A 71,654-nucleotide genomic window follows, 5' to 3' on the forward strand; every position below is an offset into this window, starting at 1 on the left:
ATAGTCTGGTGACCGAACTACATAGTTCGGTGTGCTCGTAAAAAAATATTTCGTAACCGAACTCACTTTGTCCTTTGAAAGAATGAGTTCGATTTGGTCGATAAATTTTTAGGCTAACCGAACTTTTGAAATATGCAGTTCGGTAACCTCTCTAATTTTATCAGGTCACCGATCTTGTGAAATATGTAGTTCGGTTACCTCGTAACTTTTATCAGGTAACCGAACTATAGTCTTTTATTTTCAGATGTTATGTTTACTTCATTATTTAGTTATATATGATTTGATAACGCAATATGCTAATACTTTGGTTTTTGTTCATTAGGAACAAAGGAAAAAGATTGAGACTACAACTAGATGAGGATTTCAAAACTCCCACCCTTCGTGGAGCAAAACATTTAGATTTCCGAAAACGTGGTTCCACAAATGCTAAACATGGAGGGGGCTCGTTACCGGAAGTCAACCAAGAGAATGTTCGTGATGTAATCCAAGATGTCAATGAAGAGGTAATGGATAATATAATTGATAACGTTATTAAATAAGAGAATGATGATGAAGAAGACCAAGGAAATGAAGACCAAGTAAATGAAGAGGTTGAAAAACAAAGAGAACATGTTGAAAATGTAGAAGACGAAGAACTAGGACCCGGCAAAGAAGGAGAAGGAAAAGAGGAGGAAGAGGAGGGAGAGGAGGGAGACGATGAAGAGGAGGAAGAAGAGGGACAAGAAGAAGAGGAGGAAGAAGAGGTAGAGGAGGAAGAGGAAGAACAAGAGGAAGAAGAGGAGGAAGAGAATGATGATGAAGAAGAGGAGGAAATTGTTCCTGTTAAAGAGAAAAAGAAGCCGAAGCCGCCTAGTGCTAGATACTCACATATTCTCCCTAATAATTTGTGTTTGCCACTAGTGGACCCAACTTATGGTACTCCAAATGATGGAGGGGCAACATTTTTTGTCTACAAACACTCATGGGATGCGAAGATCTATGCGACAAAGGTATTCTTTAAGTTCATAGTGTTATGTTCTTTCCGTATTAATATTGTTTTGTCAAGTATTAGTAGTTTTATGTTCTTTTCGTAGGATCATACGGATGCAGTTCGTCTTATTAAACGTCAAAAGTCGTCCACATGGGATCTTTCTTTGGAGTGTGACGAGTTTATACCGAAGGTTAAAGAATGTGTGTTATGGAAACTATTGAGTTAGTACATGTGGAATTTGACGTTGTTGCCGTATCCGCATTTCTCGAGAGGCATTATCCCGAGACATATATTATGCATCTTCCATTTGGAGAGATGGGAATTACTCCCGATGATTGTCATAATATAACCGGCTTACCAGTGGAAGGTAAATGTCTTAGAGAAGGCTATGACCCCTCGATGTCTTATGAAGCCCTTGAAAATTTGGCTCTAAAATGTCTAGGATGGGATGCAAGAAAGTCTCAATGTGAGTTTAGACATGCTGTGAGGAGCCTGAACGTGGAGATGAGTATAATCCAAGAGAGGCAAATGGATCATTGAAGAAGAAGGTCAAGAAATTCAAGTTGGTAAAGTTGAAGGAATCATTTGGAGGGACAAAAAAGAAGGTGGAGAAAGGAAAGTTGGTGATAGACAGGGAGACCCTTAGGCATCATGTCACCGCTTATTGGTTATATATGCTAGGAACTGTCATTTTTCCTGACACTTCTGAAAATAGGGTGGATGCACATTATCTACAGCTTTTGGAGAATATCGATGCGTTGAGAAAATACTCTTGGGCCACTGGTGTGCTTGCTTTTGTTTTAGAAGAGATGAGCAAAGGGTCGAGGATTAAGTGTAATCAAATTGGAGGTTACTTAACTCTTGTTCATGTGAGTTTTTCTGCATTGTTAATTAGCAAATTATTCGCTATATTTTTCTGCGTCCAATTCAATTTTCATGTACATGGATATTTTCGTATTTTCGGATAGGTTTGGATTTACGACCACTTCCCTAAATTGGGATTGGCTAGGGAAAAAGACCCTTATCCCTATGACCAACCTACAACAGGAAAATGGTTGTTTTTGGATGCACAAAAGAAGTCTAAAGAAAAGCAGTTGACTTCGTTGAGGGAGACATTGGATGCACTTACGGTGAACGATATGGTATTTCACCCATACGCCGTACCCGATGATGTCTCTGTAGATGAAGACGACTTGAATGCTTTCTCTACAGTATCGCCTTACTATGGACCAATTTGGTATCCTAACGGCTACGCAATATATAATCCAAGGAGAGTACTAAGAAACTTTGTTGCGTCCAAATGGATCCCGATGTGGAGAATGAAAATTTCACTTTGCTGGTTGAAGGAACAAAGAACTCCGAGAAGTATTTTGAGCCAAAACATGAACCAACTCCTGCGGTAGCACATTGGAATGCACTTACTAACTACCACATACCAAAAGGTGATTTGGTACCTTGTGGGGAAGATGTAAATGCATGTGAGGAAGATTGTATGGAGTATTATGAAGAATTTAGTCATCCTTTTGTGATAAATAAAGAACAACAAGCTAAGACTGATGCGGCGAAGGTTCAAGTCGCGCTGTGGACGAAACCGGTGGAGGAGACGAAACCCCAAGTGATGAGGAAGTTCGTCCCAAAACTCGTGGTAAACAAGGAGGTGGTAAGAAGGGTCGACAACAAGGACAAGGTTCAAGTCGCGCTAATGAGGAAACCCCAAGTGATGAGGAAGTTCAACCTAAATCTCGTGGTAAACAAGGAAGTGGTAAGAGGGGTCGACAACAAGGAGAAGGTTCAAGTCGCGCTGTGGAGGAAACCGGTCGAGGAGACGATACCACAAGTGATGAGGAAGTTCGTCCCAAAACTCGTGGTAAACAAGGAGGTGGCAAAAGGGGTCGTAAAAGTGGTCGTTAGTGATTTCGTATGATTTTAGTTTCAAAAAACATCTTACTTATGGATTTCGTATGGTTTAATTTGGTGTGTTTGTGTTTTTTAAACAATTACTTAAAGATTTCGTAGTTTAGTATGTATAACACTTTTATATTTGTTTTAGAACCTTGTTTGTGTTTTCAATTTTTATTGGGTTTGTGTTTTCAATGTTATAAGACTGAAATGTTGTAATACAATATGGAGTTCGGTAACCTGTGATAAAATACCGGCAGTTCGGTGACCTGGTAAAATTATACCAGGTTACCGAAGTCCCAGTTTGGTTACCTCGCAACATTTTCATTGGTTACCGAACTTGTCTGTAGGCTGAAACAGTTAGCTTTGATCCAATAGATATTAGTTCGGTTAGCAGATCATTATTCCTTAGGTCACCGAACTCTTCTCTGAAGACTCAAATTTTTGGTGTTGGACATGTTGGAAAAGGGATTCTCTTGAAGCATAAATCACATAGATCAGCTCTTAGGTTGGTTTTGGGTGTTTTTGGAATCGTATATATGCTCAGTTTGGCTGTGAGCTTTCATTATAAGGTTCGGTTACCTCTTGTATTTATCATATAACCGAACTAAAAGTTCGGTTAGAAGATCCAATTTTCTTAGGTCACCGAACACTCTCCGGAGACTCAAATTTTTGGTATTGCCCATGTTGGAAAAGGCATTCCAGTGAAGCAGAAATCACATAGACCAACTCTTAGGTTTGTTTTGGAGTGTTTTTGGAATCGTATATATGCTCAGTTTGGATGTGAGCCTCCATAAACAAGCTCGGTGACGACATGTATTTGCCTCGTAACCGAACTCTCGGTTCGGTTGGATCGCAAGTTTTTATCTCCTCACCGAACTTGTAATTTTGAAATTTAAATGTCCTTTATCTGACACAAATATAGTACACAATTTTAAAATTATGTACTATATATAAGGTAACGGCTAATTTTATAGCCGTTATACACCCAAGTGGTATATATATGTGTTTCATGGTTAATGTTTTGTTACAAAATCTCCTAAAAATGGCAGCTACTACTCCTAAATTTACTCTAGAAGAAGATCTTTCTCTTTTCATGAACTACATATTATACTATCCAAAGAGGGGTAAAGAACGAAAAATGAATGGTATTATGAGTCAAAGTTATTAGGGGAATTCATGAGCAATTCATCTCCGACACAACAAACCCTTATAACCGTGATTATTTAGCTTTTTTCATTCAATTTAGAAAGATTAGAGATAGAGTTGGGGAATTTATAGCTTTATTTCGTATTGTAAGGCGGTATCGACTTAGGGGTGAAGGATTCGGCGAAATCATTTTAACATAAAAAAACGAATGGCGAAGATGGAAGAGAAAGGATTTCAAATATGAATATTATTTCTGCATCCTTAAAGACTTTTTCATAACGCGTTTCAGATATTAGATGGTACGTAATTTTATTTTGGAAAGTCCTGTAAAAGTTCGGCAATGTCCTGTAATTTCACTTCCTAACCGAACTTATGTCACGTACAGTTCGACATTGTCCTGTAATTTCATTTCCTAACCGAACTTCAATGTCAAATTCAGCAGTTAAAATGTTAAGCTTCTGAACTACAGTTCGGTAAACTGTTAATATTCATCTTCGTAACCGAACTTCCTGTTCGGTTACCTGGTAAAATTTGTGAGATTTCCGAACATGGGTTCGGCAATGTCGATATTCAAATCTTCCAATCGAACTAGCTTTGTTGAATACATAAAATACAAACATTTACTCAAAAATTAATACCACTTTTCAAAAACATAGTATTCCGTTGATAAGCATACTTAGTTCCATTAAATGTGTTATTTAATCATCCTCAAGTAAAATTTGACCTTCATGTACAATTCTTCTGACTTCTTCAAAGCATTCCACATCTCCATGTTAGGCTCATACATGATACACCAACCCAACATTCTATCCGAATTAAATGCATGCCAATAAGAGGTTCCACATATTGGAGGCAATGTGTGCCTCCCAAGTCCTCTTGGACTATTTTGCATCTAAATACAATACCTTTAAGGAGCCACAGTTGGAATATGCATGTTTGCCCGTCCCTAGCAAAGTCCATTTCGAGTTAGATCTTGTGCATGATGAACCCCCAAAACTGCGAGATTTTGTATCCAATAGTATATCTAGTGTAAAATCCAGGTTTAGGGGTAGCTCATTTGGTTTTTCACTCTCACTCGCATTTCAGTCCAACTATAGTTGTTTGAAACTGTCTATGTTTCAACACTTTGTCTTTTGGGTTGATCCTCAACTCTTTAGACTGTATGTATATAGTGAATTGTTTGTATATAATCTGGTAGGTAATATTTAGTGGAATCATATGTTTCTTGTATATATTGTGCTAACCCAATGTGAATTCAGTTGAGTTACTGTTGGGTTTTGCCTTGAATAATGGAGTTCAAAACTTGCTTTCGCCAATATCCGGTAATCTCTTTCCTTTTTCTACACTTAGCATCGTTCTCACGGTATGTGTTATAATCATGTTTATCTTTTGAAACATTGAGGACAATGTTTAGTTTAGGTTTAGGGTGAAAAGTAGATACTTTGATAACATGCTATAATTGAGAACAAAACTCCTCCTTCTTTTTGAAAAAAAAAAAATCAAATAAAAAAAATTTGAAAAATTGAAAGAAAAAAAAAACATAAAAATGGAGCTCATTTACCTTGAAATGTTGACTCTTGTGCATGTATGTAAACATAAGGATTCTTAGTCTAGATATTTAGGCACCCTGATTCTAGCACAATTCACACAGTGATAAGAAACTTGCACGCGCACGATCTACCAATACATGTATAGCCTCATCCTTGAGGTGTTCTATCGGAAGTCACGATTGCCAATCACTTTAGAATACTGAACGAAACTTGACTAGCTTGTTCTTTGGTTGGTTGGGATAAAAGGTGGAGGTTACATTAAGAAAGACAACCATCGAATTTAACTGGGTGCATCAAAAAGGGCTACCTATTGCAAAGTGTCATGTAATTTTTTGTTTCTTTTTGCTTATGTATCAAAAGAGCTACCATATTGTAAATTAAAAAAAAAAAAAAAAATCAAGTATTTATCAATTCCATCCTCTCTTGTTCCAAAAATAAAAGAGAGTAGTCAATGTAAATAAGAGTCATGTAAAGAGTCATCTTTTGTTTTTTTGTGTTATAAGCAAGGAAGGGTGTATGCCATTGATGTACAACGCGAGTAATTGTGAAATACCTCCAACTCATTCACAATTCTCGTAAAGTCCGGACAGCTAGCTAGATTTCGACCTCGGTTCTTAGCCTGAGAAACTATCTCTTGGTGATTAGTAGTCATAACGTCCGATCTTTCTTTACACATGTATAGATACACTTTACACTCTTATCACATGTCTTTATTTGTTATCAGTGCTAGGATTGTGCCTTTGGTAGCTAGATTGACATCTCCATTTTGCTGTGAGCTTCTACTGTCTTGCACATGTCACATTTGATGGAATCTGAGCTTATATTTTGTCCTAGAACTTTGTAGGTACGTTCTAAGCAAACCTTCACGAGACTTCACTTGTCCACTAGGGACACTTAGTGGTTCAAAAGGTTTATTGCATTCGCTAAATGCAATCGATAGACCAGCGACAGTGGTATAGGTAGGATTTCCTTAGTTTTGTTTTACTTGAGGACAAGTAAAATTCAGGTTTGGGGGTATTTGATGAGTGCCAAATACTGTATATATTTGCACCTTTTTATTGGCATTTAACTCATCATTTGTGCACTAACGCTCCATTTTATCCCATATTCTGTGTTTTCGCTGTTTTCAAGAATAAATACTTTTCTCAATTAATTTTGCATTTTTAGGTACTAAATAAAGTCTGGTTAACTCACGGAGCGAAAAGAGCAAAGAAACGGCAAAGACTCCCGCAGAAAGGCAGCGAAAAATGATGTTTGCAAGAGCCGGATCAACTAGAAGTGGGCTTGAAGAGGAAGAATTGTTCTTAAAGAAGATATGGGTTTGGCATACCCAAGTTCCAAATCCATTTCCAATACCCAAAACCGCTTCCATTTTCAGCCGTCAGATTGGATCCATCACTTCATCCCACGGTCGCTTCATCTTCGTGCATCAAACTCTGAAGTTCCTGTCAAACACCATAGTACCTAACTCCATCTGAAGACGTCAGTTTTGTTGTATCTCATAATCCAACGGTCGCTACATACCTCTCCATCGTAGCCATTCGATTCAATCTATATGGGATCATCCAACGCTCTTTACTCACTGTTCATCAAAGTTCGCTATCCCCGCTTCACACCCTAGCATCGGAACCTATACCCTTCACCCAAACACTCCCTTCCCTTCTTCCCATCGATCTTCTCTTCCCCGAATTTCTTTCTTCTTCCCCCGACAACAGTCTGCAACTCCATCCCTTCACCCGCTGCGCCACCATATCCATACCCCCTCCATCACCAAAACCCCATAAACCCATTCCCTAGTTGCCTCTCTTTCTCGTTCTTAGCACCCACATACACTAGGTGCTACAATCAAGAGAGAGATGAAACTATGGTTTCATCACAGTTGAAGAGGAGTTGATCGAGCACACAATAACAAAAGAGGAAGAGAAGTACAAGTATGGGTCGAGCAGATTTCAGGAAAGTATTGATTTTTTAGTGGTTATTTTCGAAACCCTAATTTTTCTGATTTGGGGATTTTCATTTAGGGTTTGTAAAATTTGGGGATTTCTTGTACTATAAATAGACATTAGGTTTGTGTGTGTGAGGGTATGCCTGGGTTAGCCAGAGCTCAACCCTAGATGCCTGGATTATCCGGTGCACCAAGCTGTAGTATTTAGGTTTATTTTTCAGTTCTTATAATGTTCTAATTTTCTAACTAGGTCTTAGATGAAGCTCTTAATCTAATATCAGATAATTTTGGTTATGAATTTGTTCTTGTTGTGCTTAACTGCTTAAGGATAGATTTAATCTTTGTGCTACAACATATTACTTTCACCTTGTTTGTCATGCAACCTAGGTAGTTGGAACAATTCTATGTTGTTGTGCTGCAACTCATGCTTAAATGAATTGATTTATCTTTTGAATAGTTGTGCTTTAATCATACAATTATTACTTAGGATAAATACTTTAGTTGTGATTAGTCATCCATCTTCAGATCACCTTGAATAAGCGGAAGACACGAATCCTCACCGCTATTCATTAAAAGGACAAGAGTAATATCCATAACTTAATTATCTAGTGCAGGTTAAGCAGTGGATTCGACTGCCCTAGTGCTTTCTAATTGCATTCTAATATTGTTTGTGTAGTATAATCATTCATACTTGTTGTATCGACACATCAAAACAACTCCCATTTTGGTTACTCTTTCTTGTTTAGAATCAGTTTAAGTGAGACCATAGTTTCAGCTTTACACCCACCTTGTCCCTGTGGATCGACCTGTGCTTGCCCTGTGTTACATTGTGAAACTGTGCACTTGCAGTTTGACATAGTCGTAGGTACTCTTTCAAGTCCTACCATATGGTTGGATGGGGCACATTGGAGACTTAAGCTTCACGTCGCCGTAAGAGGGATGGCTTGGTTTTGATGGACACATCAGACCCTTTTTCTTCAAATCTCGCTCACTTGTTTCGCCTTTCTCCTCAATACTCCTACCTCGTTTCTTGGTTTTCTCCAAGTACAATGCCGTGATATATTCATGGCCACAAGGATCTCTAGTATTTGCGTTTTTATCACTTTTATTCTTACGTAACACCTTTGCATATTCTCGTAGTTGCTTTTTAGTTTCTTTTTTACTTAGTTTACCTTTCGTTTTGCCCTTTGCGGTTCATAGACATTCTCTTGCGTTTGTGGATATATAATTTTCCTCATGTCATCCCAAAAGATTTGTTTTTGGAGGTTGTTCATGCCACGATACATCTCTAGTACGGTTCTACCCATCTCATTATCACCAAACTCTTCTTTGGCTTCTTCTCCTTTGGAGGAGGGATGAAACTTAGATGCTTCCAAAATGGATCAATGTCTCTTAAAGGGATTACGCCATGCTCGTAGCTGATTATCATATGGCGACAAGGGAGTCCCATAGACTTCTTCATGTTAGATACACACACCTCATCCGCCTTGGTTTCCCACTTATCAATCAACTCGACTTCTATAATCAACAACTTCATACATTGCCGAGATACATTGTAATGGATCCCCTTGAACAATGGGTGGTCGGCATATTTTCCGTTCATTTTGAATATACGGCTTTTTTGGAACTTCTCTTTAATTCTATCAATGTCACGCTTGAAATAATTTTTCATAGCATTCCACACGGTTACGAAGTTATCAACACATCCAAAGAGATTCTTCTTCAATCGGTGGTGAGCCGACTCTACTAAACTTGTCGCTTGATTTCTCAAGTGTTTATATTGGTTGGTATAGGCATAAAAAAACCTCTCTTTGTGTGGTTCCAATCATTGGCGAAGAACATACGATACAACACCGGGGTAATCGGGGGTATCCCAATGGGCGATAAACTCCGCAAGATTTAGATAACACTCTTCCTCGTTAAGGTACCAACACAATGATTCCCATTCACCGTTGAATGCAACCCATTTAATGTAATTTATATCGTATTGATTCAACTTTCTATTTGGCATCCGCTCGATTTTTTTCCGGTAGCATCTTAATTTCTTCATATCCTATTTTCTTGGGTGGACAAATTATTGGCTTGCACCTATTCATCAAATTACACCATATATGGAATGTACAAAGCATATTATGTGCTAGTGGGAACACTTCCTCTATTGCATTCATCAATGCGACATCATTATCCGTCACTATAACCCCGGGAATATCATCACCTCGGAAGATTGCCTTAACTTGTTTTAGTGCCCAAATGAAACTAGGTTCTTGATAATCTCTTAAGAAACAAAACGCCACGGTAAACGGTGACTTCGTCGAAGTACGCCCAACAATATTCAACAATGGCATATCGTACTTGTTCGTCTTATAAGTGAAATCCATTATTAGAACTTGATGAAAGCATTGAGCCAATTGAACACTCGTCGGATGCGCAATAAAGAGTTGTGTTATCTCTCCTTCCGAATCCACATCCTTTTGAACCGCGTAGTTTTTCTCTTGGGCAAAAAAAAAAAAAACAATTGTTGCATTACTTGTCTATCTCTCTATTCCTTCCTTCTAATTGTCTCAATTGCATTGTAAATTGTGGACAAAGATGAGTGGTTATCCTTGTTATCCTCCTTTAGTATTTGGAGCATTTGAACCGGTGAAATACCCATTGTCCTCATTTTAGCTACCTTGTCCATCTCTTTAGGAGTTAGCTTTGCCGCCATGAAATGTCCTTCAAGATGCTCCGGACGAGGATGATTATGACAACCTTGCATGACCCTGTAGAGAACCCATCCACCCTTATCTTCGTTTAAATTAAATGCAAGCTTGAATGGGCAATTAATCTTCTTTGAGAAAGTTTTGTTCTTCCTATTTGTCTTTCCTTTATAAACATAACCATTCCTCTTGTGGCTTTTCTCGGGATCACCGCTTCTCTCACAAACCATTTCAATGCGAGTTTTGCTTTCTCTCCCATTCAATACTAATACGCACATGTCTTTTTGTGCATGTTGTCTAGACCAACTCTTTGCATCTTCAGGAGTTGTGAATACCAAGTCATTCATGTAGTGGTGGGATGTGTCATCGTACAAAATACCAACCGGGGAAGGTTGGTTTTCCATTAGTTCAATTAGATCACATGGAACCTACAAGTAATAGCACAACGTCAATACCATAAACAATTAACACTTGAAGTTCGGTAATCTATTTTTTTTATCGACCCTACCGAATTAAAATTTCGGTTATGTAGTTTCCAGAAATAAATTGGGCCTTACCGAACCCTGTATTTAGATTTTCTATGTGAAAGTTTGGCCATGAAATTGAAAAACTCGACTAAACCGAACTCATGGGTTCAGTTAGAAACGAATATACATATATTCTGCGACATTACCGAACAAAAAGTTCGGTAACAAAGGTATTGATATCGACTAAACCGAACTACGCACTGTAAACTCTATAAAAATAGTTCGGTTACATGTTGTGGGGATTGCATAACCGAACTCTAAAAAAACCACCATTAACATGTAGTTCGGTTACCTGTGTGTGCTAAATTTAGTAAACGAACTACACATTAAGAACAGTTCGGTTACCTCGCAAGCTAAATTTGGTAACCGAACTAGGTTGACCTAACCGAATTTTTTCCAGAAATTTTGAGTTTGGCCAAATTTTTGCACAATTCAACCTACATTAACTAAATATGAGGCATACCTGAGTACCCATAGCTTTATCTTCAGGTTGTGGATGATAAAATCCATCATATGTTTGATTAGGTTGAGTTTAGGGCAAAAAGCTTTCATCATCTAACAAATAACTCATTTCCGGATCATTAGAAGTATTGACAAATACACTATGATGTGAAGGGGGTTCTGATTCTGAGGATGAGGTATCATCACATGAATCACTCAAATCATGATTACTAAACTCAAAAAAAGATTTTTTGGGTTCACCCATCTTCTTCTTCATATTTCCTTCTTCTTCTTCTTCTTATCTCTCAATAATAATGTTATAACAAAACAATCTCACTAATATAACTCACTAATCACTAATCAGTTGTTAATCATTATACTAGCACTAATCAATCATCACACTAACTAAGTTTATTATCAAGGGTAAAATAGGTATTTAAAAAAAAAATCAGATAAGGGATGATTGAAAAATACTACCAATATCCACCCCAAAAACTTGAGAGTAGTCCCCACCTTTTTTGAGTAGTTCCCAAAAAAATCGTTCTATATTGCAGGCCTTAGTAGTAGAAGCCCTAGTAATCTGGTTTTTGTATCAATTTTGTTTAAGATGGAGCTTTAATTGATCCCAACATTTGAATGGGTTTTTTGTACCACAAGTTTGGTCACCTTGGGTTTTTACGACTAGTTCTGTTTCCCAATATCTCTCTGAGTTGTTCTTCCCGCACTCGCAGTGCCCTCGCCTAATTAGTGAATCGTGAGCGGGAAATTAGTGGTTTTCCTTTATATTGACGTCGGAGAAGAAGAAGAAGAAACAGGTATGTAGATTTTCCTTTACCTTTTTATTGTCTTTCAAATTTTGTCATTAGAGTTTCAATTTTACCGTAGAAGAACCAATATGCCCTAAATTCTTTTCTACTTAGGTTTAGCCGTATGTTTTAATTTTGATTTATCTTGCGTATTGATCATACATATTTTGAGAAATACCTATACATGGAAAAACACTGGTATAGTCAGATGTTATGAAACTGAGGGGTCTATGATTTTAGGATTCGGATATAAAATTCAGTTTAGAGTGTTTTGTGCTCTTAGTTTTAGATTTCTTTTCTTACCTACTGTAGAGTGCTTTTTAGCTATCTTGGTGAAAACTTCTCTCCAGTTTGGTCTTGCAAAGTGAGTCCTCACCTGCCTCAAGTAAAACTCAAATTTGTCACAAAGATTGCAATCACTAACCATATAATTTAGTCGATGCGCCACTATGTGGGTGCTACATATCTTGTAAAAGAGAGTATGTATAAAAGAGATGATCTTACCCGGGTTCCGGATAAGATGTCAACACCATTTTTAGCACGGTTAAGGGCCTGAACCATGGTGAGTAAAGTAGACCTTGCATCACCTTCCTCGTAGACACTTGTTAAGTAATTATGCATCTCTATAACTCCCTGTTTTCAGTTCAAATCATGTAATAATAAATAAGAGATTTTAGAACTTAAAAATGCACCATGAAATAAAATTTCAGTTTACTTACTTTTTGATCCATTTCAGCAACTTCATTCATAACACCTTTAAACCATTCAAAAGAACCAGGTTCTCTAGTCACCCAATAGAAGTGAGCACTAGTAGTTCTTTGCGGTTTCTTCTTCATACTTGATGTTGTCGTTGTTGCTGACATTGTTGTTTGAGAGTTTATGCTATTCAGACTATTATCTTCTGATCGACTCATATCCGTTACCGACGAATCCTGAAATTCATTTACAATTCCTAGTTGACTCATAAAGTTCATAAAGAACCAATCTATATGAAAATTTGACATTGAAATGTGGTTCTTATTTTTTCTAAATTATCTTACTGTTTGATCCTCCGCTAATCTTACGTTGTTGAGAAGATCTCTTAGGATACTTATGAATGAAAGGAGTTGCTCCAATCCCGAGCCCAACAAGTAGTAAAACATCATAGTTGCGGTAGTCTTGTGCTGGAGCTCCATAGGGTCTATCGACTGACAACCGCGGTAAACTGCATTAGAGTTAAAGCCCCACCCATTTCGTGTTAGCAAATAACAAAGAGTAGGGTAGCGATTTGGACGTTTAAGCTAGTCGGTTAGGCGTTAAGAATTAGTTTTACTCAAATGAAAATAAGCTAGTCCGTTAGGTTTTAGTAAATTGGAAAGGCAACCTCAGTGTTGTTATATATTACCCTCTTTGATCAATTCTTCCTGGTTGTCCAAATTTTGCTAACCCAATATGATTTGGGGAACTGCAAGTTTCTGTGAATACTCTCATTAGCTCTTGTGTCCAATCTCCTACTGTTCTTATGTGTACACTCAAGTAGTCATCTCCAGGTGCTGATGTTATTGAAAATGGGTGCCTGCAAGTAAGCAAAATTAGGAAAAAGAAAAACCCAGTTAGTCACAGAAAAAATCCCCAAGATCTGCACTGAACGAGAACCCGACAGCCAGGGTGTGAAATTTACCATTCAAACGAGGAGATTGTTGGGCATTGTAGAAATATGTATTGGCCACTTTTGTATTTAAACCCTTGGGGTTTAGACATGGTTAAGCTGAATACATTTCCTGGTAATACTGAAACCTGGTTATAAATATCACAATGAAAACTGTTAGATAAAGTCATTCTCTTTTTCTGCATTCCGCAGTTGGTGGATCATGTCCTTATCCACCATTAAGGTTTAGTAGAATATCTCGAACCCTTGTTCGATAAAGATAGCGAGGGTATACCTTGAAAATCTTCACAGAGAACTGTCTTGATCTTCTGGTTCTTAAGCTTCTTTCTCCAGCGTAAAGTAACAATGGAACGCATATGTACATCCATGTCTGCAAGTGAATGTTTCAGTGCTTAGTTTATTTGGATTGTTTTTTCAAGCCTTAAGCAGATGCAAATGAAACTGTAGCTTTTTGCATGCTTAGTCTGGTCAAGCCGAGTCGTAAGACTGTGGGTTGCAGTGGGGTACTTGAACAGAAGTTAAATTCTCTTGATGACCCAACTAGTTATCTAAAGCAGCAGAAATGCATGATTCACAAGATTCTTACCGTTTTCTGATACCAGTCATGAACGAAGAAAGTGTGTTATCCATGAATGATGAGCATGATGTAGACGATAGCAAAAAGATGATGAGAATACCAAAAGGCATTGAAACCAGTCATTCTGTTCAGTGGCGGTGGTAATTTCACTAGATTCTTTCTGAAAAATGCACTATGCTATGAACACGTTTTGGATGGGATACTTATTGCATCAAGTAGCTTATTGCTGGCAATACAACTTAGGTGTTTCTGTTCTCAGCCACGAGGTGTTTCATAAACTTCGCAACTTCTATGTGCTTCAAGATTGGATGAATATTTTGAACGGCATTTGAATTGTGTTATGTGTTTCAATCGTAGTATATTATTCATATCTTTCATCAGTTGCATGGTTGATTTTTCTGTAGCTCTATTTTTTGGTATGTGGGCTCTTGTTATTTGCTTTGAAAGCAGTATTATATTGTAGGCAATTAGATGAATCGAGGGATTATATGCCTAACCTCAAACTCTTTTATGGTTTTGTTAAAATTTTTATATTATGGATTACATAAGATTTTGCTTGGTATGTGTGTGTGTTGAATTATGTTCAGTTGAAAATTGATAATTTAAATGTTTCTGCAGTCATTGAAATTTCAGTGTTTCAATTCAGGGAGAAAAGATGTCATCTGGTGATGGTCCATCAGTGGAAGGAAATACACAGATCGTAACAGTACCTGAGCGACCTAAACATTCTCTTCCGGCTCTTCCCTTGGCTCCTTCGAATGTTGGAAACGCCATTGTCGAGTACAAAAAAGCAAATCCAAAAGATGCAGACGAGGATATTGAAATCAAGCTTAGAAGGATTCTGGAACAAGTTCCTGTTCGTGTTAGCAATACGTCTGGTAGTTCTGCTGGTTCTGGCTCTGGTGACTTTCATCAGGTTTGCTTCTTATACTCAAAACTTTTTTTATTATTTCAAAACCCTAAATGTTGCTGTACTCTAGAATATACATATGCTACTACTGTTTGAGAATTGGTGGGTTCTTTAGATTGATTAAAAAATTATGCAACAATTTGACCACACTGTGAAGAAATATTCAATTGTTAGGGTTTCATGTATATTCGTGAAATCTGTTTTTATAAACAATAACAATGTTCATCCCTTTTGAATGAGGCTGATCTTTTCTGGTTAATGAATCATTTAAAACAGATATATTTTGTTTGTCTATTCTCTCGGGAAATTCAAACACATTTTGTTGTTGCTTGTTCTGTGTTTACTTCATTATGTTAAGTATGAATCGGGTTCGTAAAACTAGCTCATAAGTTTTAACTCTTTCTTGGTTCATCGTAAAAAGATATGGACACACCAGTGGCCACCTACATTTTAATTTCGGTTGGTATACACCAAGAAGCTACATTTCTTTTATGCTAAGTATGATATGATATGAAACCCGTCTTGCACGAACTATTATGTTTTTCGTTTGAATATCAAGTTCGCTGGCTTATACAGTTATATGATAATGAGTAAAGAACACAAGTCTCACTGTTGTGTCATGTGTGTTGGTTTGCTTTTGCAATGGAAGCTGTAAATGGGTCATCGCTAGAATTGGTCCATTTATTTGGTATTTAGATATTTCTTGAAGGGCATAGTAAAATAACTAGATTATTTGCAAAAGGGCTTCAAAAACCACCTCTTTGAACTTACTATTGTGATGTTTAACAGTTTTTGGGGAACAATCTTTACTATCAAATTATACTGGACTGCAACCCGTGGTTAAACAAGTAGATGGTGAAACCGGAATTTGTTTTCTCAATTACTAGTAAAATTCTGATGTATTGTAGAAAGTGTTAGTTTCATTATTTCCTTCCCAACCTTCTACTGTGAATTTGTTACTTTGTCACCTGTAGTAAAATGTTTTTTGGGGAAGAAATTTCTCCATTTCATTGTTCAACTCCTTGGATGGTCTCTATCATAGTGTAAGATAATTATATAGACTTGATAGGACCTTGTCTGCACATGTAACCAGGTGAGGCATATTATCATGTGGATGACGTTACAATTTAGTTTTTGTTGCACTACAATACACTTGTTAACTGTTAAATATTGTGCAATGAGCCTCATATCGTGAATTTTAATGCAACAGTACCGGCAAATGAGGCGGAAAGAACAAGACCGACTTGCAAGAATGCGAGTAGACTACGATAAACGAAAAGAGCTATCTGATTTTATGATTAGAAAAGAAGAAAGAATGAAGGCCGCAGAGGAAAGGACAGCAAAAAAGCGATTAAAACGTCAGAAGAAGAAAATTAAGAAGCAATCGAAGAAGAGTAGGCTGAACCCTGATGCAGGAGAGCAACAGAAGGACGAATCTTCGGAGGACGAGGATAAATCAGATGATGATGCTGGAGAGCCAGAAATTCCAAAACATATATTTGTTCCAGCTGGGAACAGGGGGAAGGGAGCAATCATCTTGTGATGGCCAGTATTTGATGGTTGAGTCTCTTATTCAAATATTCCCATGTTAACATATGAATGAATCCAATTCTATCCTACTACTAACCACAGACGGTTAAAATAGGGGAAGAACCGAAGAAGCTAAATCGTTCTAGCTTGTTGAGTTGTAAGAGCTTGTTGGCTTGGCAATGAATTGTCAGTCACTTGTATGTAGCATATAATTTTTAAAGAACCAGCTGCTTTTTCTTTTCTTTTCTTCCAGAGTAAATCATTTTGTGGGTTTAAGCCCAAATGTTCGGATGATATATTTTTCCCACTTTGAAGGGATCCTTCTCCATATTGTCAACTCTTTGAGGGGTTTGTTTGGAAAGTTTTATTACACCAATCCACGATCTATGATTATATTAAAACTTCTTTGTTTACCAACTCTTTCTTTTCCAGTAGGAGCTGCATATTGTCTTCTCTCATTAGGTAAACAATCATCGCCATGGATGCCAGTACTCCAGCACATGCTTCTGCAGCAGAAAAGGATCTGTTAGTGTCCTCGCGATCACATTGCAGGAAATCAGTCCAACAATTCCTTGGAGAAGGCTCAGGTTTATTCTCTTTTGAAGTTGAGATTCATTTTGACTTTTTTAAATTGAAATACATCTTTAGATCAGTGCATTTTTTTACGACTCCTCATTTAGTTTAATATGTATGGGTGCATATTTGACAACTCTTGTATTTCTACAGTAGCTGATGTTCTGTTATGGAAAAACCAAGCCACCAGTGGTATTCTGCTAGTATCCTCAAGTATCATTTGGTTTCTCTTTGAGATAGCCGGATACAGTCCGCTACTGGTCTTCACAAATTCCCTACTGATTCTGGTTGTTACTCTGTTCTTTTGGGGGAAATTGGCTTATTTTCTCAACTGGTAAGCTTTGTATTACGGCTTGTTGCATTAGTCAACTTAAAGTGGGATTGAACCTGAAATAACATCTTATTCCATTTAGGCCTCCTCCTCCACTTCCCAATTTGCAAATATCTGATGATTCCATCCTAAAGATATCCAGTGATGTACATGTTTTAATTAATCGTGTACTGGAAACTGCACACGCGATCATTGTAGAAGGAAATGTCAAACTCCTATTAAAGGTAGAATTTGTCACCTGATTCATTTTCTGATTACAAATGCGTTTTTTTATATGAATAACATCTACTGATTTTTGTGGTTATAACTTAGGTCATTGTTTCGATTTGGATTGCTGCTTTTGTTGGAGGCCTCTTTAACTTCATCACTCTTGTCTATATTGGTGAGTCTTGAAATGGTTCTAGTTTATTAAGAAGTTTTATTTATCATCTCCTGTTTAGATTCAAATGGTAAGAAATTTGTGAAACTTGTTCCAGGGGTTGTTCTTTCTCTCACTGTGCCTGCATTATACAACAATTATCAAGATCACATTGACGATAAGCTATCTGCAGCACACAAAGTGTTATCGGCACAACTCCAAAAGTTCAAATTGAACATGTTAACCATTCAAAGTGAAGAGAAGAAGCTTCACTAGTAAACACTGATCAATGTAAGTCAGCAACAAAGCAACAAAATGTACTGGATTATTCATGTTCATTTGATATGAATGTCACAAATCACAGACTGTTCCAGCTTTTTTGGTTCTCAAATCACAGATTGTTCCAGGTTTTTTAGTTATTTCTGGTTATAACATTGATTTTTCATATGCTTAAGGAATCCAGGTTCATTTATGTGTCTTATTCGGAAATTTGTTACTCCCTACGATCTTTTTTAATAGGCTGGTTTCTATAAATAAATGTTTCAAAAAAATAGGTCGTCTTCTTAATTGGGAAAGTCAAATGTTACTTCAATTTTCTGGGATCACTTTTCTCTTAACTTCTTTTGATGACAAGTGTCATGTGGACCATTTTACTTTACTTCTTTTGCTGACAAGTGTCATGGGGACCATTTCACTTCACTTCTTTTATTGACAAGTGTCATGAGGACCACTTTCAATGATTAGTTCTCTTAATTTCCTTAAATTTTTCTAAAAACAAAACCAGCTTATTAAAAAAGAACGGAGGGAGTAGATAGCACGCACAAGACCGCATAGCGCAGTGGATTAGCGCGTTTGACTTCGGATCAAAAGGTCGTGGTTTCGACTCCCACTGTGGTCGATTAATTTTTTCCCATAATGCAAGGTCAACATTCGTCAGTTGTAAACACAATCCCTTCTCATATGTAGGGGTGTAAATTGAGCCGGGCCGGGTAGCTCGGCCTATTTATTAAATGGAACGGTATAGGGCGGGCCAGAACATCTCTTATCCATGAAATTAAAAGGGCCGGCGGGCAGGGTTATTTATCTACAGTTAGTACCCATGGCATATCCAAGCCTGTTTTGTAATTTGGGCTCGGGGGTAAGGCCGGAAGGGCCTTGAATATTACAAACAAATATATATTATAATATATATTATTAAAAATAAAAATAAAATAGTAATAATACACAAGTTTTACTTAAAATTCGTAATCAAATACGAGAATTGAGATGGGAATAAGATAAACCAAACTTCCTATAATTTTTCCTGAATTGAATCATTAGAAAAGGAAACTTCCTTAGATTTTGCTCAATATTTTCTCTATATGGTTAACAAATTTAGACTCTTATGGAGTAAAAGTTAAGAAATACATATGAGAACTATGAGGGTTGACTGTATTAAGTATACGTACCAAGTATATTCTAGGATAAAACAAATGAGAACAGTCACTTAAGCTAGCTAAATGGATAACACTGGCGGGCCAACATGGCGGGTAACATTGACGGGATAATAGGGAGGGTATTGGGTCGGGCAAGAAAATTTGACTTGTGGCCTGTGCCCGCCCTCTTATTTAAATGGCCTAGGTCGGGCCAGCCCGTAAAGGGCCACGATCACCCATGGGTTGTCATGGGACAGGGCGGACAGCACTGGGCCTCGGGCTGCCGGGAAAAATTTACACCCCTACTCATATGTAGGATTGGCTTTTAGGAATCTAGAGCAATTTAATCTAGCGCTAATAACCAAACTTGCTAGGCGATTATGTACGGAGGAACATAAGGAGTGGGTAAAAATAATGAAAGCCAAATACTCTCCATACTCTGACTTTCTTCATCTACAAGAATCTCCTACTAACTCCTCCTGGATATGGAAAGGACTAGAAATAGGACTACATTATGTAAGGAAATTCTATAGATGGGATGTCAGATGTGGAACTAGAATCTTAGTTTGGTATGATAAATGGGTAGAGGGGTTAGAATGTCCTCTAATACCAAATGCTTCTTTTAAAGAACCATCTAGAATAGTCTATGTTTCAAACTTAATGCTCTAGAATCCAAGAAGATGGAATGCTCAGCTTGTTAGAGATCTTTTCTCACCTGAAATAGCTAATTCAATACTGAATATGCACTTGGTTCAAATAGGCAGGGATAAGATGATCTGGGAACCAAGTAGAAACGAAGAATTTTCAGTTAAATCTACTTACAATGCTTTGATGAGGCAAACTAGCTTGACAGGTGATTTTCAGTTAAATAGATCAAACATTAACTGGAAGGAATTATGGAAAACAAACACTCCCCATAAAGTTAAACTCTTTATTTGGAAATGTCTCAAAGGAATAATGCCGACTGCAGTAGAGCTATATAAGTATAGGAAAGATATTGATACCATTTGTCCCAGATGCTCTCAAGGAGATGAAACAATCCAACATTTGTTGTTAGAATGTGATCATTCCAAGTCAGTCTGGTAAGCGATGAATGTCAATATTGCCCAATTACAACAAAATAATATTCAAGTTACAGATTGGATAACAAGCTGGTTTAATAACTCAACCCAGAATTATTCTCAAGATAAGAAACATTGGATTTTAACTTTTATGATAACAACTTGGAATATATGGAAAAATTGATGCTCAAAGGTCTTCCAGAATAAGAATCAGAATGTCTGTTCTACAGTTTATTACATAAAAAGCATGATAAATCACTGCTCTCTCAATAACTCAATCAACAAGCAACACAATCAGAGAAAATCTCATCAGACTTGGATACCTCCTTTACATCATGAATTGAAATTAAATATTGATGCTTCATTTGATTATATTACTTCAAATTTTGGAATTGGTCTAATTGTTCGTGACTCTTCAGGGCAATGCTGGAGCATCAGAGGCAATTACTTCTATGGAGGAATAGATCCAGAGCAAGCTGAGTGCCTAGCCATGGAAGAGGCTATGTTATGGGCCAGAGAGAATCACTTGCAGAATGTCATCTTTGAAAGAGACTGTATAAATCTGGTTGAATCAATTAACAACACTGGAAAACCGAGTTCTTGTTGATGAAATCAAGTACCTTCTCCCTTTTGTTTCTTGCTCTACTGTTAAATATGTACATATATCGGCAAATAATGCTACTCATGTAATTGCAAACACTGTAAGAACTGACAGAAACTCTTTTGCTTATGGTTGTAACATCCCATCTAAGTTTGCTAAAACTATAAGGGATGATCAAACTAGCTGTCAGTTGAAGTTATGTACTTAATGTTTTAGTAATGAAGTGTTGTTTCGTATCAAAAAAAAATGTACTATGCCCGCGCCCCTCCAGGTTTCATCAGATAACAACCTCAATAATTTTTCCCCTCCCATCAACAAATGAGTAGGCAAATTTCAAAAAAGAAAAAACATATGACATTTCTCAACCATTTAAACATCATTTTCAATTTCAATTTTACTTTTCCCATCTTTCTACCCTCCAGCCCAAGGTTTGAAAAACGACCGTTTTCTCAGCCACCATTTAACATCATTTTTCAGTTTCAATTAAAATTTTCCCATATCTCTACCCTCCCCAAGTACCCCAACGCCTCCAGCCCAAAGTTTGAAAACAGTACACGCCCATGTAATGTGCTCGTGAGGGTTATCGATATGCGTGCCTAACATCGATAAATAGGAAAACACAACATTATTTAGATATGTTATGACTGTTTTCACGTATACAATAAGCGTGTTTTTTTTTCAAAATTAATTTTTCCAAGGTTTGAAAAACGACTGTAGGCTGTGACCATTTGATCTGGAAATGCAGGTGGATAGAAGAACTGGAGGGTCCACCAATTCCTCATGTGGGAGCAACTAATGTTCAAGATTACACTTTTGTTTACCAACTTTTTGATGAAAATACCGGAGGATGTAATGTTAACCTTCTTTTTAATCTCTTTGAAGCTTCAACTGCCAGACTTATCCAGAAGATCTCCATTCACAATAATATTAAGGGCAGACTGATATGGATGTTGGAGAAAAATGGTTGTTTCACTGTAAAATCAGCTTACAGGAAAATGTTTGAAAAGACAAGGCATTTTTAAGAAGCTCCGGAAACTCCCTTTGCTTTCTAGAATAAATCAGTTTATTTGGAAATGCCTCAAGGACATACTTCCAACTAGAGACAAGCTTCATTACTTCCTTCAAGATGGAGATTTAACTTGTCCTTTTTGTGCTCAAGTTCTTGAAACAGATGCTCACTGCATTATGAATTGTTCTTCTTCTAAGATGGTTTGGTTCGCAACTGGTATCAACTGTGTGAAGAACTGGTTTTGTGACTGGTTTGATAAGCTCATATCTCACCAGGTGGATGAAGTATTAGTTTGTAAGGTTGCCATTGTTGGTTGGTGCATCTGGACTGCTAGATGTGACAAGGCTTTCAACAACAACAATATATCACCAGATTCTATTATTCAAAAGTGTAAAAAAGAGATGGTAGAATTTGAGGCAAAGCCAACTCCTCTGAACAATTTAACACCTCGCCAGCCAAGAGGAAATCTTCATTGGTCTCCTCCTCAAAGAGGATTTTTTGAACTTAATGTTGATGGTTCTTATATTCACATTAATAAGTCTGGTGATTTTTTGAACTTAATGTTGATGGTTCTTATATTCACATTAATAAGTCAGGTGGTATTGGTCTAATCATCCGTGATTTTGCAGGATGCAGTGAATAATGTTAACCTTAACATCTGTTGGAGACTTCGTAATACTATTTTAGAAATAGAATCTCTTTCTAGAAAATTTAGTTCATGGCATTGTAAGTATGTGCCAAAAGAGAGAAACAAGGTAGTTGATATTTTATCAGAACTTGCTAGAACAGAGAGAATGGGCTGTGTGTGGTTATTAAAACCTTCTATTGATATAGCTGCCAAAGTGTAGGAAGAGGCAAACTATGTAATCTCATTCTTAATAAATTCATTCTTTTAGCTTCAAAAAAAAAAAAAAAAGCCTCTGTTACAGATTAAAATTTACATGTACATTAGTTAATAACTATTACGCCACTGTGTCAAAGTGATTGAAACAATATAATGCTTGAGAATGCCTCTGCTGTCTTTGAACCTCAGCCGTCTTTACTGCATCAGAATTCGAAAAATCAATCAGTTTAAGTAAACATTCGACTTCGGATAAGTCGAGATTATTTTTGATTTTTGGAATGAAAATTAATATACTGTAAGAAAACCAAGGAAAAATAAACTTTATCCAAATTGAAAAAGATAAACTTTATCCAAATTGAAAAGAAAAAAAAAGAAAAAGAAAAAACGAGAAGATATAGAACGTACTTTCTCTTCCTTCCATCGATTGATATATTTCTGCCATCAACCTTCTGCAAGGAAGATCCGGGTGGCATGGCGTACTGCATAGGAGTGTGGGAAGGAGGACCAGCAGGAGGACCACCAACAGACGGAGCTTGCACTAGCATACACGGTGGTGGAGGAAGAGTGGGGGGAGGAGCAACCGGTTCAGGAAGTGGACGTGGTACAATATGCTTTAAACGATTGTTTCTATAGTTCTTCCAGAAAAAAAATTGTTGCCTATGTGTCAACTCCTACATACTCAAAATAAAGGAAAATGTATTACTGTGATCCGCATTTTCGTTAAGAAAAGTTTGTTTTTGGGCTCGTATGGATATGATTCAAGGTGATTTTCTCCCATAAACCATTCCCATACACATTTCTAACCTTATCAAATTCTACGCGTGCTAAATGTTGGATACAAATAAAAACGAAAAAATTATAGAAGAGCAAGTTCTGGTAATAACCTTGTTTCCAGGATGTGCCATCGCATTGCGGAAATTTGCATTTTGGAGAAGTTCAAGAAAGTACAAGCAATGTGGATACCTGAAATCAGTACAGCAATTCAGGAATCTAATATGAAAACCACAACCAAAGGAAAATAGTTGCATACTCATAAAAAGACATGAGACTTTGAAAGTTACTCATAATCTCACATTATAAATTTTAAGTACTCTGGTGGCTGCCAATATGTAAGGTATTTCAAATAGCCAATGAAAGCTTCATCCTCGAAGTACCGATTTTGAGCTAGATCTGTATTAACGTTATAAGCAATTAATCACAAAAAGTTGAAAAACACAAACCGTAATAAGTAAATACTAACTAGTGATATAACAATTTTAAACCCTTAAAAACAAAACCCGATTAAAATATTTGATGAGTTCACCGAAAGAAACAGAACATTAGATGCTAAAGAAGGACTGAACCTAGTTTCGTGAATCAACAAAATACATCATATCTATTCTCTCTCAAAAACGAAAAAAGATCATATATCAATTAACATGATAAAAAGGTAACAATTCATCAGGAAAAAGAAGTTACTTTGGATGTCACAAAATTGAATCAATTAACAGGTTTGCAAACAATACTTCGTGATGTTTTACTTAGTAAAAACCTAAAAGTGCAAAAATACAAAATATATATCAACAAAGTGAAACTCAAAGCCTTTTCTTACAGTGAATGTAGGTTGGATTAGCTAGACACTGAACAAACTCCAACTCAAGTAGAAAACGTTGACGTCCATCATCAGGATCCTTGTATACATTTCCTGGCCTGGATACAATAGTCAAAAAGGAAATGCCTGAGTTACAAAATAAGATTGAACCATCAAAATTTTATATCTTGTACAGCATAACGGAAATAATTAGGATACCCATTTACTTAACAACAGTGGCAGCAATACATGTGAGCCAGCTAATACCTTTAGTCTTAACAAATATGAAGTGATCCAAAGAAGCAAGAGTGTGCACTTGCCTGGGTGGGCTTAAAGCTCCATCACTGCTCTCTTTGTCAGAAGTCATTGCAAACACCAAAAGACCTGTCAGTACATTTAAAAGAAATATTCAGAGAAACAAATATAAATTAGATTACTGAATGACCCATGCTTTGTCTTTGTTAGTGAGTTGATCATCAGCTGTCAGTACATTTCAAAAAAAAGAAAAAAAAAATTCAGAGAAACAATTAGAAATTAGATTACTGAATGAGCCATGCTTTATCTTTGTTAATGTGTTAATCATCAGCCAGGTAAATAATAGCTAGTTAGTAGAAAGTATCTAAATCTTTGAAATGGCGTCAATGGGGTATTTTAGTCTAAATTGGTCTGTTTTGCTCTTCCATAGCTCAACTTGCAGAGAGTACTTGTTGATTTCCAGTACCAAAAGTACCAACAAGCGCCCTACTAAATGGTCACAATCCTTCTATGAATAAGCGGAACTCCAGTTTGGCGGAACCAGGAATTCAAAAGAGGGGGGGCTAAAAAAAATGTTTTTGCGGCACCCAAGTCAATGCGAGAAGGAAATTCACCACTTCTTCTTGAACTAGATTATATTCCTTGAGCAAAACAATGTGCTCAATAGACTTCGCCTCCAACATAAATTGTTAGAAATGATTCCTGGAGTTTGCAGTATTGTATGAGTCCGCAAAGAATTCTTAAATACTTGCGCGCCTACAACAAGAATTCAAATCTTTGGTGAATATCTCTACATCTAATTGACACAGAGAATCATGCTCCTCGAAGTAGAAGGCTAGTGCTTATCAAACTCCTCCAGTTTGTACTGAGGCAGAGTTTCATTTACTCGGCGATGATACTGATGGTGTGGAAAAGGAAGATGGAGACTTGGGAGGTAAGCGTGTACAAGGTCCAAAGGTTGATCCTGATCCCCTTTTCAAGATCTTTCTAAATACTACTTGGGAGAAAGAGGAAGTAATTCATAAGAGTGAGATCGCTGAAGTTGCTCCTAGTGTCGCCAAGCCAGTGAATATATACAAGTTTGGTTATGATGTTGAGAAGTGCCAGCCAAAGGAGAAGTCAGATTATGAGATAGAATGGATCATCTATGGGCGGAGTATGGTTTTGCACTAAGATCTTGCGAGCCTGATACTGCCGCTTCTTCCACTGTAAGTTCATAGTTCTTATGAAGTGGTTAATTTTTGTCTCTAATCTCTATGCAGTACATGTCATACATATTTAGAACCTAGCCATTCAAACTTCAAAAACAAATCGGAAACTGAGTTGGCTTGACTGTATGTAATACTAGATTTTACTGAAATTGTGAACAATGATTGGTTACAATTCAGCTAACTAGTTAACTGACTCTCTCCTACAATTCTTTCCCTGTTCTTCTTCTTAGCTCTGACTCTGCTAACAAGAAGCTATATCGGTGGACTAACTACTAGGCGTGGTGGACTAAACGGATAACTTTGGATTTGGCTAAGGGTATAACACTAATGAGGTGAGGATTTATAGGAAAAATCATATGCGCAAATCAAATGCCAATAAAATAAAATCATCCAATCTTGAAGAGCTTAAAAGTTGGAAAGTTGTGTCAAACACCTCCTGGAAAAGTAACACTCTAAACCACAACAGAAAGCAGAGAGCAACAACAACTAAGTTGCATTGCCAGCAATACGCTACTTGACGTCATAGAGATCCTTCACAGCGAGTATCCATCCAAAAGGTTTTCGTAGTAGACTGCATTTTATTCTTATTAATCAAAACACTCTAAACTAAATTATATCTGAACCCTAGATTCATGTAAAGTTTTCACGGTAGAGTGCAATTTAGGGAAAATTGGTTCTTCTTAGGTAAAATTGAAAGACATCAACAAGGCAAAGGAAGATCAACATACCTGTTTGTTCTTCTTCTCTCACGTTAATACAAAGGAATAGCCTAATTTCCCGCGCGAGATTCAGCGATAGACACAGCGAGTGCCAGAACAACTCAGAGAGTAACAGAGAGAGACCAAATTTCAAGCGGTTCCAAGTAATATTGTGGGCTGGGCTGCAAATATTAGAGGCCGTCGTTAGGAAAGAAAAACTGTCGAATAACCGACAATAAGAATGTCCCCTGAGGTTTTATCAAAGATGTTGAATATCATCCTCATGAAATAGGCGAACTACAGAAAACACATGGCATTTCTAGAAATCCTCAGAACCATTTATAAATTCATTCAGTAATGAAATTACTCTCTTCATCATCTTCAATTTCAATTTCACTCTTCCCATCTCTCTCTCCACCCTCCAGAAAACCCTCCACCAGAATCTCAATCCGATCATCGTTATCAGCCACAATGGAAGGAGCAGAAGAGGAGAAAAAAAGAGTGATTGTTTGCGGTGGAGGAGTAATCGGAGTCTGTACAGCTTTCTTCCTCGCCAAAAAGGGAGCTAAAGTTACCTTAATTGAGAAATCATCCATAGCTTGTGCAGCATCAGGTAAAGCCGGTGGATTTCTTGCCCTAGATTGGTGTGATGGTAGAGCCATTTCTAAATTAGCTCGTACAAGCTTCAATCTCCATCGAACACTCTCTCTTGAACTCAATGGTTCTGAATCTTACGGGTATCGTCCTCTTGATACACTCAGCCTCTCCATTACAGAACAAGATCAATCTTCATCTTCTAAATCGAAGATTCTTCCGAGTTGGGTTGATGGTCCAGCGCGAAACCCTAATACAATCGGAACAGTTGAAACCACTGCACAGGTTCATCCACAGCTTTTTACTCGAACTTTGCTTTCATTTGCTGTAGCTAACCATGATTTGGAAGTTGTGATCGGTGAGTTGGAACGAGTTGAAATTGATCAAGGACGAGTCCAATCTGTTGTGCTTAAAGGCAAAGGAGTTATTGAAACGGATTCGGTGGTTTTAGCTTTAGGTCCATGGTCATCTCGTTTGTCAATGATTTCTTCTCTTTTCAATGTCTCTGCTCTCAAAGCTCATAGCATAGTTTTGATACCGAAAGATCCAACTGCAGTTACTCCTCATGCCTTGTTTCTCACTTACAAAGCTGCAAATGGAGGTGAACCGATGGATCCTGAAGTCTATCCTAGACCTACAGGGGAAGTGTATGTATGTGGAATGTCAGCGAAGGGTGAAGTTCCAGATAATCCAGAGGAAATAATGGGAGATCCAGAATCGATTAAAGTATTGAAAAGGGTTGCTGGAACTGTATCAAGTCATTTGAAAGAAGGAGAAGTTGAAGTGAAAGCTGAACAAGCATGTTTTTTGCCACTTACTGATGATGATAAGCCAGTAATTGGGGAAATGCCAAATGTTAAAGGATGTTATGTTGCAACTGGACATAGTTGTTGGGGTATATTGAATGGACCTGCTACTGGTGCTGCTATGGCTGAACTTGTTCTTGATGGTGTCTCTAGTATTGTTGATCTTACTCCTTTTAGTCCTGCTAGATTTGTTAAGAAGTACTAGGCCAAAGCACAAGTAGTAATGAATGATGGTCATGGATGTACTCGTAAAACAAAAATAATAATGTGATTGGAGCTGGTTCATTTATAGAGAAAGATGTCTAGTATGTATTGTATCCTGCAACTCACCATTCTAGTTCCGCATTACATTTGGAGATGAAAATAACGAGTTATATTGATCTCTTAAATTACTACTCAAACATGTTCAGCCACAAAAAAGAAATAGAGTATTATCAAAAACCATCAGTTCACAGAAGAGTCACACTGTTACAAACTTTTTGCAAAATAGTCACCTGTTCATCAACTGGAGAATTATGCAACTATTAAGTTTGACGCTGCAATAACCTTATCTTCCCTGGTATTTACCCTTTAGGGCTCCGACTCTAATGTTTAGCCAACTCCATCCCGGTTCGGGATTATTACATCACATTCATCCAAAGGGTTCACCCGTTCCAGGTTCACTTCATCACCACCACCTCAACGGCTTAAGTTAAATGAGGAAGGGTACTATGGGAACAGATAACAGCGTTTTTTCTTTATGGGAACAGATAACAGCGTTTTTTCTTTTAACTGTTAAATCGGATGGAGAAATATTATTTTGTAAACACTAACTAAAGTTATGACCTTATTGTCAAACCAATTAAGCAGTGTGACCATTTTGGAAAACGCCTAAAAAAAACGTGGCATTTCTAGGGACGACCCCGACAGAATTAGGGGCGATTTTTTTATTCCCAACCCATAGCCAAGGTTAAGAGATGTCCAAAAAATGGAAGAATATGTTAGTGTCCTTCCGTAATCGGAAGTTATTTTGTGTCCGATTGTTAATATTAAATCGGTAGTTAAGTAACACAAAGATACTACCGATTGACATAAATTTATGCTAAATGCGTACTTGGGGCTACTATTAATCGGAAGTTAACGATAAATTCATTTACTACCGATTATAGGCTCAATCAAAATTCAAAAAAAGGAATTTTTGTAAAATCTCATTTTGGGGCTACTCTGTATTCGGTAGTTATATAAACTATTTTGACGACCGAATATGGTTTAATATTTGCAAAGAGAGCCACTGTACAATTGGAAGTCAGGATTTTAACTCATCTACTACCGATTATAGGCTCAACCAAAATTCAAAAAATAGATGATTTTGGCAAAATCATATTTTGGGGAAACTCTATATTCGGTAGTTATATGAACTACCTTGACTACCGATTATGGTAGGATATTTAGCAAAGAGAGTCACTGTATAATCGGAAGTCAGGATAACTTCATTTACTACCGATTATAGGCTCAACCAAAATTCAAAAAATTGAGGATTTTTGCAAAATCACATTTTGGGGCAACTCTATTCGGTAGTTATATGAACTATCTTGACTAGCGATTATGGTAGGATTTCGGTAAAGAGATGTACTGTATAATCGGAAGTCGGGATAACTTCATTTACTACCGATTATAGGCTCAACCAAAATTCGAAAAATTGAGGATTTTAGCAAAATCACATTTTGGGGCAACTCTTTATTCGGTAGTTATATGAACTACCTTGACTGCCGATTATAGTAGGATATTTGCAAAGAGAGTCACTTTATAATTGGAAGTCAGGATACCTTCATTTACTACCGATTATAGGCTCAACCAAAATTCGAAAAATTGAGAATTTTTGCAAAATATTATTTTGGGGCTCCTCTATATTCGAGAGTTAAATAAACTAAATTCACTACTGATTATGGTAGCATTTTAGCCAAAGGTCTACTTTAATCGGGAGTCAAGATAATTTTTTTTACTACCGACTATAGGATAATCAAAATTTAAAAGATAGAGGATTTTATTTTGGGGATACTTTATATTCGGAAGTTATATAAACTAAATTGACTCCCGATTGTGGATTAACTTCCCGATTGTGAAATTATCCACCGATTGTAAAGGGTAGTTTGGCCATTAAAAAAACGGGAGACAAGGGATGGCTACATTTTACGTTTGGGTGACTTTTTTTGTTTTTTTGTGTCGCCCCTAATTCTTTTGGGGTCGCCCCTAAAAATGTCAGGTAAAAAAATAATGATTTATACTAATCTCCTAAATTACTTCTCGAACATGTTTAGCCACCAAAAATCCATATAGTCTTCAAATTTGCTATAAATCTATCCCGTGGAAAAAAATTAAGTTGTTAATTGTTAGAATAAATGGCTCAAGCTAGCACAATTAATCAGGATATGAAATAGAAATAAAATCAAAGTAATCAAGCATACTCTCACGGATTTATAGTGGTTCGATCAAGATAATCTACATCTATTTGCGAAGACAACGAAATGATTCCACTATGATCAAACACGATTACAAGGTATTCACTCAAACTCCAATCAAGAACCTTAGCCCCAGTACCAAAAAAAAAAAAAAAAGCCTTAGCCCCTTTTTGGTGCCTCACTCCCTATCTCCTACATGATCTCCCTTAATTACAAGGAAATCAGATTCCTTTTTATCTCCAGAAATGATTGGTGTACCGGAAGATAATCCCGCAGCGGACACTGTGTGAGAGAAAAAAAAATGGTGGACCCCACCCTTAATCCCATCCCCTGTAATTCTCCAGGGGGGCTGCCCTAATGTCCCTTAGATCTCCCCACAATGCATATCACGGGAGATTGCTTTGGTGTGTGTATCATCGCTGTTTTATCTCATGTTGCCTTATAAGTTGCACTTAAAATAATAGACTGTTGGGTCAAGTCTAGGGAGTAGGCCCAAACAGAATATTACACATATTCAAGGCATATACAACAAATATCCATCTTGACTTGAATACTATTTATCATTTTTCATCATCGTCTTCGCTCAACCCTTTAAGAGATTTCAACACTTTCTGATACCATCCAAATCCAAGCAATGCTTGAACTAGATACTTGAAACCAGCTTTGTCAACATGTTTGCTGTGTTATCCGCTGTGGGAACCTTCAGCATCACTATCTTCCCTTCTTCAACTGCATCATTGATAAAATGATACCCGACATCGATGTGCTTTGTTCTCTCATGATATATTTGGATATTGGTCAAGCGGATAACGCTGTTTTGACTGTCACAATACAAACTACACTCTCATGCTTGAACCCCAGATCGCCAACTAAACCCATCAACCATATATATCTTCCTTTATTGCTTGTGCGGATTTCCATGTACTCTACTTCAGTTGTAGACAATAAAACCGTTCTCTGCAAAATTGTCCTCCAACTGATAGTACTACCACACGATGTAAAGATATAACATGTTAATTACCTTCTTCTATCAAGATCACCAGCATAAGTAGAATCAACATACCCCACAACATTTGTTGAATCACCATTGTGTTTGTCAAACACAAAACCAACATCTTTATTGCTCCTTAAATACCTCAAAATCCACTTTATAACTTGTCGATGAGCCTTTCCGGGACTTCCCATGTATATACTTACTACACTTACAACTTGTGTGATATTCGGCCTTGTAAACCATAACATACATGATGCTACCAACTGCACTTGCATACGGAACCTAGGACATGTACTCTGCCTCTTTTGCAGTTTGAGGTGATAGTTATGCAGAAAGTTTAAAATGTACTGCCAAATGAGTATTTAGTGGTTTTGTATCCTTCATACTAAACCGCTCCAACACCTTTTCAATATAAGCCTTATGAGACAAACACAATTTTCCTTAATCTCGGTTTCTGTGAATATTCGTGCCCAATATTTTCTTTGTTGCACCCAAGTCTTTCATCTCAAACTCACTACTCAACTGCATTTTCAACTTCTGTATCTCTGACATGTCTTTACAAGTTATCAACACATCAACATACAAGAGAAAATACACAAATGAAGAACTTGGATTTTCATATGATGTGCACAACTACCATACTTATTCCTACCGTATCCATTTGCCAACATAAAGGTATCAAAACGTTTATATCACTTCCTTGGAGATTGCTTTAACCCGTATAAATATTTTTTTCAACAAACATACATGATCTTTTTTGCCATGAACTTCAAACATCTTTGGTTGTTGCATATAAATACGCTCTTCCAAATCACCATGAAGGAAAGCTGTCTTAACATCTAGTTGTTCCAATTATAGATCATTCAAAGCAACTATAGCAAGTAATGTTCTAATAGAGCTATATTTAAAAAAAAGAGAAAAAACCTCATTGTATTTTTTCTCTTTGTGTAAACCCCTTTGCCACAAGCCTTGCATTGAACCTTGTTCCTTCACCATATGATGTACCTTCTTTATTCTTGAAAGCCCATTTGCTTCCTACAATCTTCTGTCCCATAGATCTAGCAACTATCTTCCAAGTCTCATTCTTGTCAAGAAACTCAACTTCTTCAATCGTAGAAGCTCCCCATTGCTTCTTAATAGGTGAAAGGATCAATCCTATCTATGCGCTCACCCATCGCAAGTGCATACGCAACTAAATCAGCATGGCTATATATGTGAGGTGGTGTGACTTTCCTCCTCACCCGGTCTCTTATAAGAATGTACTGATGTCTTATTTTTATCTTCCTGGGCAGGCTCCTAAAAAATTTCTTGATCATCCCCATCAGAAACAACAGTCTCATTATTTCCCTGAACATGTATCTCAAGTTCCAGTTGGTCACCTAACTCCACCTTATCAACAACACTCTCCTCAACTCTTCCATTTAGTTCTTCATTCTTTGTCTTCAACATTCATTACTCATCAAATATAACATCTCCACTGATAAGAAACTTATTTGATCTTTCTTCAGGACACCATAACCTATATCCTTTCACACTCTTTGCATACCCAAGAAATATACACTTCTTTGCTCTGAGATTTAGCTTACCCTCATTCACATGAGCATATGATGGATATCCAAAATTCTATAAGTCTTCGTACTTAGCATATGAACCTGTATAAAATTCACTTGGAATCTTACCCTCAGTAGTAGTCGATGGAAATCTGTTTACTAAATAAGATGATGTGTTTGATGCTTCTGCCCAAAACTACCATGGTAACCCACCATTGGAGAGCATGCACCGTGCCTTAATCCATTATGGTTCCGTTCATCTTTTACGCGACACCATTTTTTTATGGTGTTTTTATGATTGTGCGCTGTCTCACAATCCCTTCTTCCTTGCAGAAATTATTGATCTCACACCCCACAAAACTCCAAACTATTGTCTGTCCTCAAGCACTTGATTTGTCTTGCGGTTTTCTTCTCAACCATAGTCTTCTATTACTTGAACTTGACAAAATTTTCATTTTTGTGTTGAAGTATGAATACCCATACTTTCCTTGGGAAATCATAAATGAACGTAAACATATATCTACCACCACCATGTGACTCAACCCGAAAAGACCCAAAAGATCAGAATGAATATAATCCAAAATACTTTTTGTGTTTTGAATAGTTGTGTTGAACTTGACCCTACATTGTTTCCCAAAGACGCAATATTCACAAAGGTCTAGTTTTCCAGTTTTATAAACGTTAAGCAAACCTTGCTTGCTCAAAACCGCTACCCCCTGTCACTCATATGTCCTAACTGCATATGCCATAACTTGATAGTATCATCTTATGAAATTGAAGAACATACAGACGCATCGCCTGTTATAGTAGTACCTTGCAGTGTATAAAACTATTATCTCGTATGCCATTCATGATTGTAAGAATTCCCCTTGAGACATGAATAATGCCACCTTCACCTTGATACTTGCAACCATTTGAATCAAGTGTACCCAAGGAAATCAAATTTCTTTCCAATTCTAGAACATGCCTAACCTGTGTGACTACTTGTTTTCCCGTAGTCTACGTAATGTATACAGTTCAGAGAATCAGATACTAAGTAGTATCGATGCTTCAGTTGAACTGATGATGCTAAATAATAAAAGATATCGAAGATCACAAGAATAACTAAGAACACTAACGTAAAGTAAATGCTACTAAGTTATCATGAACCACAAGATGTTACGTGGTTCGACTTTCGTCTACGTCCACGGGGTAATGAGTGATTTGTTTGTATTAAGTTATAGTGGTTACAAAAAATATTAGATGCTTCCCAAAGTAATAGAGAGAACTCAAGTTGAAGCCATTACTTAAGTTCTAGAAATTAAAGAGGTATAAGATTAAGACTAGATATTCTTCTCCTAAGAATTGAATTCCCTTAGTTTGTTGGTGAGGCTTGGTATTTATAGACCCTTCTGCTCCAGGTATATCTTTGCTGCCTCTGGGTCCATCGTCTCCTGATATACCTTTCGTACAGATGGTACCTTCGTTCTCCGCGTGCTTTCTCCAATCGAACTCTTCCACCTCAGCTGACCCACGTTCCTTCGGGAACATCCCAACCTTAGTACAGATTGTACCTTCGTTCACCGCCAGCCTCTGCCAATTTGGTTCCGCCACATAATCTCTCTCCACGTGCTTTGATTATTCGTGTAGATAAGAGATTTTCGCATTTAATGCTGATTAGATATGTCATCTACCTATGTCCCTTCGCCAGCTGCCTCCCCATAGACTAGGCTTTTAATTCTTTCATCTCAGCCGTCGAGGCATCCTTTCTTGGGGACGAGATAAAGTTGTTCTACAAAGGTATCCTCTGTCACTTGGATTCCTCTATATAGCGAGGGATACACATTTATCTTGTATGCGACCACTGTGATCGTGATACGTGCTCCGTAGAATATTGGTATTCACAGTTTGCCCCTTTTCTTTCATATTCTACCGTTTGGTAGGATTGGAAGAAAACTCCCGTAACGCCGCCATTTTTGCACGCACTGATTGGGTGGTCCCCATGTGTCCTTTCATGCAATAACTTCCCCTTGAATTTCGGGACGTCCAAATTTTTGGATTCTTCAGCCGCCTATAAGAAGAGAATAAAGAGGAGGAATTTTCATTAACTCCTTTTCTTCCTCTCGAATTGTCGCCCACTGTCTCTTTCACAGAGATTTTCTTCCACCATCAACTGCTGATCTTTCCTTCGATTTGCCAAAGATTTGTGGTTCAATACTTGATCATCATATATAAGTAAGTGATACTTTGCCTTTTGTTGTTGCTTTTCGTACTTCTCCATGCTTAACTCTGTCTTCACTTCTTCGATTTGTTGGAGAATGCTGTTGTACTTGCATGTGTGAATTTTAATTCTTTTTTACTCGTTCATGTTGTATGATAACTTGGGTTTGCTCCCATTTTGTATTTTGGTGTTGATTTTGCCATGATTGTTCTTCGCATGCAATCTTTCTTATGGTGATGAATAACCTTCGATTTCGTCTTATGGTGGGTTTAAATTGCTTCCCCTGGTTGGTTAGTTAAACCCATGCCCAAAGTATGCTTATTTTTGCCCCCAATTTGCTTTTGAGTTGACTGTGATTTTCAGTCCGCCATTGTTGATGGGAGGTTCTTCCTGTTGGTGTTAGGAATTATGAGACTTCCGAAGAAGCCTACGCGTAAGGGACAAAGAACCTCTTCGTCTACTGATCCACCTCCGCGGATGGATCATCCTGATGCTACGCCGTCTCCTCCTCCTGAGGATGCTGAGTTACCTGCTGGTACTGAAATGGGCGTGGTCCTTGAGGTTGCTACGGACCCTGAGGTAGAAGAAGTTGTTGTTGAGGATATTCCACCTCCTCCTCCCCACTATAAGATTCATAGGCTTTAACTGCGTGACAAGGATATCTATGCTCACTTATCTTTAGCTGAGATCACCAAATCTTTTCGCCTCCATAAGTTTGAGATTTCCTTTGTTAACGGCCCTGATGTTCTTACTGAGTCCCTGATCCGGAACTTTCCTTATGATGAGAACAACCTTCTGATTAGTGTTGTTCAGTTGGACGCAGGTATGCTCCTCCCTTTTTTTAGTATAAAGGATCCCTTCTACTATGACGTTTTGTCTACCAGGGATGACCCGGCTCAGGTCCGAGGAGTTATGCAGTATACTGGTAACTACTGGCGTTCCCTTCGTGAGAGCTGGTACCGTAGTAAGGAAAAAAACACTTTGAAGTATTATGACCCCTTCGCTGATGGAAGGTCTAAGCAGGAGGATTATACCTCTGCCAACTTCAATGCTACGTACGCTACTGCTATTCAGAAGAGTAATCTTCTTCCTTAGAGTGTTGGCCCTCGTCGTATCCATGTTACTGCTAAGCAAATCAGGGAAGGTAACAACCTTCGACTGTTGGAGGAGATCGATAAGACTGGTTTGACTGTCATCCCTTATTCTGCTAGGCTACCTTTGCCGAAGTATGATCACATCCGGCTTGATCATGATGATCACTGGGCTCGTACTCCTCTTCGTGTGGTGGTTCCTTGGGTCTATGGTTTTACTACCGCTGATCCCAACGTCCCTCGTGTAGCTTTCTCCTTGCCTGAGAAGTATGATGGGTATCAGCCTTGGGTTTTCAACCCTTCTGCTTCTCATGAGGTAACCTTCGTTTATGTTTGAAGGATTTTGCTTTAGTATCTTTGTTTAATATTCTGATGGCTTTCCTTCTGCTAGTGATATGGACTTAGGTGGTGCTCAAGCTTTTTCTTCAGTTCTCAGCTCATCCACCATGCCGTCTCTTCGTTGTGGTGAGGGCTCAGTAGTCGTGCCCCATGTTCGCTCTCAAGCGATTGATGGAGTTGTTGCTGAGTCTAGCAAGGGTAAGCTGCCTGAGAACTTGAGCCTTGGTAGTTCTGATGATGCCATTCTGCGGAACTCGAAGAGTCCCTTTTCTGCTGAGGTTGATCGTCATCGTCTGGATAGCTCTTTTGAGGTAGCTTCGCAGTTGGATGTGCTGTCTGCTCAATATCATGCGGCGAAGGATTTATTCTTTGACCCGGACTGCCTTCGCTCCAGCCAGAGCTTTGGTGAAATCCGCAGGGGTAGCATCCAAGAGATGGAGGCTTTCATGGACACATACGCTGATTTCCTTCCTCGTCTCTCAGCGTTTTCAGTAAGTGATTCTTACCTTACTGCTTCGCAAATTGTTTTGATTCTTCGTTTGTTCTTATACTCCTTTGTTTGCAGCTTTGCAAGCAAATAGATGTTGGTTGCACCTTGTTCAAGTTCTATAAGGCTAAGTGTACTCACTTGAGTGCTCTGTTGGAGCGTGTCTGTCAAGAATATGCCCTTATTAGCACACAACAATCTTCGTCCAGTGATGCTGCTTCTATTGCTAGGGTATCTTCGTTGGAGGATGATCTGAGAAAGACTCAGAGATTCTTGGAGGCTTGTCTGTTTCTCTTGAGAGAGCTAACAATGCTGCTAAAGTTGCTGAGGATGGGCGTAAAGCTGTTGATTCCGCTCTGGCTGTTGAGTCCTCCAAATCCATAGGTTCGTTTCTTCTTTCCCTTAGTTTGTTTTTGTTCTTGTTTGGTGACATAGTCCTGAGACAACCTTCTCCTGCCAGCTGGTAGCTCTAGTGAGCTTAAATATCTTTGGGATCAAGTAGACAAGTTAACCTCCGATGTTTGGTATTATCAGAAGAATTTTGACAGGCTGATGAACGTAAATGTTCATAATGAGGCCCAAGTTTCCCTTGAATCTACTCATAACGCGGATTTAGTGAAGCAGATGGCTTTGCTTCCACTACACCATTTTCCTTGATTAGTAACTAGATTTCGCAACAGCTTTGTAGCTGTTGCGAAATTTCAGTTGCAAAATATTTACAACAGCGGGATTGAGTTACAAAACTCACAACAGCGATGAATAGTTGCGAGTCGCAACAGTTTGAATTTCACATGTGCCACTCGTGAGTGTGGCTGGGTACACTTTTAAACTGACTCACTATTCAGCCTATTCAGCTTCAAAATTGACTCGGTTTACCCTAATATTATCGAGCAGACATAATCTTATCTCACTTTCTTCTCTCTCTCTTTCTCCCTGTATCGCTACTTTCCCCCTGCTGCACCTGTGAATACCGACCATTAACATTGAAATTCATTCTTCTCCTTTTCTAATATCACCACCATCGAAGTATCTTTCTGTCTGTAGAACCCCCAAAGCAAAACCTAATGGTCGTTGCAGCTGGTCCGATCTCCTTGATGTCTGTAAGAAGAGGAAATCAAGAAATTATCATGGGTTTTCATTATTGAGAGTTAAGAAGAGGAATTTGAAATTGATTCTCAAATTACAGCGAAGGAATTAGAGGATTAGGTTTCGTTTTACGTCTAAGATTAAGAAGCTAATTGAGAAAACTAGGGTTTTGTTTGTGCTACAAATCGAAGAATTAAACGGAGTCAATAAACAGGTTTGTCTTAATTAGGTTTAGAATTGGTTTATTAATGGATTCGAGTTATATGGATTAGGGTTTATAACAGATTGGGGATTTAGGGTTCATGGATTTGAATTACAGATGAAAAAGATGAAACTGATGGTGAGAAATTATAAGAAGAAAATTGAGTTTGTGTCTGAGGTAATCTTTCTTACGCATTTGGAATGAATTTCTTTCATGAACTTGTATTATCAAATTTGGGTATTGTTATGTTCAATTTTGAATTGAAAATTTGGTGGAAATGGAGTTGAGTTTCTAGTGGTGTGTAGATGATTCTTAGTTTAAATTGTCTATTATAGGAAAAAGTTTTTAGAGGAGGATAATTGTTGCAGGTGGTGGTGGTTTAATGAGCTACAGAACTATGAAGATTGTGATGGTGATGGAATTGAAATAATAGTTCGGTTGATGTGGTCTTAAATGAGCTACAAGAGTTGATCTTAGTTTGGTTTAGATTGTAATGATTTGAATGGTGATGGATGAGTATTGGTTGTGCTGAGATGCTTTTGATGATGATGCTATGGTCAGTCATAATAGTTGTGACTGAAAGATATTGAAATGAATAATGTTGCTGCTATGAAGATGGTGCTTTAAATGTCTATGTGGCTGAATGATAGTGATGTGAAGGAATGACGCTAATCTGAAGAGATTTGAAATGTTCATAAATTTTAGGTCAAGGTATGCTAGGTTTGGATGGTTTATGTTTACTCCGAATTTATCTGCAACAGTATTAATGCTTGAACTCAATGTCGTTTGCTTTTCAAATCACAGATCTTGAAACATGAGTGGCCAGCTAGGTGGTGAAATTTTATTCGGGATCTTGTTTCAGTAGCGAAGACAAGTGAAACAATATGTTAGAATTTCATGGCTGTATTAAAGGTAATTTTAATGCATTTGAGATTCATTTTTTTATGAGATCATATCTGTTTTAGCTTGTCAATGTCTACAAGTTTTTTTTATACATGTTATCGTTTTTTTAGCTTCTCAGTTAAGAGATGTTGGACTTTTCACCTGGTGAAATGATTCAGCAGAAGATCAAAGAGCTAAAAGAATCATTGAATAGTTTTGATGGCCTTGCTATTCTCATTGTTATGTTACATCATCATGTGTCTACGGGGTTATTTATTGAATGGAAAAGTTGTGATTGTACATATGTTAGAAAAATGCCTTTGACGCCTAATCGGCTTCGTTATCATTAGTCTACCCTATCATCTATGTTAGCTAAACGCAGTTATTATGAATGAATTATGTAGTTGGTCTACGTCGCATGGTTTGTTTTTCTCTTACCATAGCTTACATACACGTTTTTTCTTGCAGTGAGTTTCAACTTATTTACGAGCTATGCCTATATGTGCCATCTGCATCTCAAAGAACTGAGATATAAGAGCAACACTGGCTACGTTGCACGCCCCACTGGTTTGCGCACTAATTACTAGACTGTTGCCATTTTTTGTTTCAAATAATGAAAATTTAGAACGATAAAGAAAAAGTTCATGTCTAGTAAAACACTATCTTTTAATCAATCCTGGCGTCTCTTCCTTCCAATCTTCTGTAGGCTAATTGACTAATGCATATTTATTTTCCTTTTTTTTTGGGTATATTATAGCTAAAGACACTTTTGAATTTCTTTCTGTGGCAGGGTATGGCAGCGTATAGGAATCTTACTCTCCAATGTTTGTCTGAGGTACTGTTAAACTTTCTCTCCCCTCATCATATTAGAGTTCCTCGTTCTTCTTTCTTTGATGTGCTGATATTTAGGTAGCATAGTAACTCTTTTACGTTCACAGGTAGCTGCCCTTCAGTTTAGAGACTTCTATAACATGAAGTATGTGAAAATGTACACTGTTTTCATTTCACAATTACAGGTATTTCAGATCACGAAGGACCCAAATTCCTAACTGATAATGATAAATATATATGTCCAGTGCACTTTGTAACTTGAGTTTTAACGATTTCCTTGTCTTCTCTTGTGTTTGTTGACTAATCAATTTGCTTGACTAATATATCATTTGTTGTAGCCTTGTAGGGATGGAGGTTGAGACTAACATATTGAGTTTAATGCTGGAGATGAGGTGGTGGTGTTCAGTTCATGTAGTAAACATGCTTATGTATCCTTCTATGTATAATATTTGGTGCAAATTACGAGGTATGTGATGCATTTTGCCTTAGTCATTGAAGAGATTCACCTTCCCGTAGTTAAAGAACCAAAAGAATCTATCCCTTGCATGTTATACATTTCCTTAACCTCTTTATCAGATTTCCCAGCAACTGAAGACTGAGAGCATCACTAGTCAGCTCTGCCTTCTTCACCAGGCTTAGCAGAAGCACATGGTCTGCATTTTGAAGCTAGGTCCAAGACCCAACTGTGGCTGGAGCATCAATATAAGCCTTTCTTTCAAATCTTAGAAAAGATTTAATGCTTCTTCCTCTTACCCAAAGGTCAAGAAATCTGGAATGAGTTGTTTCTTGTCTCTGTGAACGCTTTCATATTGCTTGCAGGATTTAATGTTGAGACTGTTGAATACAAGAACATTAGATTCACTATCTGGCATGTTGGGGTCAAGAAATATATGAATTTTGCTACATTTTTTGTTTTCTATTCTTTTTTGCATTTTATGTTGTTACAAAGGTAATTAGTAATATCATTTCTTTTACAGATCCCTCTATTGTAGAGACACTACTTCCAAAACACATAAGGTCTTATTTTCGTAGTTGAAAGTAATGACAGAGACCGTGTTATTGAGGCAAGGGATGAACTGCAGACGAAGTTTAGTGAGGTATGTGATAATATCAAACTCATTAATGTTATCGCTATTGTAGTTTACTCTTTATACTGATTTTGCAGGTTTCCTTGTGGTTTTTGTTTGCCAGCAAACATATTTCATCTCCTAGTTTCCTAGTGCATATCTTGTCCGATGCAGTCCTAGTCCTAGGAAAATGAGTGCATCTCCTTGTCGTGCTTTATTGCAGGCTTTTGTGAAGTTTGTCTAACCGATAGAAGTGGCATTTGCTTATTTCAGTTAGTGTTTTTATCACCTTGCTTGGTGCTGACTTCATGAGAATGGAATCTTTCGGCAAAGTTGAAGAGGTTGCGGAGACTCTGGTAAGTAGTAGTGATTTTTTGCTTTAAATGAAGTTTCCTCGCTCGTTTGATATTGGACTGTTGTTATTCTTATTTGAGAAGTCGAAATCTATTTGATGAACATGTTAGTAAACTAGATAGAAGTTGGAAAAAGGGCATTTGCAAGACTTGCCGCATGCAAAATTCTCAAACGGTATTAATCCATCCAGGCACTTTCTTTGTTTCTATGTAAAATGCTCCCTTTTATTATTCTTATCTTCTGTGATGGGAACTGGATGTTGATTTGTTTCACTTTTTGTCTCAGTAGGTAGAAGATAACGGAGAAGAACATGAAGAGCATGGAACCCAAGAAGAAGAGGCTGTTGATGTCGATGTTGATTCTACAGATGGCGCTATTGTTACAATTCTTTTTGACAATGGCTACTCTCATGGTGTACATTGGTTTTGCAGGTCACAGATATGAGTAGTAAGTGCGCCTATTTACAAGGTTGGTTATGAAGCAACAAGAAGTTATACTTGTTTGAGCATGTAGGTAATGAATGTTGAGCTTGTCTCCAGTCTTGTGCCTTTAAGATTGTATCTACTACTGCTATTACACTTCACATTACAACTGCAACTGCAAAATTTCTATGTTATGAAAACTTAGAAAATGTTTACATACTTGTCATTTTATTGATACTACGCACAGAATTTGTATGTCCTTGGAACTTAAGAAATATTTCTAGCTACAGATTGGAACTTAAGAAATTTATATGTATTGCCTAAGTAGTTCTTTTCAGAGGTATACAGAATAAGTCTTTAGTTTATGATTTCATGAGTTGCCTAAGTTCAATGATGATTGGTGTTTATAATTCAATGTATGAAATGACTATGTATTGCCAAAGTTATGTCTCTTAGAAACTTATGGGTATATACTTTGAATGTTGTTGCCTTAGAGCTGAAGAATTTCACTATAAATTCTGCCTAAAATTGTTGCAGGGGAATGATTTCCAAATAAACCGGGAGACTTAAGAATTAAAACCTGATTAAAAAGTAAACAAATAGTGGTTTTGACTGGTCCAAAACCTGATTTTGACTTGATTTGACCAGGTCAAAACCACTATTTTTTTGATGTTGCAAAAATTTCATAATTGCGATGAGCTGTTGCAAAATTCCCGTTTCGCAACTGTTCATAGCTGTTGCGACCATCTAATTTCGCACTGTTCCGAACTGTTACGACGAATTCACGTTGCAACAGTTTAAAACTGTTGCAACCCAAAATTTGCAATTGCTTATGAGCCGTTGCGAAAATTGCCACATCGACTTTCGTAACAGAATCGCTGTTGCAACCTCTCTTTGCAACTTAATAGCCTGTTACTAAACATGAAAAATGGTGTGGTGTTCGTAAAGAATGTGACGAAGCCCTTAGTTGGAAGGAGGGTCTCATTTTAAAGCAAAAGGAGGATATTGCCTTAGTTGAGAGACGCCTCTCAGCCCAAGAAATCATCCGCAAGAAATATCATGCGTATTTCGAAGATGCTTGTGCTTCATTAGATAAGGTTACTGTAGACCGTAACGTTTTATCTTCTGAGGTTTGTTCTCTTAAGAATAGACTTGTCGAGGCAGGATCTGAGTCATCTTCCATGTCCCATGCATCCTTAGTTAGGAAGTTGGAAGAGTTAGAGATTGTTTACTAAGTTTTATCCTCTGAGAGTGCCTCCGGATTGATGTTGATGATCTCCGAACTGAACATAATACCCTTATGGAAGATCTCGAATCCACTGGGGTGGACCTTGCAGAGTCCCAACATAGTTTAGAAGAATCCCTTATCCATGCAGGAGGTAGCTTAGGGTCCTTATATTCCAGCAGCATTCTTTATGTCTTTTGTCGCTTCTTCTTATTGCTTACACCCTTCGTTCTCGCAGGTCTCCAGGAACAGCTGGTGGGTGCAAATGCCAAGATTAATCGTCTCGAAGGCCAGATATCCTCGATGGAGATATCCAGCCAATTTGATGCTGCTGATAAGTTCAAGGCTGAGGCTCTTCAACAAGCTAATGATCATCTTAATGCTCAAGTGATGGAGCTTCGTCAGAAGTCGGCTTCGGATTTGGAGGTTCAGTCATCTCAGATGGAGGTACAATATGAGCGTTCTCTCTTCGATTACATCAACGCTTCCTTTACGAAAGCTAAGATACATGTTGAATGAGTTGTCTTTCCTCGTCTTCCTTACCCTTGATCATGCCGTGTCCAGTCTATCTTAACTGAACTATTTGTTGTACTATGCCCCCAGCTGAGGGGCCTTTGTATCGTCCCCTTTCCTTGAAAAAAAATACTTCGTGATGGTTTGAACCTTTGTTATCTGCAACTTTTAAGACATGTTAGTCATATTTTGGTAACATTATTATTGTACCTATGTTATTGCATGAATATTTTGTTTGTAGACGTATTACGTCTAGATGATTGCACATTCAATTCATTACAATGTGCTAAGGTATGTCTAACCTTGGGTGGAACATTAATCGTCCTACCTAAGTATCCTTTGGCCAGAAGGTACCGTGGTGGCGAAGGCTCCTACGTGGGCAATAGTTTTCTTGTAACCCTACGCGTTCAGCGCGAAGGCTTCTTTACTTCGACAAGGTATCTCTATAGGGGATATATTACTTTTTCTTATTGCCTCATGAATGGAGCTATCACTCCGAGGATCCGAGTATTGACATGTGCGCAGTTATGTCTTGCCTTGTCTCATCGTCAATCTTGACGGAGAGTGTCTATTCTAACCTAATTTGTACTTAATCAAAAATTGACTTTCTCTTAGCAAAAGGTTTCTTTCATTGATTAGTAAGGTTCATAATACCTTTGATCAGGGATAGAACATGGTGGGCTATTGCCCGTTCCATTCTTCTCCTGAGTAATCACCATTCTCTTACGGATAGTATTTTTTTAGGTACATTTCATTCCAAGGGTGTTGAAATACTTCTCCTTTGAGGGTCCTTAGGTAGTATGACCCTTTTCCAGCGATGTCGTGTATGATGTAGGGCCCATACCACGTTGGATCTAGCTTGCCCCACTCCTTCTTTCTTTGATATGGTGGTATCTGATGCAACACGTATTCTTCGACCATAAAGTTTCTAGGGATGACCCGTTTGTTGTATTCGCGAGCTAGCCTTCGTTGATAGTTTACCATCTTTTGCAAAGCCACTTCCCGCCTTTCTTCAAGATCATCGAGCTTCTATATCATTAGGTCCGTTGTTAGGTTCTTCTCCATGCTTTCGTTTTTGTTGTTGGAAGTATTATCTCCGTTGGGATGACCGCTTCGTCTCCGTAGGTTAGCAAGAATGGAGTTTTTCCCTTGTCTGCCCTCCTTGTATTTTGGCAGGCCCACAGGACATTGTGTAGTTGTTCGCACCATCTTATATTGTATGCTCCTAGCTTTTTCTTCAAGTTCATCGCTATTGTTTTGTTAGTCGCCTTCGCTTGTCCATTGCTCTTAGGGTACGTATATAGGAGTGGACTTGTTTTTCTGAATGTTGAAAGTTTTGAATAACATATCTATGTTCTTTCCTTGCAACTGCTTGACATTGTCAGAGACTATGGCGGCTGGTATTCCAAACCTGCATATGATTTGCTCAAACAAGATCTTAAAGACATCTGTGTCCCTAATTCTATCCAAAGCCTTTGCTTCCACCCACTTGGTGAAGTAATCCGTAAACACAATAAGGTATTTTATGTTCGAGGTTCCCTCTATTAAGGGTCCAACAATATCAACCCCCCACTTGACAAATGGCCAAGGGCTGATGACTGAGTTAAGCTCCGTTGCTGGTGCTTTAATCTTCCTGGAAAAGCGTTGGCATCTCTCACAGTGCTTAGCCACGTTCTTTGGATCTTCGTCCATGCTTAGCCAGTAGTATCCTTGCATTTTGGCTTTGACTGCCAAGGACCTTCTTCCGCTATGATTGTCGACATCTCTGCTGTGTATATCATGGAGTATTCTTCTTCCTTTGGTTCGTTAGAGGCACCGCATCAGAGGTCCAAGAAATGACCTTATGTATAGTATTCCATCACGGAGGCTGTACATTGCTGCTTTTGATTCAAGTTTCCGAGCCTCCTTGACATCTGCTGGTAAGGTGCTTTTGTCAAGGTATTGGTTAATTGGAAGCCTCCAATCATCATCCGCTTCGTCTTCATTGTCTTCATCCGACATAGATTGGTCTTTGTCAGATTCTTCGACTTCGTCATCTGATTCTTCTTCGTCTTCTTTTCCTTTCTCAGCTTCTCTCATGTCTCGAGTTTGAACGGTCAAATCCTCCCCAGCTTCTGAGATTGGTCCCTCTATCGAAGGCTCGTATATCCTTCCAATTTGCACAGAGGTGGTATTTCTGTCCCTTAGCATCGATGATATGAATGTTAAGGTATATGCGTGTCTGTTATATTTTCAACATACATGTCTGAATGTAACGTTGTTGATCTTTGGCGCATGCTCTTGTGCTAACTTTAGGTACGAAGATAGTATTGGATCCAAAGTTTGATATTTGATCTCGATTTATCTAATGACTAACTGTGAGACACTAGTCAAACGAACATCTGATAGGCCTAGCTCCCATGCCAAGCGTAGACCATGTACGACCACCTCGTATTTTGTGATGTTATTAGTGTATTGTTTGAATTCTAACCTGAACGCATACATGAGTGTCGGTCTCCGGTAGGGGTTGTTATTACAATCCCTATGCCTGCGCCCTCTCCATTGGAGGAGCCATCTACGAATATCTCCCACCTCCGTGAATTCTGAGGTTCCAAGAGATCTTCTGGTTCTTGCTTGTCTTCCTCCATTCCTGGGATGTCATCTATCTCTTCTTTGTCGTTGAGAGGTAGGTCCGCTAGAAAGTCTGCTAAGATTTGCGATTTCTCATCCTTCCTAGTCTCAAAGATTATGTGGTACTGTTTGATCATGTCATTCCATTTTTCCACCCTTCCAATTTTCTCCGTGCTGTCGAGGATTTGACCTATCTGAGCCTTTGTGAAGACTCGGATGGTATGTGCGTCGAAATATATCCTTAGTTTTTGTATTTCCACTACTAAGGCATATATAAGATGCTCCACCTTGGTATAGTTACGCTCCGCTGAACTGAGTGTCTTGCTGATGTAGTATATGGGATTTTCTTCTTGTCCCTGATCTCGTACCAATACTGCGCTCACAGCATAGCTTGTTGCTGCTAAGTACAAGGTGAGTATCACACCTGGCTTCGGCTTCTGTAGGATGGGTACTGAAGCCAAGTATTCTTTGATCTTTTGAAAAGCTTGCTCGCATTTCGTGGTCCACATAAACGTGCTTTCTTTCCTTAGTGTATCGAAAAATGCTTTGCATTTATCCGATGATCTTGCTATGAATCTTCCCATGGAATCTAAGATTCCATTTAGCTTTTGTACTCCTTTTAGTGTTTATGGAGATGGAATTTCCATTATTTCTCTGACCCTTTCAGGGTATACTTCTATTCCTCGCTTAGTTACCAAGTATCCCAAGAATTTTCCTGAGGTTACTCCGAATGTGCATTTCTCCGGGTTTACCTTCATGTGAAAGTTTCTCATGGCTTCGACTATTTCCCTTAGATCTGACAGGTGGTTTTTCGCCTCTTTGGTTTTGATAAGCATATCGTCCACGTAGACCTCCACTATCTTGCCTATCCACGGCTTAAAGCTCTTGTCTACCAATCGCCGGTATGTTTCCCCAGCGTTCTTTAGTCCAAAAGGCATCCTTGTATAACAATACAAGCCTCGTAGGGTAAAGAAAGCAGTATGCTCCTGGCCTTCTTCTGCAAGGGCGATTTGGTTGTAACCTGAGTATCCATCCATAAAGGATAGCCTCTGGTGACCTTCGGTTGCATTGATTAGTTGGTCAATGTTTGGCAACGAGTAGCTGTCTTTGGGGCACGCTTTGTTGAGATTACTAAAGTCGATGCAAATGCATACGCCTCCGTTCTTCTTGGGCACAATCACCATGTTGGATATCCACGTAGGATACTTGACTTCTCGTATGAACCCTGCGGTTAATAGCTTTTGTAATTTCTTTTCTACCGCTTCTTGGTAGATGTCTGCCACCTTACGGATACGTTGCTTGAATGGTGGTATTTCTGGTTTGAGCCGAAGGTGGTGGGAGACCATATTCGGGTCAATTCCAGGCATGTCTTCCATTGACCATGCAAAGACATCTGCGTAGTCCCTTAGTAGCCTTTTTAGTTGCATCTCCTCTTCCTATTCAAGTAAAGTTCCGATGTTGATCATTTTTGGCTCCGCCTCTGTTCCGATGTTGATTTTCTTTGTTGGTTCCACCGGTGAGAAGGTTTATTTCTGAGGACGTTGAGGAGTGCTTTTCTGTAATTGTCATTTGGCAGAGACGTACGCCCCTGGAGTGGCGGAGGTGCTTGTCTCTGGAACTGATATGGCTTCGGGTACTAAGAAGGCTCCGTCCTTCACTTTTTTGGTGTTTTCCTTTTGTCTTTTTCTTTCGTGCTGGTGGGCAGAAATTCTTTCTTCGTTGAGTCTGACCTCTGCTAAATTGCATAGCCTTGCGTCTTGCTGGTCACCTTTGATTTCCATTTCACCCATGGGTGTAGGGAATCAAAGGTACTGATGATATGTCGAAGTTGTTCCTCGTAATCTATGGATCCATAGTCTTCCCATGATTACATTGTAGGGCGAAGGTGCTTTCACCACACAAAACCTTGTATTGGTTACTAAGGGTCCTGCACGTACCTGCAAGACAATTTCTCCTCTTGGCCTAGAGACTTCTCCAAACCGTATATTGTGCAAGTGGAAGAATCCATCTGCTCCGCTGTCAAACCCATGTGTATGTAGGGTTCGTAAAACAATACATTTAACGAGCTTCCCCCGTCAACGAGGACCTTCGTAACGTTCCATCCGTGTATTGGAAGAGTGATCACAAGTGGATCGTTGTACATATCGACCTTCTGATTGACGTATTTTGTTGAGAATGTTAATGGGGTGGCCATCCATTCTTCCCAAGTGCTAGTAGGTGGTCCGCTTAGCTTGAACACCTCGTGGGTTTCTAGCTTTCTTATGTTTCGAGCTAACTCGAGGATGTCTTCGAGCAGTTCTTCTTGACCTCCGCTGGAGAAGGTGATCATGTTGATGTATTTGCCGTCCTGAGGTAGTTCTACCCTTTTCTTATGGGCCACCTCAGTTTTCGCTGGCTGTATCTGTATGTACTCCATGAATTTGCCTTCGTCTATGAATCTATGAATTGTGTTCCTTAGGTGATAGCATGTATCAGTTGTATGTCCATAGTACTGATGGTACTCGTAGTACTCCTTAGCCTCCTTCGTCTTCTCTAGTTTCTTTCCCCTAGTGTTAGGGTAAGGAAAGCCCGGCTTCGCTCCTTCCTTGCTTAGGATGTGGGAGAATGTGGTATTTAGCTTTGTGTAGATCTTATCTACAAACTCGTCCCTTTCTTTTCCTCTGCCTTTTCCAACTCCGTATTTTGATCTTTTGTATCGAGAACTGGTTCTTCCCCCGGTCTCGTTTTTCCTCTTAGATATCTCCGGAATTGGTTCCAGAGAGTTGGTTCGTTGTGGAGCTGTTGTTGTCCTTGCTTGTGCCTTGGGGTTTTCCTTCTGGATTTCTTCAATTCTGATGTAGCGGTCTTGGACAACCCTGAGCTCTCCTTCGGAATCAAGGGATCTGTTGTGAAGCTCCACGAAGATAGCTGAGGTTCTATCAAGTTCGTACTTATAGAAATTAATGCTAATTTCTAGATTGACTTTTCCGATTGCTTGGCACGTCTTCTGCCATCTGTCTGTTTACTGCATCAATGTTTCCCGGGGTCCGATAGCTAAAGAAAATAGCCTATCTAACCCTGCCTTCGTTGATTTTTTGTACATGTATGTCTCCAAGAATACCGTAGACAATTGTTCAAAGGAGTCAATTGAGTTTGCTGGTAAGTTGTCATACCACGCCAATACTGATCTTGTCAAGCTTGTAGGAAATACCTACAAAGTACTTCCTCATCTCTTTTCCAATGGGCAAGGACATGAGTATAGTATCGTAGGTGGGATGCGGGATCAGAGGTACCATTGTAGGTATGAAACACAGGTACTGGGCATTTCGCAGGGATAGGCTCCCTCAAAATGCGGAGTGACAACGGAGATGTTGTCACTTCATGGAGCACTTCTTCTAGCCTTGCGCCTGCATGGCCGGTTTTCAGCCCTTGTATTTCTTTCCGCATCTTCTCCATTTTCTCCATAACCATGTTCACATTGTGAGCATCTCTGGAAAATGCCTCATCATAGTAGGATCGATAGGGCTTGTAGGTTGAGTCCGTCTCGTCTGGATCGTGGTGCGTTCTCCTGGTCCCCTTAGGTGGGTTAGACTTTGGTGGGTTAAGATCCACCCTTCGTCTTCCTGATATAGCTCCGTTCTCACGCCTCTTTAACGGAGGGTGAGTTTGGGAACCTTCAATCTGCACATCCAGCATATCTTTTAGGTTATGGTTCTCCTGAGCCATCACGTGCATGGCAACCTCGTGTTCCTTGTTCCGTAGTAGCAAAGCTGCTACTTGTGCTGCCATTTGTTCTTCGTTGTGGATTCCACCACCCTGAGGAGTGTTGTTGGCCGGATCCTCAGAGTTATCCACTCCTTCTTCTATGACCAGTGCGTCTGGATCTATCTGTATCGGAGTTAGGTTTCTCAACCCTCGTCCCATAGGAACTAGGGTTCTGGGTAACCCTGCGTTGGCCGCAGGTGGTTGCGTGAAATTGGAATGCTCCGGTAATGGCATGCCGTAAAGTGGTTGTGCTCCCGATGTTTGCCCCATCCCTTCAGCAGGAATAAACGACTTTGGTAGCAGCTGTTCTTCTTTCTATTTCGCTTTGTCCGCCCTCTGCTTGGGTTCTTTGGTTTGCTTGAGACGGCTTTTGAGATCTTCCTCTCGGTCGTGAGCTTGTTGGTATATCACTTGATTTCTGCATGCCTTCGACTTTTGTTATCCTGCGGTCACAAAAAAAAACGACAAAAATCTGCTACTTGGGTGCCTTCGTCAAAAGTATCAATTAATGCTCTGACACAAAAGACGGCTAAGCAGCTTTTTCAGAAAAAGGACTGAAATGGCATCTTGGAGAGACAGGTACTGACTTTTTAATGGTACCCTTGGAGAAAACAACCTTAAATGTTGAAAATAATTAAAAAGGGTACCAGATCTTTTCGAAAAATGGGGTATTAAATGCTTGAAAAGATTTTTGCTTCCTTAAATTCTTGCTGAGATTCCTCAGTGCTCAGAGGTACTCATATCTGAAGAATACTTTGTCGGAAAAGGTGTTTTAGTACAAAACAAAAGTTTTAACGTTTTGTGAGTGTGTTTTTGTGAAAACTTTTGTAGATATGTGATATTGCTAGTCTTTAGAGGCTATGAACTCAAAGAACTTGCGAGAACAATGGACGAACCAATCACTAGAAAGTGAGATCCATCGTTGTCGAACTCAGATATCTTCGTTAAAGAAGATGTGTAAGTAAAATAAATGACGAAATATAAAAACTCAAGCTGGTGAGCAAAACCTTCTAGCGCCAAACTGTGACTACTTGTTTTCCCGTAGTCTACGTAATGTATACAGTTCGGAGAATCGGATACTAAGTAGTATCGATGCCTCAGTTGAACTAATGATGCTAAGTAATAAAATATATCGAAGATCACAAGAATAACTAAGAGCACTTATGTAAAATAAATGCTACTAAGTTATCACGAGACATAATATATTACGTGGTTCGAATTTCGTCTACGTCCACGGGGTAACGAGTGATTTGTTTGTATTAAGTTGTAGTGGTTACAAAAAATATTAGATGCTTCCCAAAGTAATAGAGAGAAATCAAGTTGAAGTCATTACTTAAGTTCTCAAAATTAAAGAGGTATAAGCTTAAGACTAAATCTTCTCCTCCTAAGAATTGAATTCCCTTAGTTTGTTTGTGAGGCTTGGTATTTATAGCCCCTTCTGCTCAAGGTATATCTTTGCTGCCTCTGGGTCCATCGTCTCCTGATATACCTTTCGTACATATGGTACCTTCGTTCGCCGCGTGCTTTCTCTAGTCGAACTCTGCCACCTCAGCTGACCCACATTCCTTCGGGAACTTCCCAACCTTAGTACAGATTGTACCTTCGTTTACTTCCAGCCTCTGCTAATCTGGTTCCGCCACATTATCTCTCTCCACGTGCTTTGATTATGCGTGTAGATAAGAGATTTGTGCATTTAATGCTGATTAGATATGTCATCTACCTCTGTCCCTTCGCCAGCTGCCTCCCCATAGACTAGGCTTTTACTTCTTTCATCTCAGCCGTCGAGGCATCATTTCTCGGGACGAGATAAAGTAGATCTACAAATGTATCCTCTGTCACTTGGATTCCTCTGTATAGCGAAGGATACACAGTTATCTTGTATGCGACCACTGAGATCGTGACACGTGCTCCGTAGAATATTATTATTCACAACCTCAATTAAAGTCTTCACTAGACCATCATGCATCTTAATTTGAATTGTACCTACACTCACCACTTCACAAGTGATATTGTTTCCCATAATAATTCATCCACTTTTCCGAGATTGATAAGTAGAAAACCATTCTCATGAGGACACATATGAAAAGTACAACCCGAGTCAAGAATCCACCCACAATCCGAACTTTCGGTGTAAACCATAAGAACGGTTCCATCATCACTTTCTTCTCAACATTTGTTGTGGTAGGTGGTTAGTATTCTTCTCAAGATTCTTCCTTTCCAGAAAATCTTTCCTGAAAAGCCTTTCTTGCTTACAATGAAAGCATTTGAATTTACCCAGTTTAGTTTTAAACTTAGACTTACATATACTTCTATCTAAACCACCCTTTTGATTTGTTTATCCTCTTACAAACAACCCATCTCCGAAATCTCTTTACAATCAATACCGGTCTTCTTTAACTCTTTTGAGTTCAAAGCCGCCTTTAACGTCTTCCATTGGAATTTTAGTCTTTCTATACATTACAATATCAATAAAATTCTCATAAGATAATAGTGAGGAACAAAGCAAACCTAATGCTTGGTATTCATTTTTAATTTTCACATCAATGTTTGCCAAATCCAAGAGAATTTTATTATAATCATCAATATGATCAATAATAGATATTCCTTCATGCAATCTAAGAGTATATAATTCTTCTTAATATAAAGACTATTAGTCATGGATTTATTCATATACCTCTTTTCAAACTTGTTTCACATCCTATTCGGAGTCGTTTCCGTCGCAACTTCTCTCAAGACCTCATTGCTAAAAAAAAATAAAAAAATTAACCCATGTACTCTCTCCGTGAGTTCTTCCTTGACCTCATCATTCAATGTTGTTGCTAGAGCCGTATTCGCATTAAAAGTTTTCAGTAAACTTTGTTGCACCAAAACAACCCTCATATTTAGCCTCCATAAATTAAAATCATTCCTTCTATCAAACTTCTCAATCCCATACTTGCTTCTATTGTAGATCGCTCCTGTCCAGAGATCTGATACCAATTTGTGAGAACGAATGGCTCAAGCTATCACAATCAACCAAGATATAAAATAAAAATGAAATCAAAGTAAATTAAGCATACACACACAACTCAAGGGTTTATAGTGGTTCAATAAAGATGATCTACATCCACTTGCGCAGACAACGAAATGATCCCACTATGATCAAACAAGATTACAAGGTATTCATTCAAACCCCACTCAAGAACCTTAGCCCCTTTTTGGTGCCTCATACACACACACATACTCTCTCTCTCTCTCTCTCTCTCTCTCTCTCTCCCTCTTAATTACAAGGAAATCTGATTTCCTTTTTATCTCATGTTGCCTTTTAGGTTAGACATAATCTAATGGACTGTCAGTCCAAGTCTAGGGAGTAAGCCCAACCATAATACTACCCATATTCAAGGCATATACAACACTAACAAAATAATGTCTCATGACTCAAAATTTGTCATGTCATCTAAAAACTATATCTGTTTCATAATCTACAGTACCTCGTACGTCGTGATATAAAATTTTCCACTGATCCAAACTCTGCCTGCACCGTAATGAAAGTCAAACATGTTAGAGCATTGCTCGGTTGAACCCACCAAGAGTTGGTATGTCAAGTTTGGTTGTCATATTTTAGTGAACCAAAACTAATTTAACGAGTCGCTTGATTATTTACTAGAGTCAACTTCGTATAGGTTAGCTAGAAAGTTATTAGGATATGAGACTTACAAGTATTACTCGAAGACTTGAAGAATGCGAAGAAGTAAAGAGCTACATCGATGACATCATCCTTCCTCTTGAGGTTAGTAATATTTTGACTTGAACTGTTTCATTCCTAACGTATCTTTCAAGTCGTGCTATATTGAAAACATAACTGCGAAGCTGTGAATGATTATACTCTAGTTAGACGTAGTATTAAGGAAATATAATACGAAGTATAACGCCTATCTTTTGAACTTCGTATATAAGACATCGACATAATTGTATGAATTCTATTGTGATTATGTATGGGTATGGGTGAAGATTTCGTCCTAGGAAACAATATTTTACATTCGTTTAAAGGAAGTACAATTCATAAACTTGTTTTGTGAATCGAAAGGGAAATTGCTAGGCTTATTGGTATTGTTATTCATTGCAAATCTTTGGATTTTTAATATTATGTTTAGTATAACCTCTCATAACTTATTTATGTATCTTGGTAAAACTATTCACAATGCCTGACTTATGTATCGATATGACTTTTATTAGTGAAACCAATCTTAAGTAATCACCTGAGATGGTATGATCGATATATGTAATTGGTATGACCAATCCTATTTATTGGGTAACAGATCCTAGTATTTGGTGGGACTAATCACAAGATGTGTAATCGATCCTTGTAGTAGGTTAACAAGTTTTAGTAATTGGTGTAACCAATCCTATAACTTGTGCAACCGATCACAAGTAATACCATGAGATAGTGGTAACTGATCCTGGTACTTAGTCATTTTATGGAAACTAGTATAACCGATCCTATTAGCCACTTGGAGGTATAACCGAACCTTGTGTTTGGTAGAACCGTTAAACCCATGAATGGTGATTGAATGTTTTTGATCAATCACATAATTCTTGGAAATCAGATGAACCTATACTAAACTCGTTTGAAAGTGTGGCAAATCGGTTCCAAGATTGTAAATATGAAAAAGTATTTACAAAGTAAAGATGTCGACATACTTTGAACATGTACAGTAATTCTTATTTATTATTGTTTAAATATATTCCTTAATAACTAAAGGAGAATCCCGGATCGAAATAAATTGAGAATAATTTAAATAAGGTTTTTAATTTTATATGCTTTTAATTTCCAGCAATTAAATGCATATCTTTAGAAAATAAAAATTGGTAATGTGCATTTACTAATTGGAGATTTTCTACTGAGATTTCGGTCAATATTTGGACAGAGCATTTCCAGGAATTATGAAAACGATTTTGGATTTATTACATATCTTTGAGAATATTCGGTTTTGGAAATACCTTGGTGTCCAAACTTCCTTGGTCTATAAATATTGAAGTTTGCATTTCGAGCAAACTAATCCTCAGAGCCAGAAAAACTACCTAGTTGTGTTGTTACTAGTGGAGTTGTCTATTCGGAGAGGAAAGTACCCTAATTAGGCGAAATCTCTTACGACCGCTCGTTTTAAAGACTTCTTAGGGATTGAGAAGCTCTACGAGTACCGTTGGTGGGAACTAGATAATTGCAGTTTATTATTATTTTTCGATTGATTTGATTGACTAATGGTTGTTGAACTTTGATTGCACCTAGTTTATTTATGCTTGAGAATCTTCTCTTCTGATATAAGATTCACTCAAACTAGATCGAAGTATCGACGAAGATCTTTAGACTGTTTGTAGATCTAAAGACGTCTTGTGATAATCCATCGTTAACAGACTCCGTTCTGTGTGTGATTGATCACAAGAGATTCAAGTTTTTTGTGTGCAGGTGTTTATAGAAGATCTAAGAAGATTTGAAGACAAAAAAGATTCTTTATTTGAGTTCATAATATTTGGTGTGCACAAAACTTGATCGGATGGGGATCCAACTATAATCGTTTTATCTTTTGATAGATTGCATTGGTTAGTTGCGTAGATTGCCATCAATACATTTATTTGTGATTCATAGTATTGATTGCATAATATAAATAATTACTTTGGTAGTTGTTAAATATATTGATCTAAGAACCCGACAAAGGAGTTTATTGGTTAAACGGAAGAGCCTTTTGTCAAACTCATATCACGTTGTTTGAAAAGAGTTGTTACCGAAGAGATTTGTTGTTCATTTACTGTTTGGAATACGAACCAAAGGAATTTTTCCAAGTGCATGACTTATTGCAAGTTGGAAGCGCAGGGATACTAAGGGATCTAGGTGTGGTTTAGATTTTGTATAGCGGCTTAATTCTGAGAATATTCAATTCTGGACAAGTTCCCGGGGTATTTCTGCATTTGCGATTTCCTCGTTAACAAAACCTTGTTGTGTCTTTTACTTTTCTATTTCCGCAATTATAATTGATTTATTATAATTAGAAGTAAAATACACAAACGTTAATTCCTAATTACTTGATAGCAATCCTACGGTGTTTGGTTAAAAGAACCTATTATCAAGTAATCATACTTCGTTGTTGTATTGTCTCGATATTGTATCCATAGTCAATCAGACACGTTATCTTGTTGTCGTATTGTCTCGATCTCATATCCATAGACGATCACACGAAGTGTGAACCGATTCGTTGTATTGTCTAAAATCGGTCCATAAACAATCAGTTTCAGAGAGAGGACTTATAGGAGATTGAGGTATATTTGGGTACCCTCGTCTTTTCAATTGGTATCAGAGCAGGCAAACACGAAAAGATCTAACAATCTGTGTTTGGTGCGATTCAACTTATAAGATACGAGTCAAAATAAGAAAAGCAAAGCGAAACTTATGATGAACTCAGTTAACGTATGTCAAGATAATGAGAATAAGATCTCAGAAAATGTCAATGGAATTGGTCTCGTAAGTCTTTTCGAAAATCAAGGAAAAAGTCTATGACTAATAGCTTGATTGAGATTCGGGTTACTGATCAGAAAAGAATGAATCTGAAACTCAAGAAACATGTTTTGGATCCGACTTCAATCTCTAGTGAAAAATCGTCTGTTTCCAAATGTGAAAAGAGATTAGATTCACTAGTCTGCCCAAGTTCTGAATTTCGTATAAAGTTAGAAAGATTTTTCAAACATGTTGAAAACTATTCAAAAAAGGGAACAACCGTTGACAGTCTAGATGATGTCCTAGAACTTATTGTTCAATTAAATGTAAGAATTTGTGGATGAAAGCGAGAAACACTCAGTCTTCAAAATAATCTGGCAGATTATTTGGAACAAAAATTGGCTCTATGCAACGAAGTTCATCAACAGACTACAGAGTGTTAAATTCTTAGTCAATCGCTGGAGCACTCACAAATAAGGAATAAGATCCTTATTGAAGAACTTTTTACATAGACTTGTCGAAAGGTATATCTAAAAAAGTGTTTAGAAAAACATTTCCAACAAGGAATGGATACCTTAAGAGGACATATAGAATATCTTGAGAAAAAGACATCAACAATTTGTCTAATGGCAGATCAAGATTACACGGGTTAAAGTTCAAGGAACATACCATCTTTGGCTCAAGATGTAATCAAGGATATAACATCTTGCAATATTTCTAATCAAGAGGATGGATTCAAAACCCACATAAGGTAACATGATAATATCCCTAAATATAAGAAGGAAAAAAATCTTCAAAAGGTAATTGGTGAGGAAGATCCTCACCCCAACGCTTGATTGCGTTGAAATGTGCATCTCTGTACAATTCCCAATCTACTGATGTAAGGAAGAACACATATCTGGGCAATATGTATCCTGTCAATAATCTCTTATTCAACATAGAGAGTTTACACAATCTACCTAAAGATGCTTAATCTGTCTTCATGTGTAGAAAAGCTGTCTAACAAACAACTTGTGTAAACCTGATAAGTTTTCTTATCTAAAGTATTTTTAGATACGTGATCTAGAAGTTTGATTCTTCAAAAGAATCTTTGTGATTCTATAACACATAAGATGCGAAAATCCTTTCAAATCTGGTCAGAATTTTTATTTAAGGATGACACCTATGTTTGGTATATGTTAAACTCTTCCCGAATATATGTACTCATCTTATTCGAGAACTTATGATAAATGATGTATCTTCAAACCAGATCTCAAGCCAAAATTCTGAAAGCATTAAGTGGAATGACTTCTAAGGAAACTGTTCATCTTGATGATACCTTCAAGAAATCTGGTTGTGAAGATAAAGAGAATGAAAAGGAAGATATAACTCATCTCCTAGTCCAAAAAAATTTGGATGCTAAGATTGATATTATCAATCTACGACAAGTCCTCCTCAGTACTATCGAAACACATCATAGACAGGCAACACTGCTAAGAACTGTTATTCATAACCAAAGAAAGCTGAAACTTGGAATCGGTAACATGGAGTATGCTCGGAATATTAATCTAAAGGTTAATGCTTTAGCCTGTGAACATAATCAAGGTACTGTGTGCAGAATCCGAGATATTAGTTGAGATGTTGTTGATCAAGATTCTGAAAATTTTGAGGAAATTGAAGATGATCTTTGAAAAATCTGTTGAAAAATATACATTACTTTTTGATTATTTTCAATAAGGTCTATTTTGAATAAAACTATCTATTATTTATGAATAAAATGATTATTTTATAATTTTTCTTGTGATAGTTTTTCGATAACATAGCCAGTGCTTGAATGCTTTATATTATTGCTATGTGTTTATGGGATGTTTGATTTCGGTTTTCATAACCTTAATATTCGATCTCATATTGTGTGAACCCTTATAGTTTGGGTGACTTTTTGATTTAGCGGGATTGAGTTATAACCCATGTTGGTAGGCTTTATCAAAGGATCATATGTGTGAAAAAGTCACAATATGTTGAATCGCTTTTGGTTTAGCATAAAAGCATATGTGTTTCGGGGTTTCAACTATAGTTAAAACCGATTTTCAACCTTTCTCTGGTAAAGGTTGCCTTTTTGTTGTTGTTCTTTTGTCTTGCGAGAGGATGACAACACAACGGGGGAGAGTTCTATATGAACTTGCGCTTAATGATATATCTATCTGGGGTGAAGAGTATACGTAATTTGAGGTAACGAATTTGTTAGTTAATCATTTTCCTGTTTAAGAAAAGCCTGATTTTGTTGCACATACTTTGCTTTTGCTTAACAAAATTTTGGTACAATTGATGTTTATTCCATAATTTGTGTATGGATGTGTGTTGATTCAATTGATTCATGTTGAGAAAAACTATTGTTATCTTGCTTTATTGTTTGGTATCAATTGTTTAGGCTTAACGAAATTTCGATGCAATTGCGGCGCTTTAATGACTATGTTTTTTTCAATTGCTTCCGGTTAAAATAAATAATTATGCAAGTTGATTTATTTGGTTTGTATGAATTGTTTATAGCTTAACAAAAAAATTCGGGATCATTTGTTTAGTCCAATTCGATTCCGGATAAGAGAAACTAAGTTAATTATGATCTTAGTTAGACTTATCAAAGTGGAGGATTCGGTTATTCAAGTCTATCCGAATGCCTTAACATGAAGTACTAGTTAACTAACCTAGTAATTGTCTTGTTTAAAGTGAAAGGTCTAAGTTATTTTTCGAATAATTAGAACCTGATGAGAAAAATAGAGTTAATCCAAATCTTTATTTTTGTCTTATCAAACAAGCAATTGTATTTGGACAATCGGTTTAGCAAAAGAACTAAGGTGCTTAGTCAATTTTTAATTTTCTAAACTATTAGGGAAAATTTCTTCGGGCAATTGTTTCCTTGATAACATATCAAAATAAAATTACTTTGTAGTTTCGGTTTTGATATTGGTTATCTAAAATGTTATGTGGAACCTTCGTGCTTAACTCTTATAGGTTATGCAAGTCTTTTTATATTTGTAAGATCATTTAATTTTGTCCTTTATTTTCTCATACCTTTGTCATTTCGTGACAAAAAGGGGGGAAATATATGGAGTAAACAAGTGATATGATCCACTAAGGAAAGGACAATGGTGCTAAAACGTTATATCTAACGAAAGAGTAAAGCATTGACTAAGGGGGAGAAACGTATCATATGATGATTTGTTGTTATATGGACTACAAGAGGAAATAAAAAAGATGTGTGGAATGAAAATCTACCTATCTCACCTTTAGAGGGAGTATTAGCTTTGTTATTGTAATGTCAACAGCGGCATTTATGGATTGAATATATGCAGGTTATTGTGTTGTTGAAACTTGGAATCAAGCGTATGTATAATGAATTCTTGTAATTTGTGTATCCATATGATGTAAGAGTTTTGTCACTAAAATTAACAAATGAGGAGATTGTTAGAGCATTGCTCGGTTGAACCCATCAAGAGTTGGTATGTCAAGTTTGGTTGTCATATTTTAGTGAACCAAAACTCATTTAAAGAGTCGCTTGATTATTTATTAGAGTCAACTTCGTATAGGTTAGCTAGAAAGTTATTAGGATATGATACTTACAAGTATTACTCGAAGACTTGAAGAATGCGAAGAAGTAAAGAGCTACATCGATGACATCATCCTTCCTCTTGAGGCTAATAATATTTTGACTTGAACTGTTTCATTCCTAATGTATTTTTCAAGTCATGCTATATTGAAAACATAAATGCGAAGCTGTGAATGATTATACTCTAGTTAGACGTAGTATTAAGGAATTATAATACGAAGTATAACACCTATCTTTTGAACTTCGTATATAAGACATCGACATAATCGTATGAATGCTATTGTGATTATGTATGGGTATGGGTGAAGATTTCGTCCTAGGAAACAATGTTTTACATTCGTTTAAAAGAAGTACAATTCATAAACTGGTTTTGTGAATCGAAAGGGAAATCGCTAGGCTTATTGGTATTGTTATTCATTGCAAATCTTTGGATTACCAATATGTGTGTTTAGTATAACCGCTCATAACATATTTATGTATCTTGGTAAAACTATTCACAATGCATGACTTATGTATCAATATGACTTTTATTAGTGAAACCAATCTTAAGTAATCACCTGAGATGGTATGATCGATATTTGTAATTGGTGTGACCAATCCTAGTCATTGGGTAACCGATCCTAGTATTTGGTGGGACTAATCACAAGATGTGTAATCGATCCTTGTAGTAGGTTAACAAGTTTTAGTAATTGGTGTAACCGATCCTATAAATTGTGCAACCGATCACAAGTAATACCATGAGATAGTGGTAACCGATCATGGTACTTAGTTAGCCATTTTATGGAAACTAGTGTAACTGATTCTAGTAGCCACTTGGAGGTAGAACCGAACCTTGTGTTTGGTAGAACCGTTAAACCCATGAATGGTGATTGAATTTTTTTGATCAATCACATAGTTCTTGGAAATCAGATGAACCAATTCTAAACTCGTTTGGTAGTGTGGCAAATCGGTTCCAAGATTGTAAATATGAAAAAGGATTTACAACGTAAAGATGTCGACATACTTTGAACATGTGCAGTAATTCTTATCTATTATTGTTCAAAGATATTCCTTAATAACTAAAGGAGAATCCCGGATCGAAATAAATTGAGAATCTTTTAATTAAGGTTCACGGATATGGTTTTGATGTGCTTGCCGTCTCCACTTTGGGGGAGCTCAGTGATGATGCAGTTGATCTCTTGAAGCGTCTTCACACTATTCTACCAGCCATGAAGGTACACCTAAGGATGCTAATTTCTTGTTTCATAGGGTAGGTGTTGTCATTAAGAAAGGGGTTGGAGCCCAACTTGTTTCTAAGCTTCCAACTAACTTTTTTTAATCTCTTTTTGGTTTCCTTTAGTCTTTGTTTCATATCTTATTCGTTTAAATTCATAATTTAATATAATAATTATAAATATAAAAAAAATTAAGGTTATTAATTTTATATGCTTTTAATTTCCAGCAATTAAATGCATATCTTTAGAAAATAAAAATTGGTAATGTGCATTTACTAATTGGAAATTTTACACTGAGATTTCGGTCAATATTTGGACAGAGCATTTCCAGGAATTATGAAAACCGATTTTGGTTTTATTGCATATCTTTGAGAATATTAGGTTTTGGAAATTCCATGGTCCATACTTCCTTGGTCTATAAATATTGAAGTTTGCATTTCGAGCAAACTAATCCTCAGAGCCAGCAAAACTACCTAGTTGTGTTGTTACTGGTGGAGCTGTCTATTCGGAGAGGAAAGTACCCTAATTAGGCGAAATATCTTACAACCACTCGTTTTAAAGACTTCTTTGGGATTGAGAATCTCTACGAGTAGCATTGGTGGAAACTAGATAATTGCAGTTTATTATTAGTTTTCGATTGATTTGATTGACTAACGGTTGTTGAAATTTGATTGCACCTAGTTTGTTTATGCTTGAGAATCTTCTCTTCTGATATAAGATTCACTCAAACTAGATCGAAGTATCGACGGGGATCTTTAGACTGTTTGTAGATCTAAAGACGTCTTGTGATAATCTATGGTTAACAGACTCCATTTTATGTGTGATTGATCACAAGAGATTCAAGTTGCTTGTGTGCAGGTGTTTATTGAAGATCTAAGAAGATTTGAAGACAAAGAAGATTTCTTATTTGAGTTCATAATCTTTGGTGTGCACAAAACTTGATGGACTGGGGATCCAACTATAATCAGTTTATCTTTTGATAGATTGGATTGATTAGTTGCGTAGATCGGCATCAATACATTTCTTTGTGATTCATAGTATTGATTGCATAGTCTAAACAATTACTTTGGTAGTTGTTGAATAGATTGATCAAAGAACCCGACAAAGGAGTTTATTGGGATAAACGGAAGAGAATTTTTCAAACTCATATCACGTTATTTGAAAAGAGTTGTTACCGAAGAGATTTGTTGTTCCTTTACTGTTTGGAATACGAAACAAAGGAATTGTTCCAAGTGCATGACTTATTGCAAGTTAGAGGCGCAGGGATACTGAGGGAACTAGGTGAATTATAAGTTTAGTTGTTGGGTCTCAACTATACGAAGTTGGTTTAGATTTTGTATAACGGCTTTATTATGAGAGTATTCAATTCTGAACAAGGTCCCGGGGCTTTTCTACATTTGCGGTTTCCTCGTTAACAAATTCTTGCTGTGTCTTTTACTTTTCTATTTCTACAATAATAATCAATTTATTATAATTAGAAGTAAAATACACAAACGTTAATTCCTAATTACTTGATATCAATCATACTTCGTTGTTGTATTATCTCGATCTTGTATCTATAGTCAATCCCACAAGTTATCTTGTTGTCGTATTGTCTCTATCTCATATACATAGACGATCACACGAAGTGTCAACCGATTCTTTGCATTGTCTCGACTCAGTCCATAGGAAATCAATTTCAGAGAAAGGACTTATAGGTGGAAAAGTTTTAGATTGAAGTATATTTGGGTACCATCGTCTTTTCAAAACCTTTTATGAACCCAAATGTTCAATGTGAAAGAAAAATAATATCAATTGAATAGATGACAAGGTCATCCCAATTTTTTCTAAAATTAAACTCAAGTTTTAGGACACTTTCCCTCCGGCGATCTAGCTATTGGGTGGTCATCAATTTTTAAATTGGTGGTCATCAGGTGGGCATCTCTGGCTGTCTAGCTATTGGGTGGACTAGATTTATAAAATTGCAAATCATCCAAAAATAAATAAATTACCATGATAAACGCCGTGGTAGTTGATCCACAAACCAACCAATAAGACTCCTTTTATGGTGATCCCTGCTGAAAACGCAGGGGATACCAAATACACCCAACTTTTTCGTTCGGCAACCTATATAGAAAAAATTTAATACAATATGAAGCAGACCAACTTAATAACCCTTGACAATATGTATATAGAGTTTATATCTCAACCTCTACTCAATCAGTACCTGTACAGACACAAGGTCCGTGAACCTGATTGTTAAGCAGAGTTCTTGGACGATCTGAAATATCAATACCTAAGATGAATCTAGTCGTATCCAAATAATCCAATCGGAATTCTGGCAAGTGGTTAAACTTGTTATCTATCTTTCAAGATACGAATTCTACAAGAAACAAGTATCGTAATCAATAACAATTAAGAGGACGTGTCTACTTAGAGTGAATACGTACAAACCTGTGTAAACCCAATTATAAAGATAAACAATATAATACGGAAAAGGAAAAACACAAGACACCCGAAATTTTGTTTACGAGAAAACCGCAATAGCAGAAAAATCCCGGGACCTCGTCCAGATTGAACACCACACTATATTAAGCCGCTGCAGACACTAGCCTACTATCATACTTCGGACTGGAATGTAGTTGAGACCGAATCCACCCTCCAAGTGATTCAGCTGCAGTTGTGTTCCTTACGTCTCTTGAATCTCGCAAGGTTCTACGCACTTGATTCCCTTAGCTGATGTATTTTATAGCCTAAGAGTTGCTTCATCCTAAGTGAAGACTTTTGATACCAATCTTCCTCTAACAGATATTCCTATTTGATTTCTATTTAGATCATAAGATCAAGGTATGGAAATCTGTTTGCAATAGACAAAGCTAGCAAACCTCACAAATCCGGAACTTTCGACTTCCGAAGAGCAGATTCTTAACCACCTCTCAAGAAAAATTGTTGAAAGATCAACTATGATCAATATTTAGATATATATCTTGAGGAATCACAAAGTTTGAGATGAAGAGCACTTTGCGATTAATCTATCTTGCCTAAAAGAGATTGACGAAAACATCGATAACAGAAAAGCAAGATCACGGTACACGAAATATCAAGCTAAAGATAGTGGGAACTCGCTTCAAGAATTCCCAAAGTGAAGTCTTTTAGTCGTAGACCTAAACGGTAGATAGAGGACGACTCTAGAATCAACTAGGGCACAAAGTTTTAGGGATTGAATTTCCCAGTTGACAGAGAATAACTATTTATAGTTTTCAAAGACCAGGGTTATCTTAGGATTCAAGCTAAGATAACTTGAGAATCAAGTAACCTTCTTTCAGTTTTCGAAACACAATAGAAGAGTACACACATTGGGTTCGGTAACCGTGTGGTGCATAATGACTGTTCGGTTTGGCAAGTTAGCCAAATAACTAAAAGCTATTTGATGTTCATTCAAACATACAAGATTTTAATCATGAACCACACACATAAGTATTTAAGTGATTAATGAAGTCTTATTAGAAGTGTATAAGAGAGTTTAAGCGCAAGAAATAAGTTTTTGTGCATCTGTTAAACATTATAGAGACAGTTGGTACAACGGTTCGTGAACCGAGTTCGCAAACCCTAAAAGACTCCGAAAATCGGTTGACCTTAGTTCGTGAACTGGGTAGGCCAACTGCTAGACAATTTATCCAACATACAATTCAGTTCACCACGGTTTGTCAACCGGGTTCGTAAACTGTCCACGACTTAACTTGTGTTTCGCAAATTGAGTTCGCTAACCTTCTATGTGTTTCTGTAAATCAAATATATATGGTTTGCGAACTGCTAACCTACCCTGAGACGAAATTCAGTAAGTTCATATTTCTCTCTTTTGAAGTATTGAAACACTCTCATGTGACGAATCATTTGCATGGGAAATTTTCAATTGATCCACAAATTAATTCATGAAACTAATATTGTTAAAGGACCATTGAATATCTAATTGCTAAGTCACACTTAAATATTCTTTGCAACACAAGCTTGACCCGAAATCTACTTCTTTGTAAATCTACTCATATGACATAGTCTCAACATAGTTTTCATATACCTGGATACAGAAGTTCTACAAATATCTTCGTCGATCTTCAGTCTTCAAGGTTGATCTCTGATACTCAACTACAATTTTAACCTAGTCTGAGACTTGACTTGGTAAACTAGAAATCAAGAAATAGTTTTCATCACCTAAATTTGATAAAAAGCTTGAGATAGCAAAACCTATTGGTTCAACCGAGCAGTGCTCTAACACCTACAGAGGCACAAAATATGAACCTCGGTAAGTTTTTGTTGATATACGCACTAGAGTTTCTATCCTCTCTCAGATTCTTATTGGTGACCTTAATTTTGTTCTTGCTCCCAACGAAGAAACTAGAGGCAGGATCCCCAAACTTTCGAGGTCGCTATTATTGCCAGTATTATTGAGTCTGTTAGAGCATAGCTCTGTTAAACTCACCAAACATTGGTATGTCAAGTTTGGTTGTCATATTTTAGTATCAAAACTCATCTAGAGTCACTTGAATAATGTTGAGACGTACAAGTATTACTCCGAAGACTTTAAGAATGTTGAGACGTACAAGTATTCTTCACATTCTTCAAGTAGTCAATATTACAACGACGACACCATCCTTCCACTTGAGGTTAGTAGTATTGACTTGATATTGTTTCCATTCCTAATGTATCTTTCAAGTCATGCTATATTGAAAACATAAAATACGAAGATGTATATATTATAAATATTACTCTAGTGATGTGACTTGGTCATAATAGTATGATCAAAGTGTCAAGGAAAACATATTACGAAGTATGAACGCTTATCTTTTGGAACTTCGTAAGTACGACATCGACATAATCTATTATATATAGTTGTTTGATTATGTGTGCATTATATATGAATAATTTCACCCTAGGAAACAATATTTTATACCATTTGTTTAAAGGAAGTACATTTATGAACTTGTTTCGTAATAGAAAGGAAATCATGATTGGTCTTGCTATTCGTTGAATATATTTTGGATGACCAATGGAAGATGACTTTGATAGAACCTATCTTAACTTGTTAAGATTTATGGTATAACCAGTCATAGCCTATATAATATAGTTTGTTTCAATTGGTCATGAGCTTCATTGTAAATCTAGTTGTAACCAATCACAAGCTATATTGGAATGCAAGTTGTAACCGGTCACAAGTTACTTTGGGAACCAAGGTATAACCGGTCACAAGATGAATTGGGAAGTTAGTTGTAATCGATCACAAGCTACCTTTGTGAAGCAAGGTGTAACCAATCACAAGCTACCTCTGGGAAGCAAGGTGTAACCGGTCACAACCTGGTTTGGGAAACATGGCATAACCGATCACAACTTACATTGTGAGGTTGGTACAACCGATACCAAAATGCAAAAACCAAGTTTCCAACATTCACATATCTCTGTATATTTTGTGTGAAGCTTGGAATTAGGGTTTGCTAAGAAACTTCTAGATGTTGACATATTTGAACATGTACATAACTCCTATCATTTATTGTTCAAATATACTCCTTGATACTCAAGATGATCCCTGGTCCGAAAAAGTGAAAACCATTTAATTATGATTTTCATCATATATACCAACATTTAAAACATATCCTCCAGAATATATTATAAGTTAATGTGCTAGACTAATAATAGAAGTTTTCCATGAGAGTTTTCGGAAATATTGGTTAAAATTAATTGGGAATAGGAAAACCGAATTTAGGTACTTTAATGCATATCTTGAGAATATTTTCGGTTTTGGAATTTCCTTGTTGTCCAAACAACCTTGGTATACAATGCATATCTTGAGTTTGCATTTCTTGCAAACTATCCTAAGATCCAGGCAAACTTCATTTCTTGTTATTTCTGGTGGAGCCATCTATCTGGAGAAGAAAGTACCCTAATTAGGATAAATCTCTTATGACCGCTCGTTTAAAGACTTTTGTGGGATCAAGAATCTCTACGAGTACAGTCGGTGGGAAACTAGATAATTGCAGTGTTATTAGTTTTCGATTATTGATTTGATTGATTAACGATTGTTGAAACTTTGACTGCACCTAGTTTGTTTATTCTTGAGAATCTTCTCTTTTGATATAAGGTGGCCCCGGCCACATCATTTTTGTATGTGGCCCCTCGTCATTTTCTGACACCTATTTAACTAAAAAACCTTCCCCTTCCAAATCCCCTTAACTGTTTCACTTTTTGAGAAAAAGTAGGAAGTTATAGAAAGAAGAAAGAAAAACAGTTAGGTAATAAAACTGTTTTCCAAATTTTTTCCTTTATGCGACGTGTCATCATTTAAAGAAGGGTCACATACTTGAAGTATGTGGCCCGACCACATCGTAGCCGTACCGATATAAGATTCACTCAGACTAGTTAAAAGTGTTGACGGTAAATTTAGAACCAACTTCGGATCTAAAGACATCTTGAAAAATCCATTGTTAACAGACTCCGTTATGTGTGTGATTGATCACAAGAGGATTCAAGTGTTGTTGTGCAGGTTTTTGAAGGCAATAGAAGATTTGAAGACGAAGATGAATTCTTATTAGTTTACATATCTTGTGGATTTAGTGCACAAACCTTGATCGGATGGGATCCAACTAGAATCAGTTTATCTTTGATAGACTTGATTGACTAGTTGTGTGAGATCGGCATCACTATATAGTTTCTCTTTGAGATCTATACTGATTGATTGAGAATCTAAACTTGATTATTTCGCTAGTCACTGGATAGATTGATATAACCAGACAAAGGAGTTTATTAGATTAAACATAAGTGCCTTTGTCAATGATTCACATATCTTCTAGCAAGATTGATTAGAATGGTTACCAAACAAATTCTTTCTTTGCCATTTGGCATACGATCCAAATGACTTGATATTCACGTGCGTGACTCTTGAAGTCAAAGGCGCAGGGATACTGACGAGACTAAGTAGCTAGGGGTAGTCTGCTTGGTCTCAACTATACGAAGTTGGTATTAGATCTTGTATAACGGCTTAATTCTGAGAGTATTCAAAACTGAACTAGGTCCCGGGGGTTTTATGCATTTGCGGTTTTCTCGTTAACAAAATCTTGTTGTGTCATTTACTTTTCTATTCCGCAATTACAATTGTTGTTTATTATAATTAAAGTAAATGCACTTGAACGTTACTAGGCACTTGATATTGATCCCATAAAGTTTCGGTTATTATCGCTGAAAAGACGAGGGTACCCAAATATACTTCAATCTAAAACTTTTCTACCTATAAGTCCTTTCTCCGAAAGTGATTGTTTGTGGACTGAGTCGAGACAATACAATGAATTGGTTCACACTTCGTGTGATCACTATGGATATGAGATCGAGAAAATATAATAACAAGATAACTTGCATGATTGACTATGGATACAAGATCGAGACAATACAACAACAAACACTACACCATTTTCCCCGAATTGCAACTCAATTTTGTAACGGCCCAGCAGCCGTTACAAACTTTTATGTTACAAATAGCCGTTACAACCTAGACGTAACAGGGAGGAGCCGTTACGAAATTTTTTCCAGATTCGTAACAGGGGGAAACTGTTACGAATAGTAACATACTAATTTTTTACGTGTGTCAGTCACACGCTTGATGACACTAGAGCCGGTAACAGATATTATTGCGCGTGTGCCATTCAGCCGTGTGCCCCCTTTTTCCACCCAAGTTCACTAAGCTAGAGTATTATTCCTCCCCTGAAGAGATAAGCTCGTGAAGAGATGAGGGTTTCATCGAGTACACTCATTTCATTTTTTTCACTCTCTTTCTCTCTTCGTTTCTCATCAGAAGATACCAGAAATTTATCATCGTGAAGAGATAAGGGTTGCCTCTGCAGAAGATACCAGAAATTTATCAAAGACATTTTTCGATCTGTTATTTCAATCGTAAGTTTCAAATCAGTTAGTATTCAAATTTCTCGATCTGTTATTTCAATCGTAAGTTGTTTTTTTTTTTATTCATTCAATCATCGTCTGTTTTTTCATTGGGGTTTTTAATTTTAGGGTTTTTCCATCTGATAAATCTATTATGATTTCTATTTCTGATTTCGTTTTAGGTTTATTTTTATCTGATATAAATCTGATACGATTTCTTTCTCTTATTTCAGGGTTTTATCTGTGGAAGAGCTGAAGAACTTTGAAGGTATTTGTTTTATCATCTGTTAAATAAAATTTTAGGATTTGAAGGATATATACTAACTGATATTCTGATTTCATGTTAGGGTTTGAAAGACTGAAGAACTTTGAAAAACTCCAAAGAGCTGAAGTTCAAAGTATAAGAATTGATTTGTTTAATTTCAATTAGTATGAATTGATTTTTTTTAATTTTATTTTTAGGTTTTCAATTAGTATGAATTGATTTGTTTAATTTCAGTTTTAGGGTTTCAATTAGTATGAATTAATTTTTTCTTTATAGCATGTTAAGATTATGGTGTTTTATGTAAACTAGCATGTGAAGTTATTTGGCCAGGGCTTCGACAACCTGTTTTCTTTGTAATCTGTTTTCTCTGAACTACTTGTAGACCATATGTATGAACTCTGTTTTCTTTGTAATCTGTTTTCTATGAACTACTTGTAGACCATCCTCTCCTCGTTGAGAGGATGTTTCTGTCGTTTTCATGAGGGCTTCGGCAAACCCACCACTAGGACTAAGTACTTGGTTTGATCCTATAAAGTCTATTTTGAAGGGTAATATGTCATCTGATGAGAACAAGAAATGGATGAAGTGTGACCGTAAGTCTGGTGAATACATACAAGGTGTGAGGTCATTTATACAGTTTGCCAAGAATAATGGTGGTGGGAGGGTTTTATTTTCATGTCCTTGTCGAAATTGTATGAATGGTAAAGTGATAGACGCATTTATGTGTCTAATTTGTCCCAATTGTTTATATTGTTAGTGCTCGATTTTGTACTTATTTGGTTATTTTATGTCTTTGTAGGTGTTTTTGGAGAAATAAGCTTTTGCGGCGAAATTGGCTAAAAAGTGGTTTTTGCGCTCGTGGGAGAAAATTACTATACGGACTCTCAATTTGGATAAGGGGTAACCTAATTACTAAGGGGCACCCCATTTCAGGGCATGTACTAAAGGGACACCGGAACTGGATAGGAGGAGGTCATCTTCAAAGTTTCAAAACTGGATTTTGGCGGAAAAAAAGGCAGCAGCGTCAACAGTTTTGGATCAAGGATTTGAGCGACCTAGGAGGCGATTCAATGGGCAACTTTGGTACCCACGGACTCTACAAGACATAAGGGACCTGTTAGAAGCGATTAGACCCATCTAATTGGGCTGGATAAGTCAGAAAATCCACACAAAGTCAAGACAGTGCACACGGTTTCTGTTTAGGATTTGAGATTAGTTTGAGAGATTTATGGGATATCTTGCGTGGTATATACATCAAAACAGTTGGGTAAAAGTCCTAGAAGATATTTGAGACGAGAGAATAGCTAGAAACAGCCTGTAACGCAACAAGAAGAAGATTATTCTTCAAACAACCCGTAAAGAATAATGGAGATTTCCAAGGGGTTTGATCGAGTTTCAAGGGGATTTAAAACCTATAAATAGTTGGTTTTATGTCAGAGAAGGGGGATGAAGAGTTTGGGGGTCTATACAGATCCAGGAGGAGCGAAGAAGAAGGAGTAGCAGCAATGTTCACCTGCTGCTGCTGCTGCCATTAAAAAGCTTCAAGAACACGAAGAACAGACTCTCCAGGACAGTCTTATTTTCAGCAGCTTCAGAACAGTCTTATTTTCAGCAGCTCAACAGCAGAAGAGAGGTGTCGCAGTTCGCTGCAGTTTTCTGTTGTCGTTCTTTTCTGGACGTGTTTTGTGAGTCTCAGAACTACTATTTTATAACTTTTGACTCTTTTAATCACACTTTGAGCTTTGAATTAATATGTTGAGTATGTGATTGATATGAATAGCTAAACCCCAATACTGGGATGATGGAGGAAACCATTCTTTATGCATGAGTAATTTTATTTAATTCTTTTATGACTATTTGCACTATTATGAATGGAATTATGATTTTTATTGATTATTTGTGATTTTGTCTGATGATGTATGCTTAATCCATGAGATTCTTGATGCATCATGCTTATGATTTACATATAATACTTACAAAATCTATTTTTGGCAAAGTAAGAGTCGATATTTGTTATCAATATAAGATTTAATTGTCTAGAATTAATAATTGAATCGCATGAGTATAAGAATTGGTGAAATCCTGAGTCCCAGTATCTCTTGATCCTGTGACAATTTGGTATATACTTTTGTTTTTAAATCTATTCAAGTCCGAGCATCGAATCCGTATTTACCGCAATCGAAATATAACAACATAAAGGTTTAGTTTCACT

The 71,654-nt window shown here is 37.3% G+C and overlaps 4 protein-coding genes, 1 long non-coding RNA gene, 1 other non-coding gene and 1 pseudogene across 10 annotated transcripts; 5 read left to right on the forward strand and 2 right to left on the reverse strand.

The window, feature by feature from the left end:
- The first annotated feature begins 11,839 nt into the window (after positions 1–11,839).
- Positions 11,840–16,979, forward strand: LOC113289169 (PRKR-interacting protein 1-like). Of its 2 annotated transcripts, none has more exons than XM_026538362.1 (3): positions 11,840–11,995; positions 14,858–15,127; positions 16,332–16,979. In XM_026538362.1, the coding sequence occupies exons 2-3, from the start codon at positions 14,867–14,869 to the stop codon at positions 16,662–16,664; spliced, it is 594 nt and encodes a 197-aa protein (XP_026394147.1). In that variant the 5' UTR covers positions 11,840–11,995; positions 14,858–14,866; the 3' UTR covers positions 16,665–16,979. The 2 variants fall into 2 exon arrangements, with proteins under 2 accessions (XP_026394147.1, XP_026394148.1); XM_026538363.1 differs by having other exon boundaries at positions 11,844–11,995; positions 14,830–15,127.
- On the reverse strand, positions 12,073–14,598 carry LOC113291443 (annotated as a pseudogene).
- A 93-nt stretch (positions 16,980–17,072) lies between the features above and the next one.
- LOC113289168 (reticulon-like protein B11) lies at positions 17,073–18,360 on the forward strand. Its single transcript, XM_026538361.1, has 5 exons — positions 17,073–17,238; positions 17,378–17,558; positions 17,638–17,779; positions 17,868–17,937; positions 18,032–18,360. Exons 1-5 carry the CDS (start codon positions 17,130–17,132, stop codon positions 18,187–18,189), a joined length of 660 nt encoding a protein of 219 aa, XP_026394146.1. The 5' UTR covers positions 17,073–17,129; the 3' UTR covers positions 18,190–18,360.
- A 377-nt stretch (positions 18,361–18,737) lies between these two features.
- Positions 18,738–18,811, forward strand: TRNAR-UCG. Its single transcript has one exon. It is a non-coding gene; the product is annotated as a tRNA-Arg (tRNA).
- Positions 18,812–22,805: 3,994 nt separating this feature from the next.
- LOC113289171 (mediator of RNA polymerase II transcription subunit 31-like) lies at positions 22,806–26,747 on the reverse strand. Its single transcript, XM_026538366.1, has 7 exons — positions 26,608–26,747; positions 24,734–24,797; positions 24,435–24,532; positions 23,917–24,013; positions 23,728–23,806; positions 23,249–23,514; positions 22,806–23,041 (listed from the first exon to the last, which is right to left on the reverse strand). The coding sequence occupies exons 2-7, from the start codon at positions 24,778–24,780 to the stop codon at positions 23,029–23,031; spliced, it is 600 nt and encodes a 199-aa protein (XP_026394151.1). The 5' UTR covers positions 24,781–24,797; positions 26,608–26,747; the 3' UTR covers positions 22,806–23,028.
- Positions 26,748–26,816: 69 nt separating this feature from the next.
- Positions 26,817–28,366, forward strand: LOC113289170 (putative oxidoreductase TDA3). The gene has a single exon (XM_026538364.1). The coding sequence runs from the start codon at positions 26,935–26,937 to the stop codon at positions 28,180–28,182; it is 1,248 nt and encodes a 415-aa protein (XP_026394149.1). The 5' UTR covers positions 26,817–26,934; the 3' UTR covers positions 28,183–28,366.
- Positions 28,367–38,003: 9,637 nt separating this feature from the next.
- On the forward strand, positions 38,004–42,235 carry LOC113286136. Of its 4 annotated transcripts, none has more exons than XR_003329127.1 (11): positions 38,004–39,075; positions 39,169–39,276; positions 39,715–39,813; positions 40,037–40,081; positions 40,185–40,262; positions 40,416–40,505; positions 40,654–40,836; positions 41,055–41,174; positions 41,418–41,500; positions 41,609–41,672; positions 41,784–42,235. It is a non-coding gene; the product is annotated as an uncharacterized LOC113286136 (long non-coding RNA). The 4 variants fall into 4 exon arrangements; XR_003329126.1 differs by having other exon boundaries at positions 38,004–38,541; positions 38,700–39,075; positions 41,418–41,672; XR_003329125.1 differs by having other exon boundaries at positions 41,418–41,672.
- Positions 42,236–71,654: the final 29,419 nt, after the last annotated feature.

The sequence above is a fragment of the Papaver somniferum genome, chromosome 6 (genome assembly GCF_003573695.1).
Source record: "Papaver somniferum cultivar HN1 chromosome 6, ASM357369v1, whole genome shotgun sequence".
Lineage (NCBI taxonomy): Eukaryota > Viridiplantae > Streptophyta > Magnoliopsida > Ranunculales > Papaveraceae > Papaver > Papaver somniferum.

Excerpts from the sequence above, each read along its gene's own strand:
- LOC113289169 (XM_026538362.1), top strand. The coding sequence starts at position 14,867 with ATGTCATCTGGTGATGGTCCATCAGTGGAAGGAAATACACAGATCGTA. Across the intron at positions 15,128-16,331 it reads GCTCTGGTGACTTTCATCAG|TACCGGCAAATGAGGCGGAA; the intron begins GTTTGCTTCTTA and ends TTAATGCAACAG.
- LOC113289168 (XM_026538361.1), top strand. The coding sequence starts at position 17,130 with ATGGATGCCAGTACTCCAGCACATGCTTCTGCAGCAGAAAAGGATCTG. Across the intron at positions 17,559-17,637 it reads TTGGCTTATTTTCTCAACTG|GCCTCCTCCTCCACTTCCCA; the intron begins GTAAGCTTTGTA and ends TATTCCATTTAG. Across the intron at positions 17,938-18,031 it reads CATCACTCTTGTCTATATTG|GGGTTGTTCTTTCTCTCACT; the intron begins GTGAGTCTTGAA and ends AACTTGTTCCAG.
- LOC113289171 (XM_026538366.1), bottom strand. The coding sequence starts at position 24,780 with ATGACTTCTGACAAAGAGAGCAGTGATGGAGCTTTAAGCCCACCCAG. Across the intron at positions 24,014-24,434 it reads TAATCCAACCTACATTCACT|ATCTAGCTCAAAATCGGTAC; the intron begins GTAAGAAAAGGC and ends ACGTTAATACAG. Across the intron at positions 23,807-23,916 it reads GAGTACTTAAAATTTATAAT|GTATCCACATTGCTTGTACT; the intron begins GTGAGATTATGA and ends TACTGATTTCAG.
- LOC113289170 (XM_026538364.1), top strand. The coding sequence starts at position 26,935 with ATGAAATTACTCTCTTCATCATCTTCAATTTCAATTTCACTCTTCCCA.